This window comes from Convolutriloba macropyga, chromosome 15 (assembly GCF_964194025.1).
Source record: "Convolutriloba macropyga chromosome 15, txConMacr16.3, whole genome shotgun sequence".
In the NCBI taxonomy this organism is placed as follows: domain Eukaryota; kingdom Metazoa; phylum Xenacoelomorpha; order Acoela; family Convolutidae; genus Convolutriloba; species Convolutriloba macropyga.
Genome location: NC_134482.1, coordinates 13,850,124 through 13,922,212, shown reverse-complemented (window position 1 = coordinate 13,922,212; position 72,089 = coordinate 13,850,124). Strand labels below are relative to the sequence as shown.

The 72,089-nt window shown below is 35.2% G+C and overlaps 1 protein-coding gene across 1 annotated transcript; it reads right to left on the bottom strand.

Moving 5' to 3' along the window:
- Positions 1 to 34,422: 34,422 nt before the first annotated feature.
- LOC142354451 (uncharacterized) lies at positions 34,423 to 67,908 on the bottom strand. Its single transcript, XM_075406749.1, has 8 exons — positions 67,429 to 67,908; positions 67,089 to 67,364; positions 59,647 to 60,168; positions 55,671 to 55,870; positions 44,259 to 44,491; positions 38,553 to 38,676; positions 36,336 to 36,501; positions 34,423 to 35,403 (listed from the first exon to the last, which is right to left on the bottom strand). Exons 1-8 carry the CDS (start codon positions 67,589 to 67,591, stop codon positions 34,760 to 34,762), a joined length of 2,328 nt encoding a protein of 775 aa, XP_075262864.1. The 5' UTR covers positions 67,592 to 67,908; the 3' UTR covers positions 34,423 to 34,759.
- Between the last annotated feature and the right edge of the window lie 4,181 nt (positions 67,909 to 72,089).

The window sequence follows — 72,089 nt, the reverse complement described above, 5'->3', positions numbered from 1 at the left end:
ATTATAAAGTATCAACCAAGAAATCCAGCAACGATTCATACAGTTAATACTATCATCAATATCATACTCAATAGAGAAGAGATTCATTTAAATATACACGTTTCATATCTAGAGATAGAGTTTGTTGAATCAGATAATGCTGGTTGTGTGCTTGCTAATGATGCTAATATCAGATTAGTTAAATATCGCATGATGACATTTGTTTAGTTCAATTAAGCTTGAAACTAGCGGTGGAAGGACAATTGAATATATTGATCATTGTCATCCTAATCTATTGATGTATAAGTTATTAATTAGTACTGATGATGAAAATGGGAACTATTTTGTTAGAAATTAAGGTAATAGGGATAGTGAACTCAATGGTGACCATGCTGCTGCACAAAAAGGTCATATGTATATGATGATTAAGATTAGTGATCTTTTTGGTTTTGTAAATCGCTTAGAATAGATTAGGATGGGTCAGGATTTAAACCAATATTAAAAAGAAATAATAATGATAGAGCTCTATTTAGAGTAAATGCTGGCGCTGGTGCAGTAGTTAATGATAGTAATATTAAAAATAGAATTATATCATGGTGTGTACCTAGTATTGATCCTAGTAATGATAGTAGAATTATTGTACAGAAAGGATTAAATAAAAAGAAAAATATAGACTTCAGTTGTTATGAAGGAGAAACTTTTTACAAGAAATTACCCAATGCTACTAACTTCTTATTTGATCTAGGTATGGAGAGTGGTATGGAAGGACCTCAATATATAATAATTGGTTTTGAAAATAAAAATGTTAATGAACAAACTCATGATGCAAGTACATTTGATAAAATGAATGGTACTGAATGTTACTGTAAGATTGGTAGTGAGTTTTATCCCGAGGATAGATTGAATATTAATTATGGTACTAATAATTATAATGAGGCTTTTAAAGAGATTGTTTATTTTGATAAAGATTATAATGGGTTACTTCATAATATTAAACCATGTATAAATCATAGAACATTCAAAAGTAGTTATAGAATACATTTATTTGATACTAGATATCGAAACAATCATAGAGGACCACAACCAATACAACTTAATTTTAAACTTAGTGCTGCAGTTGCAGATGTTATATGTCATGCATTATTGTTAACTAGAAAAGTTATTAGCGTTAATAGGGATGGTAATAAGATGGTTGATATTATATCTTAGTTATAGTATACTTATATCTAATACTACAGTTGAATTATACTTATATCTAATAACATAGTTAAAGTATACGTATATCTTATAGTATAGTAATATTAAACTTATATCTAATATTATAGTTAAAGTATAGTTATATCTAATAGTATAGTTATAGTTATAGCTATTTATTTATAGTTATATACTTACACCTATACTTACATTTATACTTATAGCCAGTCAATTCTAGTCGTTAGTCTTGTCAATGTCTTAGTCATTATCTTAAAAAAACTATTTCTTACTAGTCTTAACGAAATCCCTGGCAAAAATAATATCTAGTTTCTTTTTTTTCTCTAGAGATAAACCCTTAGCTTCAAGCTTAGTCTTAGGCTTTGGTTTAGTCTTAGTCTTGGGTAATGGTTTTGTTCTAGATTTATTCTTAGGCTCAACAACAAAAGGATTATACTTTTCAACTTTCCTTATTTCTTATATATAAATATGAGTAACTTTAGTAAATTTAAAACTAATTCTTTTTGTGTTGGAGGTAGACATTATAGTGGCACTATTAATGTTCACGGGGTTATTACTTCAAAAGTTACTCAGATGTTAAAGGGTAATTGTGTTAAGTGTAAGAAAAGTAAGTCAATGACTGGGCAATGACTGTCAGTGATGCAACAAAAGAAGCAGAAGGATTGGAAGATTTCTTTAAAAGTGTTGGTAGAGCCACAGTTTACTTTGGAAAAAAAGGTGCTAATAATCCAGTAAGAGCACTAGAAATAGCAAGTAAATTAGGAAGTGCAGCTACAAGCAGAAACCCAAGAGCTGCTTTATCAGCTAAACCTGATTTAATTAAATTTGCAACTACTGGCAAAGGTATAAAAGTAGTACAGAGAGGTAGAGGGTTATATTTAGGTACAAAGAAGAGATAATTAATTATATTAGAGTTTAAATATTAGACTTTAAATATAACTATATTAGAGTTTAAACATAACTATAACTATGACTATGGCTATAGGTATAACTTTGACTAAATATATCTAGTGGTAGATATTAATACTAATATTATTATTGCTAAATATGTTATTATAATTAAGAACTAATAACATTAATTAAAAAAACACTCATTTTACTTTTCTTATTCTTCTTGTTTTCTTCATATACCTTGACTAATTCATTATATTCGTCATTATCTGTTTTATTATCATTCATTGATTTAGTATATATTTTATTAAGCTTATCACTAAACCGTTTAATTAAAGTGTACATTTGTGAATACTTTATAATTCTATTTCTTAATTTAGTGTAAATTAATTTTGATAATGAACCACAAACAGTTGCTGTAGCAAAAGATTTTGGTATAGAATAAGACAAGCATATACCTGTTAATGCAACTGATGACGTAGTTGCAGTTTTTGCTATTGATGATAATAGTATTTCTGTTATCAAAGAAATGTTAATGTAATTCTTACGCCAACTTAACTTCTTATAATGTTATTAGTTTCAGTTTCATAACAATATCTAATACCTTTTTAATGTTAATAATTTTATTAAACTTGTTATTAGCTAGGATTTTATCGTTTATGTAATGTTCTGAGAAGGAGGTGATATTTGGGTAAAGTAAAGGCGCACTGGGTTTAGTTTCTTCCATATTAATTAAATAAAATATTTTGCTTTAGTAATAGTCATTGTCATAGTCATACTCGTGATTATAAAGCCAAGTAACTCTCAATCTCTTTCATTATATCTTCCTGATTAAAATCATAATGCATCTCTAGTCCTGCTTGTTCTCTGTTGTCAACAAGTTTACTTTCAAGTAATATAGCTATTATATATTGTACTATTGTCCTTTTATTCTCTAAAAGGGCTTCAACTATAAAAGAATTAGTCTTTTCATTAACTTCATCAAATTCCTTTGGACCAGTGGTGAACGCATCATCTAGCTGTATGTTCGTAATATTCTGATTAAACTTGTTCTTGTTTTAATTGATTATACTTAGAGATCGTATCAGCTGCAACCTTATTAAAAAAAATTAACTGCATTTGTAACTTCATTTGCTGATTTAATAAACTCATTATTTAGTTCTTCATTAACTTGTTTTTTGTTTAGTTGTAATGTTTTAGAAGTGACTTTATCAAAGTCACCTTTTCTTAGTTCAGTTATATTTTTACTTAAAATGACTATTTTATTCGAAGAGGATAATAAGTTATTGTCAGAATACTCTTTATATATATCTATAGGGATAATCTTTTTCATCTATAGGGGCTGTACATTTGTAATTTAATAGGTATCCTTCATGTCAATGTTATCGTTATCTTCTAGGAATAAACCACGAGCCTTACTTAGTGTTAAGCTATTTGATGATGCCCCTTGATCCGCGAAGCGGGTTCCCCGATGTTTCGTTTGGTTAAATTTTTTTCTTGTCATCTTTGTATTTGTTTACAGAAAGAATTTATCTACTTTGCAGCTGACCGGAGGTCTATACCTAAAGGTTCCAAAACCTTTTTATTAGATTCAAAATCAAACTCAGATTTGAAAAGTTCTTGCTCATAGTATTCAACTTCTGTTATCTGACCGTTCATATCTTCTATCTTTTATGTTGGCGATTGGGTGTTAAGAACTTTATTAGCATTAAATAATTCTCTATTCCAATTAGAAGTGTATCCTTTAGAGAAGAAGTTTAGTTTGTCAGCATTCCTAACATAATCACTGACATTAAGTTTAGGTTTAATATTCTTAAAAGTAAAAGTGTATTTAACCTTATCAGGATTATTAGAAGCATCAACGGGTGTCATATTAATAGTAAAGTAAACGTTATTGTTTTAGGTTATTACTGCATCATTTAAAATCTTTACTCAATTACCATGACCATTGATGAACATTGGTTTATTAATTATGTGTAATAGAGTTCCATTAAATCTTTCTATAAACACAGCCGTTAAATCACTGTATATAAAATATAGTTCTGTCATATATTCTTTAAGTAAAGATTTAAATGTTTTATTGTAAAACTCACTACCTCAATCTACCCATAAGTCTTCTGGTTTTCGATTTTCAGAGCCACCCTGTGGACCTTCATCTAATACTATTTTGAAGCCATTAGTTATAGATAAACCAGATTTTTTTTTCAATAGAATAGCCCATGCATAATTTGTGAATAAATCTATAACTGTTCAAATAAACCTATAATTATTATTGTTTTTACTTAAAGATGACTTATCAATTAAATCAGCTGACCATGTGTCATCTTTGTATAATGATATTATTCTTTCTTTTCTAAACTTTGTGATTAGGGGATTAAATACTTCTTTAGCCAGTAGTTGTTGTTTAGTTTTAATTTTGTCTTGTTGTTGTTTTTCCATCACTATTTATTTACCATAATTAAAAACAAAATTGTCTAGTTGCTCTTGATTATTAATATTTTTAAATAATAGTTGTTTAGATATTTTTAACATTTCTTTATATAATCCATCATGACCAGCTTTCGTTTCTAGTATAAATAATTCTAATCTTTCTGTTAAGTTATTTGGGTCTACTCTGGGGTAACAACCGAGGCCATTGATAAGACCACTAGCTTTCACTTCTTCATCACTCTCATAAACAGTTTCTTCCTCTTCTTCTTCTACTACTGCCCCTTGTTCATAATCACTAGTATCACATCAATATATTTCATTTTCACTGGAGGTTGGTATTGATATAACCTGAGAAGTGGGTTCACCGATAGCTAAACTTCTTCTTATAAGTTTTGATCTATTGCTTTTAGTATTTCCTCTTTGTTTATAACCAATACCCCTTAGAAATCGTTTTTTCTTATTTCATCACTTTTTATATCTCTTTCGGTTATTAGTAATAGGTTTACATCTTTACTAGTAATAAACATAGCAATGCCCCTAGAAAAATCAAAGACTTTACCTTTCATTTTTATACCATCTGGTACTAGAGATAAATCTACACCATTTATTTTAAATTTGTTTGATTTCGCATCAACTGATATTAATTGGAATTGTTTATTTGTTTGTTTACCCATTTTTAACAAAATGTCAATCATAGCATTTTCTACAGGAAACAATTCGTCTCTATCATCTTTTAATGTTATGGATAGATCGGGTGAAGGTGTTAATAGAGCAGCCCGTTCAACAAGAAAGCTGTTTTGTTGATGGTGTCCTAGACTATTTAAAGCAATTCTATTAATGTCTAACGCGGCTAAAGTTTTGTTTTGAACAGCTTGCATTGTTTCTGCATTAGTATTTAAAGTTTGGGTTAAAGGATCAAATAACCCTTCTATGTCACCATAATATTTTTGTTGTTTTATTTTATCTTCTAATCTATTTCTTCTGTTTAGTTTTGGTCTAGCTTAGCCATTTTTTATATATTAAAAAACAATATTATACTATTCGTGATTTAGATCTGCAATATAAAATTAATAAAGTACTATGTTTGAATAAGATCTATAATTATACTAACTACTAATTTTTTTGCATTCATAGATCATTATATAATCTGATAGCTAAGACATAATTTTATTCTATAACTAAAGGTTTAATTTTGGCTTAACTACAAAATTATATTTCTTTGCATATTCTATAAATCTTTCTTCAGTATGTCCAAATCTAAATCTATTGAGATATAAGCATAACCTACAAGTGGAATGTTTAAATCAATATTAAGATATATTTTTATTTACTTTGCACTTTCTACATACTAGATACTGATTAGGACCATTTTCGTGAGCAGACAAATGATATTGTCTTTCTGGGGTTGTAGGTTACAATTTCATCATATACAAAACATGAGAGTCGTTTACTTTGACATTCATCACAACTCCAACACCAAGCCTTATCCTTGCATTTCTCACATTTGGTAATAATCTTTTTTATAATGTTGAAAATGTATATAAATAATATTATTTCTAGATTTGCCACATAAAAATGAATGAGCAAGTAAATAACGGGATCATTGGATCCAGAAGTGGACCACTCCTATCTGCAAATGATTTGCAGATACCTGAACAGGTCCAATCTGGAAGTGAACAAGTTCAATTTGGAAATGGGCAAGCTCAATCATCAAGGGGACAACCCCAATCTAGAAGTCAGCAAGCTCAATCAACTTCTGCCGAAGTGGCAATCCAACTGTTGTAAAATAAAAACAACATAGAAGTGAAAAACAAACTAAAAGATAAAAAAGAACAAAAGAGGGAAGCAGAACAAAGTATAGAAGCAATCAGAAGGTTTAATCAAATAAATGAAGAGATAAAGAAGTCATGTGATGAGCAGGTTGCAAAACCCAAAACCTCGAGAAAAGAATATGAGTGAGTCTTTGCTAAAAGCAGAAGCTAAATACTTAAAAGATGAAGATGGAGAATAATCTAGAGATGGAGAATCATCTAAAGATGGAGAACCATCTGGAGATAGAGGATCATCTAGAGATCGAGATAAAGATTCAGATTCAGATGCATCTGATGAAGGTGTCTATTCTAAAAAGCCTAAAACTAATTCTAGTAAGAATAGATCTGAAGAATGCAATGAAGAGTTAACTCAAAAGAATTATGGCAGACACATGCAATCAAACATAAAAAGACTGCACGACTATTTAACAGGAATAAAGTTATTGAGAGTGCTTATGAGAGTGAGAAGAAAGTCACAAATAAAGATATAGAACAAAAGTTAGATAAACAGTATTCTGAACTAGAAGGAACAAAGTATTGTGATAGCTGTAACAAGTATATAGATAATAATACTGCTTATAATAAACATGTGGAAACATTAAAACACAAGAATAGTGTAAAATGAAATAACGGGGAAATAATAAAGAATGGAGATAAGTTTGATTGTGTAACATGCAGGACAGCTCTGAGTCAATATAGTGTGCATAAACACTTTAAAACAAAGACGCATCTAGATAATGATGAGGGTAAAGATAGGGATAATATTATATCTGAGGATAATAATATAACTGAGGATTTTACTGTATCTAAAGATCTGCGAAACAGCTTCACTGATAATGCAACAAATTCAGGTTATTGTGATATATGTAACACTAGATATGATAATGAAAAGAAATATAATGAGTCAGATGAACATAAAGAAAAAGATAAACTGTGAAAACTTACTGATGGAAAGTGGAGAGATAAAGTTAGTGAGTTAAGGTTAGATCAAAACATGAAGCGTTATTAAAAACAATTAACAAGTAGTGATTATGAGGATCCTAGATTATTAGAAGCCTTAGAAGCGTTGTATAACATACATCCCCATATTAAATTTAACTCATTTGATGTCGTAAGATAAACTAAACCTGCCGATGAACAAATAGAGGAAAAAGAATTCACATTTAGGTTAATGACTTGACAATACAATGGATCTTATGACTTGGATTTATTGAATAGAGAGTTTGAGTCTAGAATGCAGGAACAGGAAATGAATCAATCTGGATGGAGTATGCAAAAATTTACCAAAAAAAAAGTTTATAGACAGATTTTATCCTACTGGTGGATGTAAAACTCAGGTGCCATTCACATCTAGATATATATACTTAATATACATAATACTGATAAAAAATGTTTTTAATGGTGTTTAACTCCTTATCTACAATCCACTAAAGACCTTCCCTATATAGTTAGTAATTATAAAAAACCTGAATATATTAGTGAGAAAAAACTACCAAAGCCGCCACCTCCTTATGGATATAAGGAACTACAGAAAAAAACAAAAATTAAATAAAGATAAAGTATTATTTAAAGTGTTTAATCTAAATAAAAAAGTTATTAATCCTGTAATAATCATAAAAAATGATCCTAAAGGATGTTATATCTTATACTGGGATAATCATTGTCTACTATATAAAGATGTATCAATTTTAATAAGACCATTTAAAAAAATGTTATCCATGTCCTAAGTGCTGTGTATCATTTGGAACTGAAGATGCATTGAATAAACACTTAGAGATGTGTAATGATACTAGATGAAGAGCATTTCATACTAATGAATATCTAAAATTTGTTAAGTTCCATTATAAGAATAGAATACCATTTGCTATGTATTATGATTTTGACTACATAATAAAAGATGGGAAAGACTTACCTTTTGCTTGTGGGTTATATATAAAAAGTGACTATCCTGATATGTGAGAAGATGAGCATGAATATTACTGTGGAGAAGATGTAGTTGATTGGTTTATAAGAAGGATGAGATAAGGATTCAGATTCAGATTCATCTGATGAAGATGTCTATATTAAAAAGCCTAAAACTATTTCTAGTAAGATTAGATGAGAAGAATGCAATGAAGACTTAACTCAAAAGAATTATGTTAGACACATTAAATCACTTAAACATAAAAAGAATGCACGACTATATAACAGAAATAAATTTACTGAGGGTGCTAATGAGAGTGGGAAGAAAGTCAATAATAAAAATATAGAACAAAATTTAGATAAAAAGTATTCTGAACTAGAAAGATTAAAGTATTGTGATAGCTGTAACATGCATCTAGATAATAATACTGCTTATTATAAACATGTGGAAACATTAAAACACAAGAATAATGTAAAACTATATAATGGTGAAACAAAAAAAATGGAGATAAGTTTGATTGTGTAACATGCAAGACAGCTCTAAGTCAATATAGTGTGGATAAACACTTTAGAACAAAGACACATCTAGATAATGATAATGATAAAGATAAGGATAATATTATATCTGAGGATAAAAACATAACTGAAGATAGTACTGTATTCACTGATAATGCAACAAGTTCAAGTTTTGTGATATATGTAACACTAGATATGATAATAAAAATAAACATAATGAGTCAGATGAACCTTAAGAAAAAACAAACAGAGAAAACTTACTGATAGAAAGTGGAGAGATAAAGTTAGCGAGTTAAGGTTAGATCAAAACATGAAGCATAATCAAATAATATTAACAAGTAGTTATTAGGAAGATCCTAGATTCTTAGAAGCATTAGAGGCGTTGTAAAATATCCATCCCCATATTAAGTTTAAAACCTTTGATGTAGTAAGATATACTAAACCTTCAGATGAACAACTGGAAGAAAATGAATTCACATTTAGGTTAATGACTAGACAATACAATGGATCTTATGACTAGGATATATTGAATGAAGAGCTTGAGTCTAGAATGCAGGAACAGGAAATGAATCAGTCTGGATGGAGTATGCAAAAGTTTATCGAAAAAATTATGTTTATAGACAGGTTTTATCCTACTGGTGGATGTAAAACTCAGGTGCCATTCACATCTAGATATATATACTTAATATACATAATAGTGATAAAAAATGTTTACTATGATGTTTAATACCTTATCTACATCCCGCTAAAGACCTTCCCTATATAGTTAGTAATTATAAAAAACCTGAATATATTAGTGAGAAAAAACTACCAAAGCCGCCACCTCCTTATGGATATAAGGAACTACAGAAAAAACAAAAATTAAATAAAGATAAAGTATGATTTAATGTGTTTAATCTAAATTAAAAAGTTATTAATCCTGTATTAATCAATCATAATGATTCTAAAAGATGTAATATCTTTACTGGGATGATAATTATCAGCTATAAAAAGATGTATCATTCTTATTAAGACCGTCTAACAAAATCTTGTCCATGTCTTAAGTGCTCTGTGTCATTTAGAACTGAAGATGCATTAAACAAACATTTAGAGATGAGTAATGATACTGGAAGAAGAACATTCCATACTAATGAATATCTAAATTTTGATAAGTTCCATTATAAGAATAGAATACCATTTCCTATTTATTATGATTTTGAATGTATAATAAAAGATGGGAAACACTTGCCTATTGCTTGTGGGTTATTCATAAAAAGTGTCTATCCTGATATAATAGAAGATGAGTTTGAACATTGCTGTTGAGGAGATGTAGTTGATTGGTTTATAAGAAGGATGAGTTATTACAATAAATTATTTAAAGAGATATTTAGTATTAATATTCCATTGAAAGAAGATAGTATTACCGCGTTATATAGTAGATGTTACTATTGTATTGAGGAAATGAATAATGAAATTGTTAAAGATCATAATAACCTAAATGGCAAATTTAGAGGATAAGCTCACAATAAGTTTAACCTTCAATCTAAGAACACTTTGGTTCCAATACATGCATAAAATTCTACTAATTATGATAACCAAGTATTTATAACTAAAATAGCAAAGAAGATTAGACTTAAAGTATTAACTGAAACTGATAAGAATTATATTTCTATCAATATGAGACATGCTTAAGCAATAGATATGTTTAGGTTCTTCCATCCACTTAGCTTAGATGCTATAGGGAAAACATTGAGTGATAAAGAATTTGTAATATTAAACAAACATGGGTTAGAGAGACGTAAAGTTATTCTCCCATATGAATTTTTAGATAGTATAGATAAAATTAATAATGCAGAACTACCTCCTAAAGATGCATTCTATTCAAAAATGAAGCAAAGTGGTATTACTGATAAAAAATATAAGCAAGCATTAGATTGTTGGAATAATACTTGATGTAAGACAATTGAAGACTACATGATGTTGTATCTTAAAACTGATGTTTTATTATCAGTGGATGTTTGTGAGAATTTTAGAGATAAGTGTTTAAAATATAATGAAATAGATCCTTGTTATACATATTCCACTCCTGGATTAACTCGGTTTTGTGAATTGAAATATACTAATGTTAGACTTAAAAGTTATAAAGAAAATAGAGTTAATAACTATGACACAATACAACGTTGTATTAGAGATGGGTTAGCTTCAGTATTAGGTGATTGCCATGTGATATGTAAAAATAAACAAATAGATCCTGAGTATACTGGGAAAGAGAATTATCTAAAGTATTTAGAATTCAACTCATTGTGTGCTTCTGCTATGTTGCAAGTTTTACCTACTGGAGAAATAAAAGTATGTAATGATGTAGTATATACTAGTTCTTCTCTAATACTGGATATATCTATACCATTGATATAAAGTATAATGATGACTTGAAACAGAAAACAAATAGGTATCCATTCTTTCCTGAAAAGACTAAAGCAAACATTGATCAGTTCACAGATTATCAAAATGGAAATAAAAAGAAAGGATATAAACCTAATGAAAAGTTTATGTTAAAAATAACAGATAAGGTAGATTATGTAATAGATGGAGAGATTTTAGATTGGTATTCAAGTAATGGTTTAAGATTGGAAAATATTACAATTAATCAAAAGTTAGAGTAAAGTAAAAGTGAATGGTTAAAGCCTTATATTGAGTTTAATATTCAGAAAAGAAAAGATGCAAAAGCAAAGGGAGATAAGTTTGAAGATGTATTCTTTAAGTTAATGATTAATGCTTTCTATGGAAAAACAATAGAAAACGTTTATAATAGAAAAGATGTAGAGTTAGTTAATCATGTAGATAGATATATTAAATAAGTAAAAAATATTAGTTTTAAATAAGCTGTAGAGATTGATGATGATCTAGTGGCTGTACATAAAACAAGAGGTAAAGCTAAGTTAGATAAAATTAATTATATTGGTTTTGTTATAATGGAGAAAGCTAAACTGTTTATGTATAAAGCCATATATGAATACTTTGACAAAGAGTTAGATTGTATTTATCGTTCTAAAGATACTGATAGTATATTTATAAACATAAATGTTCCATTGGATAGTACTAAAGAAAAAAAATGAATAAGATAAGTGGTATATTACATAACTCAGATTTAGGTAAGATGAAAGATGAAATACCTAATGATACTATTATAGGAGCTTGTTTCCTCAAAGCTAAAGCATATTGTTACACCTCAGTTAAAGGAGAAGAAGAAAAGAAGTTAAAAGGAATAAATAAAACTACTGTTAGAAACCGAATAATTTGGAAGATTATACTAATGCTATATATGAAGGTAAAGCTATGTATGTAACTGATTATACTATTGATAGTAATAAACATCATTTTGAAACTAAGGAACAGTATAAGATAGCTATAGATCCATTTGATGACAAGGGCATTAGAGATAGTAATGGTGAATTTAAATTCAATTGGTCATAGACTATTATTAAATTATTAAATTAAAGAATTATTAAATTATTAAATTAATAAATTTATAAATTTATAAATTATTAAATTAATAAAGTATAAATTATTAAAGTATTAATTTTTGTTTATAATATTGGAAAAAAATGTATACTTAAATATAAAATTAATTTATTTGTCTTGTTTTTCAACTAAGAATAACAAAAAATTTTAAATTTATGAAAATGTTAGTAGAAATGAGCTAAATGTAGTAAAGCAAAAATTGGCAAATTTATGCATGGTTAGAGTCGGCTCCGCTGTGCGGAAGCCATCATATACACATTACTATTAACCTCTATACATGAGTACATGAGTACACATCAATTTTTTGCCAAAATGAGCAGCTAACTCATTTGTTTATGAGTTTCAAAATAGTTCATTGGCCAACCCAAGTACATGATTGATTATCCGAATTTTGAACTATTCAAAATTAAACCAAATTTTTTGAGTATTTTTTTTACAAATTATCTTTTCTGCCAAAATTTAAAAATTTTTAAAAATTTAAAAATAAGACAATGATCTGGCGTGCTTTTACCAATCTGATCACGAAGCGGGAAACCAAGAAAGGACGTATTGAACAGATCATAAGATACCAAATGAACAAATATGAACTAAATGATCAAGGGCAAATGAATTGAACTAATTTAAAGGCACCGTATAAAATTTACTGCTTCAAATAAATAACAAAGGATGATATCCTTGGGTATCACATACCCCTTGCATCAACTAAGAAAATTGTTACAATAACAATTTTATTGCATGTATAAAATAATAACAATTTTTACAAATTATTACTCGGTCCCCGGTTAAATAAATAGCATCAATATATGCACTGGTTATCATAGCTAAAAATATATTCTATTAAATTAGAAAGTTTGTAGTGAGATCAATTTGTATGAGAGTTCACTTTCTAATTATTCACTCATCCAAATCATGACATTCAGCCTCAAACACTGTAATTGAGTGTACTAGCGTTGGGGTGTCGATATGTAAAAGTGGTGGATCTTGGGGGGCGGGTGATGAAACTTCTCCTATTCTTGGAGAGATATCGATCTCGGTCGGCTGTTGGTCTGCAATGTGTTGCACCGCTTCAACAATGGATTCGGTTGGGGGCTGGTAGATTTCAACATTACCCGCTCGTCGTGGTTGTTTAGGTGGTGGTGCGGTTGTTGAATCGGGAGATGGACTTTCGAAGCCGTAATAAGAAGGGCTGCGGCGATTTCTATCCGACGATCTTTGGGGTAGTTTTGCGGCAGTTTTAGTTGCGGACAAAGTTGTGGGTTGCTCGCTATGCGAAACGGTACTTGCTTCTTTCCGCTGGTTTCGAATAGCAAGAATGTTGGGGATCTTTGGAATTCAACCTCGCATCGCGCGTGAAATGTTTGACTTTGAAGAGGAGACCCCGCTGACCGGATCACGCTTGCGGTGCTTCATTTTCTTATCTCCCTTCTGTTTCAGCGTGAACTCTTTAACATGGCTTTGGATGAACTCCTCAACCAATTTTTCCCCAGATCTTGGTCCCCTGCGGTCCGCGTATGCTTTTAACGGAGTTTGCCGCTCCAGTTGGGTCCGAATTTTGCGATATCGCTATTCCTGACTATCACTACGGGTTTTCCGGGTTCTTTAAGTGTGGATGTCGTCGGGCTAATTTTGAGTATATGCGAGCCAGGAGCAAGTACCTCATACAATCCTTCTACATTGTTCTTAGAACGTCGTTTCCCATAAATTTTTCTGGCTAAATTCAATTCAATCGACCGCTCTTTTAGAGCAATTGGTCGATTGGCCTTCGTAGACGATTTTTAGTAGACGATTTTTCCTCTTTGATATATGCCAGTCTATTTTTAATTGTTTGAATGAATCGTTCTACCAATCCAATAGCGCGATGATCGTTTACTGGAGCTTCAATTATATCAATATTATTTTTGTTAGAGAAGGTCTTTACTTGATTGCCAACGAAACATTTTGCCTGATCCAGTCGAAAACATCGTGGAATTCCGTGATTTTCAATATACATGTCTAAAAATTGTTAGAACATTTGGTCCGTTTGCATTGTCATAAATACGTGCGGTAGGGTATTTAGAGAAAAGATCAATAGCGGCTAAGAAGTATATTTCGTTACCCTTCTCATCAAAAATTGGACCTCCAAAATCAATTTGGATTTCTTGTTTTGGCTCAACACACGTTATATGAGGATGAAATTTCTTAGCGAGATTAACTGATTTAAGGTTCTTACCAATCACAGTGCAAGGCTTGCATTCTGTAGATTTTACAATTAGCTCGCGGTGCATGTATGGCCACCAGCAATGCGTTGCCATGAATATCATACCCCATGTGCCCGGATGGCTTGAATGTATGTCCTCAATTAATGCCTATCGCAAGACATTAATTATAGCAACATTTTCGTCTATACATAACATTTTCGTCTATACATACACACCCAGAACGTACATGAAGGTCTCTCCAATATGAGTGTTTATACGGGTTCAGAGCTTTGAGACGGCTTTCGTTATTTGTTAGTATGCAGTCCCGTACCTCTTTTAACACTGCGTCCATGCTTGTCAACGACGCAATTAGAGATTTATTGAAAATCTTTGACACAATGTAGTCGAATGTTGGTACATGTGGGCTGGGGGTAAGAGGGGTACTAGCATTAGAAGATTGAGTTGGAGATGTTGGCGTTGTTAATTGTACGGGGACTTGCGGCGCGGGTATTGTTTAGAAAATTTGGTCGTTGACTGGCGATGCGGGTATTGTCCGCCAAGTCTGATTGCTGACTTGCGGTGCGGGTATTGCCTGGCAAATTAGAACGCTGACTTGCGTGGCAAGTTGTATTTTGACTTGTATATTGCAGATTTGCAGTGCGGGATGCGTCGTTAAAACGAACGCGAGTGATGCGCTGGCATTTTGTTATTGGTTTTGCTTATATAATTTTTGTCCGAAGAAGAGTTAGATGACAATGAATGTTTTGAATTAGAAATGCACAACTAAATTGTAAGATAATTTGAGGCAAAAAGCACTGATTTTATTTGTGGGTGGTGACTTTTGGAAATATTTAAGGAATGTCTCCTAATTGGCGGGATTTTAGAATGCATAATTTGAGTCTCGCGCGGCGCGAGAGTTAATTCATTCCAATTTTGGAATAATTGTTCGCGATTGTTTGTATTTCGCTTAGCCAGGGAAGTTTGAAGTGGTATTTGGGACGCGGGATCTGCATATTTAAGGAATGTCTCCTAATTGGCGGGATTTTAGAATGCATAATTTGAGTCTCGCGCGGCGCGAGAGTTAATTCATTCCAATTTTGGAATAATTGTTCGCGATTGTTTGTATTTCGCTTAGCCAGGGAAGTTTGAAGTGGTATTTGGGACGCTGGATCTGCATATTTTAAATTGTTTAAATTACAATTGGCGTTTGAGGCTAACTTTCGCGGAGCGGGGGAATTATAATAATCATGTTTGTATAGTCGTGCTGCATGTGTGCGAATTAAATTTATCGCCTTATTGTTGGCCTCAATTTTAGGTGCGATTTGTGATGCGGGTTTGTATGCTTTTAATAATTGGTGTAAACGAGGTGCAGGTTTTGTATTATTTAATTCCAATGAATTAATAGATGCAGAAAATAACTTTAATTTTGCTACAATAAATTCCTCGTCATACGTGGAGACTTTTTTTAGCTTTTTGAAACGGTTATCCAGAAATGTAGTCAACTAAACCCATTTTTGCGCCAGGACGACGTTCAATATCAAATTGAAATGGGAGTAAACGATCAATCCAGCGAGCTAATATACTGTTGTACGATTTCTTCGATATATAGTTTCTATATATTTTTTCTATATAGTTTTTTTCATGATAGATAGAAGAGATCGATGGTCTGTAAAACTGTTTGCGTACAGATAATTTTTAAAACATTCAATCGACCAAACTACTCCCAGTAGCTCAAGTTCGTTTACGCTATAGCGTTCTTCGCAAGAATTTAAAAAATGAGACGCAAATGCAATTGGCTTCCACTCATCAACTGTTAGCTGTTCAAGTGCTGCTCCGAGACCGGAACGTGAGGCATCACACTTTACGCGTGTATCGAGTTGCGGGTTATAGTGACTATTTGTGGTTGCGTTCGCGATGCGATTTTTTATTTCATGAAAACAGTTCTCATGATCCTCTGTCCAAATGAATTTTGATGTCTTTTTCAGTAAAGGGCGGAGGGGATGACTAATTTGAGCAAGAGTTGGAATAAATTTTTCAATGTAATGAACCGACCCCTGAAAAGAACGGAGTTTCTTTAGAGTTTTCAGAGCTTCAAGTGCTAAAATCTTGGCTGCTTTACTTTCAAGTGGCGAGATACCCGATAGAGAAATATGGTATCCTAGCCAATCAATTTCTAACTTTCCAAAGTGACATTTGAGTAGATTTATCCTAAGGTTTTTATAATCTGAGAAATGAATTCGATAAGCCTATTAATATTCGGCATCTAATATTTATTCTTGTGAATGGCTTTGTTTAGTATTTTTGAATCAAGTGCAAGCTTTATCGTTTGATCTTTCTTTACGGTGACCACAATTGGTGATTATCAGGACAACTTTTACGATATGTTTTTCGTCTAACAACGTAGACGTTATTGACTTTTTGTTGTAAGTTAATGGGGATACGTCTTCCTTTTTTTGTCTAGGTTGAAAGTCTTTGTGAAACTTAGATTTTGCCACATGGTTTTCTGATCTTCCGATGCGCGATATGAGTTCAGAAAAAGTTTTTGCGATTTGTTCTTTGAATTCTGGAGAAAAAATGTTGACACGATTACCTTTTTGAGATGTAGATTGAGTCACTGCTAGTCCAAGTTAATCAAACAAGTCACGGCCAATTAGGGATTTTAGTCCGTCAGCTACAACGGTGAATTTTGCGGAATCACATGTCCAACCGTTGCTCGTTATTGGACATTGTATTTTTCTTTCCACCTGGATTGGTTCATTCGAGAAAGTCCGAAGTTGTGGGGACGTCTTTTCGCTTATCAAGAAAGCGCGAGGATTACCTTGTACAACTTGCGATGCGACTGAACGATTTAGAATGCTGCATGCGCCACCGGAGTGCACGAGTAGTGTAGTGTTAATGTTGCCGATCTTGATGGGCATGTTGAGGGGTTCTACTTTATCTACTGCATTCTCGATCACCGCAACCATGTTATCCTCTCCGCTACTATATTCCGATTTGTAGAGTTTAGCTGGTTGTAAGAAATTCACCAAATCCTCGGGATGCGGTTCTTTTTCCACGACGCTAACCATCTTTTTCTTAGAGTTTTGTGGTTTAACGTTCTTTGGTTTTCTGCAGACTTTTGCAAAATGGTTTAGGAGTCCACAATTGTTGCAAGTTTTACCTTTTGCGATACATTTATCACGATGATTCGGAAGCCAAATTTCTCCACCGTTTCAACAGTAGAGTGTGGAGCGGTTGTTTGCTCCTGGAGACTTGTTCGAATTTTGCCAATTCGGGGCTCGAGAGCAACTAAAGAAATGTACTGCGTTGACGTTAGCCGGAATGACAATCTTGTTATGCTGCTGAATTTGATGCTGATTTTGCATCCCAAGTTCCATGTTAATTGCTAGTTCTATTGCTTGACGCGGCTCAACTGTTTGTTTGAGCAGTTCCTTTTGAATTTCAGAGTAAAACAGGTTAGTAATGAAGACATCGCGTATCAAGGTCTCTTGCTTATTTTCGAAGTCGCATTATTCTGCCAGTTCTTTTAGTTTACCATAGAAAAGTTCTACTGTTTCTCCCCAAAGTTGTTTCGTAATCAAGAAAACATAACGATCAAAAGTTATGTTGCGTGGACGGATGAATGCCTCTTCCACGATCTTCCAGAAGTCTACGGTAGTTATGGTATCGATCATGATGTGCGGGTTATTGCAGTTGAGAAGGCGGCGTTCTTCTACCCCGATGCTTAGATAGAGTAGAGACACGGTCTTGCGATCCGCCAGTGGCCACGGTTTGTCGCCACACATTATACCGACTTCAATCAGCCGTTGGCATTTGTTTTGCCAAAAAATCTTCTCTTGTGCATTGCGGGCATTTCTCTCTCTCTCTCCGATTGTGCGGAAGCGCCAACTATAATTTCTTCGTAAATTGGTTCGAGGGGAAGTTCCACCATCTCGGGTTTGGGTGCAAGTAGTGTATCAAGAATGATGTTTTCTTTCGCTAACAGTGCCACTTTACATTGCACTTTCCATTTCTCCCAACGAAGAGGAGGGTCGGGTGTAAGTTTGTCCCAGAAGGCGTCTATTCCGAGAGGTGTACGTTTAGTTGCTGGCTGCGCCATGTCGTACTTTATTTAAATAGAATAGCTATTCGCGATGCGGGTGCGCTTAATTTTACTTAAACGGCAATTCTTGGAGCGAGATCTTGACTTCAAAACTTTACGCTTACTTGCGAAGCAGGAATTGCAAAGAGAATTGTTCAACTGAACTTGAATTGCAAAAGTAAGGGAACGATCTGAAGTGCTTGTAAGCAAATCTTGAATGCGTGAACAGTCATGTCTGATCTCGAAGCGGGAAACCAAGAAAGGAAGTATTGAACAGATCATAAGATACTAAATGAACAAATATGAAATAAATGATCAAGGGCAAATGAATTGAACTAATTTAAGGGCACCGTAAAAAATTTACTGCATCAAATAAATAACAAAGGATGATATCGTTGGGTATCACAGTCCTATGGGTGATAATTTTCTAGTCTTATGACTTAATCCGACTAAGGACAGGTATAATTCGCTCCTTAAAAAAATTAGTAATTGCATATCCTATTTAAAGCTTATGGAAGCAATAATTTGCAGCTTGATCTCAGCAGAGATGTCACATTCAATTTCTAGAAGAAAAAAATTTAAATTTCACAGCCGCTTTATGCTTTAAAAAAGAGTTTTATACCTCGATTCTACGAGCTGTCATAAATTGTTGTCCTCTTGTGTTATGGCGTAAATGACAAGTCACAAATCATAATAATGACGTTGAAAGACCGCGTAATTGAACATATCTAATAATTTTATTATGGTATTAATGCCTTGGACACTGTTTTTTCGCAAAATTTGAATGTTTGATTTAAGTCTGTATTTGTAATTTTTTTAATCGTTCGCCATACTATGTACAAGGACAGGTCTCAATGCCTTCTTACGGGAAGTTCGTCAAAAATCATAAATATTATGTTTAGTTTTGCCTATTTTCTTCCTTTTTATTGTCTAATTATGCCCTGTTCTCAATCAGGACAGCTCCATTATTTTCCCGTGAAATAAATATTTTCTGCTAAAATTATTGTTTATGTGCTGCTAATCTGAAGTGACTTTTTAATGCCAGACCTTTTCGGCAATCCGATAAGTCTTTAAAAAAGAACTTTCTTAATTTCCTCTGATATATATTAGAACAAAATGCAAATGGCAAAAGAGGCAATGTAAAGTTAGGGATATCACATTATGTACAATTACAAAATCATTAAGTTAGTTAAAAGAAGTGACCTTACATTAGTAAAAAATGGCCTAAAAAGCGAGCATAAAATGTTCTCACAATTTTGTATGTACATGATAAAGGTTAAAAATAAAAATTAAAATCTAATGCTCTCAATGTCATCTTTCATATCAGTTATTTTTGGGTCCCTCAAAAATTCTTTCCAAAATTTTTTTTCAGTTCTTTTTGAAGGAAGCTTTCGATGTTTTTTTCAGTCTAACATTAGAAGGCAGACTATTATAAATTGGAATGGCTGGTGCAAAAAAAGAATCAGTTAGAAATTTATTGTTCTTTATTATATCGAGCGTTTTTTTCCCTGTCATATTGTTTTATTATCATGGTCGAGAGAGGTTCAGTTTTAAATGCTGGATGATCGTTGCAGAGTAAGCGAAAAAAATATTTTGAGCAATGATATTTCAAGAGAAAAGAGGCTGGTGATATTTTGTAGCGAAGTTCGAGATCTGTGGACCAATCTATTTTCTCCTATGTAAAATGGTTTTTTCCCCAAATCAATTGTTTTTCTAAAGTTGTGAGTAATGATTTTTGCAACCCTATCAAAATTAAAGCGGAATAATGTAGATGACTTATTACAATTGCATTAAATATTAAGATTTTCATTTTATCTGGTAAACTTTTACTAAGTGTATTCAAAACTTTTTTTCCACAAGCCATTTAAAGAAGAGTCTTTTTCACTTCTCCATCAAATTTTAGTTTCTTATCAATAATTACGCCAAGATACTTCACACTATTTGTTTCAGCTATTTTTCATATCGACATTCGGAACAGTATTTGTTAACCTCTTCCTGGTGCTGAACACAATATTTTCTGTTTTTTGTTTGTTCACCACTAACTGGGACTTTGCAAAAAATTTGATACTTTTTGAGATGTTATGTTCAAGTTTTGTTTTTGACAATTTTTCATCATTGTCGGATGTGAAAAGAAAAGTGTCGTCCACATACTCGACGACCGTGCAAATTGGTAGCATGTTCGTCAAATTCTATATTTTCAAGTGTCCGTAAGAGTATTTTGTGGTTTATAGAATGAAAAGCCTTTGAAAGTTCTAAAAACGCACCTGTAAAATCTTTTTCTGGTTGAGTTCTAATCTTATCTGTTCTGTCGATTTCAAGAGTGCATCAATTGTTGAAATTTGTTTTCTGTAACCAAATTGACTGATTGACAATAATTGCTCCCTTTCTAGGAAACTTGTGGTCTGTGAAATGAACGCCTTTTCAAAAACATTTGACAAAGCAGAAGTGACAAAAATAGGTCTATAATTGAGTGGGTCTTCAGGATTTACTTTTTTAAAAAGAGGAGTTACACAAGCTTTTTTAAGCTCTTCTGGAAATTTTTCTTCTGTAATGAACTGATTAAATAGATAACACAGTGTTTCCGCTGCCGCTTCTTCAGCATCTTTTATTGCACAAGCTGCCATTTTTGATGGACCGAATGGTTTACTTGTATGCAATGAATCTATGACCACATTTTTTTCCTTGGTTGTTATATATCGGAACTTGAAACACTTTGTCGGAGCAGTTTTATGAGGAATGAATATGTGTTTGTTTGTCGCAAGGCAATGAATTCTCCTAGACTAGAAAAACTGTGTTTTAGAAGATTTCCATTTTCAATAGACTTTCTTATCTTATTATCAAAACTGTTTAATAGACACTGAATTCTTTTGGAGTCTTTTCTTTATTACGCAGATCTTGAATTAAATTCCATCTGGCTTTTTCACTTTTTAACTCCATAAAATTTGAGAGAAGTTGTTTTCATTATTGACGAATTAAATCGTTTTTAGTTTCATCATCGCTTATTCTTGAAAACTGTTTTCTTGTTCTCTCGCAAAGCCATTTTTCTTGGAGCAAAAATTTTAGTTTGTCTTTTCTAATATAGCAGACTTTATTTGGAGCTGAGTTTGTAGTGCTAATGCTCTTTCCATAGCTCTTTGAAATTCTAAAAACATCATATCTCCCGTCACTGCACCGTAAAAGTGTCTCCAGTCTGAATTTTCAATAAATTTTGGAACGCTATGGCTGAATAGTTTTTTTGTCGAATTTTTTTTTGTTGTTTCTGATTTTAGGTTCACAGATTTAAAAACTTTGATGGTTGCAAAATGATCAGTTTTCAAAAATGTATCTGCTACTACGCATGTTTCATAATTGTCTGGTATGATGTAATCGATAAGAGTTGAAGAAGCGTGTGTCATTTTTGTAGCTGTATCAATATTTGATTGTTTAAAATCATATGGAGAAATAACAGATTGCAGCAGACTTTTGTCGCGCTTTGCAAAAAACGTTTAAGTTGTAGTCTCCGGCAAGTATGACAGATTTTCCTTCAGCCATAGCAAGATCAATTCGCAGGACCAATTATTCCAAAAACATCTTTACAATTTTTTTTGGGACAATATGATAAATTTAGTACGCATTTCTTTTTTGTATGCTCAAATCAACCCCTAAACTTTCGAAATTTGTATTCGGAAAGCTGTTAAGATCATCGCGGAGACGAGGTTTTAAAAATTTTTGAAAGTACATTATAATACCACCACCTTTTGTAATTGTTGGGATGCAATCTTTTCTAAAACAGTCAAAGTTTTGCTTATCTACATGCCATAACTCTTCCGGCTAGTCGATTTGGCTTTAAAGGAACCTTTTACTGCATACACAACATATTTTTGAACAAGACTTGAATTTTTGAAAGCGGTGTATCTCTACCTCTTTTGGATTACTACTAAGTAAAATTGTAGGTGCGTGAGGTCGAAACATTATATTCGAAATACATTACCGAGCCTCTTTATTGATATCAGTTAAAATCAATTTGGTTATCTCTGCAACTTTTCTAAAACTGCGTTTCGATCTACTGGTTTTATTTTCTCCCTTTTTCTAGAAATTTACAACTGAGGCCACAAATTGTCTTGAAAATTTAGATTGGGTGATTTTTCATTACGTTTTAAACTTTTCAAAAACCGCACAACTTTGAGTTTCGTTTCCATTTTTCTTGGGCTTAGTCTATTCAGATCATTCTCTTGACCTTGCAATGAATTGAGCAGCCGAATTAAATTTATTATGAGATAGGACATCAATTGTAAATTTAATGAGATCTTAAAACTTTGTGTCAATTTATGGCTTCTATTCAGTATCTTTCACGTTCAAATCCCGTACCATCAAAGATTTTTTATCTAGAAATTAACTGTTATTGTCGGAGGAGGCGTACACGGATAGTTGGGTGATTTTTTCTTGACTTGTGATTTTATCGTGAGGCGTACACGGATATTTCGGTGATTTTTTCACGGATAGTTGGGTGACTTTTTCTTGACACGGATAGTTGGGTGATTTTTTCTTGAATTTTTGAAAACGGTGTATCTCTACCTCTTTTGGATTACTACTAAGTAAAATTGTAGGTGCGTGAGGTCGAAACATTATATTCGAAATACATTACCGAGCCTCTTTATTGATATCAGTTAAAATCAATTTGGTTATCTCTGCAACTTTTCTAAAACTGCGTTTCGATCTACTGGTTTTATTTTCTCCCTTTTTCTAGAAATTTACAACTGAGGCCACAAATTGTCTTGAAAATTTAGATTGGGTGATTTTTCATTACGTTTTAAACTTTTCAAAAACCGCACAACTTTGAGTTTCGTTTCCATTTTTCTTGGGCTTAGTCTATTCAGATCATTCTCTTGACCTTGCAATGAATTGAGCAGCCGAATTAAATTTATTATGAGATAGGACATCAATTGTAAATTTAATGAGATCTTAAAACTTTGTGTCAATTTATGGCTTCTATTCAGTATCTTTCACGTTCAAATCCCGTACCATCAAAGATTTTTTATCTAGAAATTAACTGTTATTGTCGGAGGAGGCGTACACGGATAGTTGGGTGATTTTTTCTTGACTTGTGATTTTATCGTGAGGCGTACACGGATATTTCGGTGATTTTTTCACGGATAGTTGGGTGACTTTTTCTTGACACGGATAGTTGGGTGATTTTTTCTTGAATTTTTGAAAACGGTGTATCTCTACCTCTTTTGGATTACTACTAAGTAAAATTGTAGGTGCGCGAGGTCGAAACATTATATTCGAAATACATAACCGAGCCTCTTTATTGATATCAGTTAAAATCAATTTGGTTATCTCTGCAACTTTTCTAAAAATGCCTTTCGATCTACTGGTTTTATTTTCTCCCTTTTTCTAGAACTTTACAACTGAGGCCACAAATTGTCTTGAAAATTTAGATTGGGTGATTTTTCATTACGTTTTTAAATTTTCAAAATACCGCACAATTTTGAGTTTCTTTTCCCTTTTTCTTGGGCTTGGTCTATTCAGATCATTTTCTTGACCTTGCAATGAATTGAGCAGCCCAATTAAATTTATGTATGAGATAGAACATCAATTGTAAATTTAATGAGATTTTAAAAATTTGTGTTAATTTATGGCTTCTATTCAGTATCTTTCACGTTCAAATCCCGTACCATCAAAGATTTTTTATCTAGAAATTAACTGTTATTGTCGGAGGAGGCGTACACGGATAGTTGGGTGATTTTTTCATGACTTGTGATTTTTTCTTGAGGCGTACACGAATAGTTGGGTGATTTTTTCACGGATAGTTGCGTGACTTTTTCTTGACACGGATAGTTGGGTGATTTTTTCTTGAATTTTTGAAAGCGGTGTATCTCTACCTCTTTTGGATTACTACTAAGTAAAATTGTAGGTGCGCGAGGTCGAAACATTATATTGGAAATACATTACCGAGCCTCTTTATTGATATCAGTTAAAATCAATTTGGTTATCTCTGCAACTTTTCTAAAACTGCGTTTCGATCTACTGGTTTTATTTTCTCCCTTTTTCTAGAACTTTACAACCGAGGCCACAAATTGTCTTGAAAATTAAGATTGGGTGATTTTTCATTACGTTTTAAACTTTTCAAAATACCGCACAATTTTGAGTTTCTTTTCCCTTTTTCTTGGGCTTAGTCTATTCAGATCATTTTTTTGACCTTGCAATGAATTGAGCAGCCGAATTAAATTTATGTATGAGATAGAATATCAATTGTAAATTTAATAAGATTTTAAAACTTTGTGTTAATTTATGGCTTCTATTCAGTATCTTTCACGTTCATATCCCGTACCATCAAAGATTTTTTATCTAGAAATTAACTGTTATTGTCGGAGAAGGCGTACACGGATAGTTGGGTGATTTTTTCTTGACTTGGCCTAATCTTTTTGTGAGTTTTGAAATTAGTTAGTTTTTGTATCTTTTGGGGCTTGTGTTTGGTGTGACCTCTGAGGAGCTGTAATCTGCATACTGGTCTGAGCATCAAACTTATCTCTTTGTTTCTATGTTTCAATTGTATTTTTTACCTTTTTACACGAATGGAAGACTTTTGGGCAAAAATTTTGAAAAACCTTTCAACGTTTCAACCTGTTAGAGAAGTTTGCTTCCGAGTTCAATGTAGATATATACTGACGCTTATTTTTAAGGTGTTGACGAACGCTTAAGCGGATTAGGGCGGCTATTTTTAGCTTAATGGAGTGGATATGCGGGCGGGGTGACGGCTTGAATGACGTGGAATGGGGGTGCGGGGAAGTGGTAGGAGGTTATACTCTAAAAACCGCCCTTCATATGATTTAATGTCTCTTAAACAGTTTCGGTAAATCACACTCTCAGTCTAGTAAGACGTAAGGCTCCAACAGACTTAAATTGCGTTTTGTGGACAAAGAAACAAATGCTCCGACAAAAAAGTGGACAAAGAAACAAATGGTTCGACAAAAAACGAACAGACGAAAAAGTTGCTAGTACGAACACTCGCAAAAAATCCAGCAGGATTAACATAATTGCTACAAACTATTTTGAGAGCAATTAATAAGGGATGTGTAGGGTTTGGGAGTTTTAAAATTGGTTTGTATTTGTACCTTTTTGTTACTTGATTTTGATGTGCACTTAGAGGCGCTGTACTCTGCACACCAGTCTGAGGATCTAAGTTATCTCATGTTGCGCCACAGTTTAATTTCTACCTGTTTTCTCGATTGCAAGAAGACTAATGGGCTTTTACAAGATAGATGCGTGGCCAAGGTTTAGTCGAAAGTTTCGAACAGCCCTTTAAATTTTCCATCGGTTATAGAGAAGTTTGTTTCAGAGTTCAGTGTAGATAGATACTGACGCTGCAGTTTAAGTTGGTGACGCAAGCTAGTGACGTCAGTTTCCCCACTGAGCATCAAACTTGGTGTGACCTCTGAGGAGCTGTAATCTGCATACTGTTCTGAGCATCAAACTTATCTCTTTGTTTCTATGTTTCAATTGTATTTTTTACCTTTTTACACGAATGGAAGACTTTTGGGCAAAAATTTTGAAAAACCTTTCAACGTTTCAACCTGTTAGAGAAGTTTGCTTCCGAGTTCAATGTAGATATATACTGACGCGTATTTTTAAGGTGTTGACGAACGCTTAAGCGGATTAGGGCGGCTATTTTTAGCTTAATGGAGTGGATATGCGGGCGGGGTGACGGCTTGAATGACGTGGAATGGGGGTGCGGGGAAGTGGTAGGAGGTTATACTCTAAAAACGCCCTTCATATGATTTAATGTCTCTTAAACAGTTTCGGTAAATCACACTCTCAGTCTAGTAAGACGTAAGGCTCCAACAGACTTAAATTGCGTTTTGTGGACAAAGAAACAAATGCTCCGACAAAAAAGTGGACAAAGAAACAAATGGTCCGACAAAAAACGAACAGACGAAAAAGTTGCTAGTACGAACACTCGCAAAAAATCCAGCAGGATTAACATAATTGCTACAAACTATTTTGAGAGCAATTAATAAGGGATGTGTAGGGTTTGGGAGTTTTAAAATTGGTTTGTATTTGTACCTTTTTGTTACTTGATTTTGATGTGCACTTAGAGGCGCTGTACTCTGCACACCAGTCTGAGGATCTAAGTTATCTCATGTTGCGCCACAGTTTAATTTCTACCTGTTTTCTCGATTGCAAGAAGACTAATGGGCTTTTACAAGATAGATGCGTGGCCAAGGTTTAGTCGAAAGTTTCGAACAGCCCTTTAAATTTTCCATCGGTTATAGAGAAGTTTGTTTCAGAGTTCAGTGTAGATAGATACTGACGCTGCAGTTTAAGTTGGTGACGCAAGCTAGTGACGTCAGTTTCCCCACTTTGAGTCGTTTTCGGACATCTACCGGGTATATTTCTCTATTTCTCCCAAGGGGGTGGATTAGCGGTCATCTACAAACGTAAAATCGAACTTACACTTCTCTCGCATACAAGTACGTCAGACCTTGAAGCTGCCTTTTTCTGTTTTCCAAAGAAAGTAATCACTCTGCTTGCTCTACAGGCCACCGTCAGGCAGCACAAAAGTGTTTCTTGAGTTTTTATGCAATAACATTCAACCCTTATCGATTGAGAGCGACCTGTTTTTAATTGGTGATTTTAATATGCCTCAGAGCACTGCCCTAAATTCCTTTTTCGAAGAAACCTCCCTAACACAGCTAGTGAAGAAACCAACTCATCGTGCAGGAAATATTCTGGATCTATTGGTAACAAATGAACCGTATTTATTTTCTGAGATCGAACAACAACACTTAAACTACAGTGACCACGACCTCATCAAATTTTGCTTTTTCAATGAGGTTCTTTCCTCAAATAGCGTAAAGCAAACTGTTTTCAGAGCGTGGAAGAAAGCCGATATAAATAAGCTTGCGAATGATGTAGAGTTGTCCTTAGATCTGAATGGACACCTTACCTGTGTAGATACTGCTGCTGAACTCCTTGTTGATTCAATGGATTTTGCTGCAAAAGAAGCCATTCCAATCGAGAGGCGCAGTTCCAAATTGGCTATTTGTCCTTTCTTCGACAGAGAGCTTCAAGATTTAAAGAGAGACAGAAGAAAGCTCGAAAAAAAGTATAAGAAAAATCCAGACAACCAAAGTAAAGAAAAGTTTCTGGCGGCAATCAGGAGATGCAAGGAGATGTTCAAACGAAAGAAAACTGAATTTTTTGATGAGCAGGTTAATCGAAATGTCGATCTTAAAAAGAAGTACAGCAGCTTCAATATGCTTATGGGCGTTAAAACTACAGAAAAACTGCCTGTTGGTTGGGGAACAGATGCTGAAATTGCACAAAAATTCAATACCTTCTTTGAGGAAAAGGTAACAAAAATCAAAAGTTCTATTGAAAACGCCACCACGACAACAGTTGATAAACTAATCTCTTTAAAACCAATACACACAAGTCATGTTATTCCAATGAGTGTTTTCAATCCCGTGGATCTGAATGCGCTGGACAAAGCTTTTACTGAAATGTCAAATAGCTACTGTGAACTAGATTCCATGCCCACTGTGCTCTGCAAGCAGCTGTACAAATCCTGGAAATTGCTCTTTCTATTCTTGATAAACATGAGTTTTCAAAATGGCATTTTTCCTAAAATTTTTAAAAAATGCCTTGTGAAGCCGAAACTTAAAAAGCAATCTTTGGACACAGAAGATCCCAAAAGCTATAGGCCCATTGCAAACTCTTCCTTCCTTTCTAAACTTCTTGAGAGAACTGCAGCCGGCCAACTACGGACACATCTAGATCAAAATTGCCTGTTTGACCCACAGCAATCAGCATACCGACGTTTCCATTCTACAGAAAGTTGTCTCCTCAAGACCATAAACGACCTTTATGTAGAGCTTGACCAAGGAAAGTACCTTTTAGTAATTGGCCTTGACCTAAGTGCAGCGTTTGACACTCTGGATTTCGCTAATTTTGGGAAAATTTTGGAAGAGCGCTTCAAAATAACAGGAAAATGTAAACAGTGGATCATGTCTTACTTAACTGAAAGAAAACAACAAACTCAAATACGGAAATCATTTTCTTCAGAGACTGAAGTTTTCTACGGAGTACCTCAGGGCTCCATTCTCGGACCGATGATTTTCTCGATGTATACAACCCCAATTGGTGATCTTATCAAACAATGTAACCTACGGTACCAAATGTACGCCGATGACACAGTTTTGTACACCACAATCGAAATGGAGGACGAAGAGCCACTTATTGAAACGCTGAGGTTACAAGTAAAAGAATTGTTCGGAGCTTTTACAGCTTTGCAACTCAAAGTTAATCCGGACAAAACTGAAAGTTATTGTCTACTAAAAAGAAACGTCCAAATATCACAACGCTAAAACTGGACAATTTTGTCTTGAATATCAGTAGCAATTTGGTTTCACTCGGTGTTAATCTTGATCAGCACTTGAGTTTCGAAAAGTATGTCAACAAAATCACGAGCTCTTGCTACAATGAACTCAGGAAACTCTATAGAATAAAACATTATCTTTCTTTAGAGTCACGAAAAATTGCTGTACAAAATCTAATCATCTCTAGGCTTGACTACTGCAGTGCTATATTAGCGGGTTTAAACATCAAAGAAATAACAAAATTGCAGAGAGTACAGAATGCCGCTTGCCGATTCATTTTTAACCCTCGAAAATATGAGTCTTGTCGAGAATTCAGATACAACCTGCACTGGCTGCCTGTTGCTCAGCGAATCGATTTCAAAATTTTGACATATGTTCACAAAATTGTGTTTAACCTTAATGTGCCACTTTATTTGAAAAGTCTAGTGATTTTACAGTACAAATATAACCAAACTCGCTCTGAAAACAAATGGAAACTGAAGTTGCTAAAAATCAAAAACTCTTACGGTTCACGAGCTTTCTCTTTTCTTGGCCCAAAGAAGTGGAACGCTCTGCCCTCACACCTACGTTGCATAGCTGATCATACATTGTTCAGGAAAGGGTTAAAAACGTTTCTTTTCTCGAGTTCTTACTGAATGCGTCTTTCAGAGAGATGGAAAACAAAATTGTTCGGAGGTCCAGAATAAACGAAATCAAATGTAATTTAATGAAACGACGCTGTACAGTCGTCGAATTGAGTAAACCGTACCGCAAATTAACCCTTCCAGAGAAAAGTCAACGATTGTTTCAAAATTGTATCTTAGGATCATCGCTTGTGTATGGCGTGTTTGTTGAAAACGCAATTACTATATCTTGCCCAGGAGGCTGCATCTCAACACTCTGCAGCGATCGCGTAATTGAAAATATGAAATCATTTGGTGTAAGAAATGTAGTTGTCATGGCTGGTACAAACAACCTGTTCGATAAACGTAATAAACCACTGATGGGACCTGTCGAAACATCAGATGAGATGTATTATCTTGTTGAAAAACTCAAGTTCTATAAGTTTAAAGTAACGATTATGGCACTAATTAACCGAAAAGACAAATGGAAAGTCATTAAGAAAGTAAATGACTGCTACCGGGATGTTGCACGCGATCATCGGATTCCTTTCATTTAACATAAAAAGTTTCGATATCGACATATTTCGTCGGATGGAGTGCATCCAAATCCGCAAGATATTCGGGAGTTGGCGTCTGATTTTCGGTATGCTTTCAAGCAGATTAAAAGTGGCATTTTTAAAGCAAGCATGGTTTTATCAGATTTTAATTCAGCAGTTGTGAGAATTGCTCGGTTAGAGCAGAAGTTTGACGTTCGATTAAATGCTCGGTTAGAGCAGAATACTTAGTTTTTAGGCTCGGTTTTATCAGATTTTAACTCAGTAGTTGTGAAAATGCTCGGTTAGAGCAGAAGCTTGTCCTCCGATTGAATGCTCGGTTAGAGCAGAATACTTACAGTTTTGAGGCTCGGTTAGAGCAGAAGACATTCGGTGAAAAACATTGGTTAGGGCGGAAGTTATGTTAATTGTTCTAATTTGGGATCATGTATATTATTGGAGAAGAAAGAAGATATTCTATTTGATCTGCTTTGGAAACATGTCTATGCTCGGATAGAGCGGAAGTTATTCTAATTGTTCTTCTTTTGGAACGACATCTATGCTCGGATAGAGCGGAAATCTAGATGAGATCATGAATCCAACCTACCTCTGTGTCCAGAAGAGGTGGAGAAACAAGACCCTCTACTACTATTTCTAAAACTGATAGCTATTTCCACTTAAATCTAACTTCAGCAAAAACTAGTGTGATATAATTGTTCAACAGTTAGGACAATATCTATCTAAAGCATTACTAATATATTACTTCAACAGAAGCTTCTAAAGCATACAAAAATAAACGCAGATTTACAAGAATGAAAAACAATTTTACGCTATTTAAGACAACACTCATTTATGGTATTGGTAGAAATCAACTCAGCGTGGTTAGTTTATGCCATTAATGGAAAAGCGTTTATTTTCCTAATTATACTTCAAACTAAAATAGCTACAAAAATGTCATTTTTTATCAAGGTGTGGGTTGTCCTTATGGTCAACCACAACTAAGTTGCAAATTTGTTTAGACTAATTGTTTAATGAAAGCAGTGTTCAAATAATTGATAGTACGGCACAATTAAATTGAAATGATCATTGATATTTGCAGAGACAATTTGTCTCAGAATCAATTACTACGTTCAGTTTAAAGCGAGCACCAAATTACTACAATGACTTCGGTTGGCAAAAAATGAAAACATACCCGGCAGATTGCCGGAAAATAGCCGCCGTTGATTCCAATAAGCATGATTGGGATTGAACGAATAGAATATATTGAAAAAAAAAGATTTTTGTACAAAAATATTTTTTAAGTCCGATTTATTTTGATGGCATTTCGTAGTTGAACATACTTCTGTTTCTTAGAGAGAGGCTACAGGGGCTACTATCAACACCAATAAGCATTAGAGGTGGTAACTAAGACTTATAGGAACGACGTTCAAATAGCGGGCATCTAAAATTGGGCTTTATGGGTTTATCCCGTTTCTACTTCTGACTTCAATTTTTATACTGACTCTGTTCATTTTGAATTGCTTTGCTTAGCAACTGATGTTCAAACTCACTTTTAGCAGAATGAGAGAAGAGAGAAACTAGCCTAGAGAAGTCAAAAAGAGTTCACGCAAAATGTCGAAAAAGCGGCAAAATGGTAAAGCGAAAAAAAGTTTGACGAAGTAAAAAAAAATATGAGCGCAATAATAGCCGGCTGAGAAGATGAGGGCGGCTATTAAATACCTTTAAGAAAACGTTGAATGATTTCTTGCTCTCACATCATGAAAAAATTCCTTTGAATAGTAACGTAGGAGCTTTTAAAAGTTATTTTATTTTTAGGAAGAAAACAATCAGAAGAAAATTATACGTGATTCTTTGAGAAAATTGATTGATGGTTTTTGCTTGAAAGATTTGAATTATTGTTTGTTTCAAGTATATTTAACCATATGGCTATAATTTTAATTTACTTGTTGCAAAAAAACTATTTTTCATATGAACAGCTTCGCTTTGATAAAAATGGCTGCTTTCACAAAACAAGACCAACTGAAACTGGGGTCTAGTGGGTGGAGGTCAATCTAAACACCGCTCTTCATATGATTTTATGTCTCTAAGACAGTTTCAGTAAACTGCATACTTAAGAGACCAGTGAGTCGTAAGGCTCAAAGAGAACTTAATGCCATTTTTGAGGACAAAGCGTCAAAGGGTCAGACGAAAAAAACCGATCAGACGAAAAATTGGTAGTACAAAAGACCAGCAGGATTAACATATCGGCTACAAAACTTCGACTGAGAGCACTTATAACAGATACGTAAGGTTTGGGTAAGTTTAGGGATTGATACCCATCGATTTGATGAGAGAGAAAGAGATGGGGGAGGGGGAATCGGCGCGTTGGAATAGAGGCGTAAACGATACGGTTAAAATATGGGCGGAGGTTAAATCAATCGGGGATGAAAAGCAGTGAAACTAAACAAAAATTCTATTTTATGAAAGTAACGTCAAAGCAATTTTGGAGTTAATTCGACACACCAATTACCTTTGTGCAAAGGCAAACATAGCTGGCAGATTGCCAGAAAATAGCCGCAATGGACTCGTAGATCGGCAGTCTAAAACAGTAAAAAAGACAGACCAAAAAAAATCGTCTTTTCATTGAAGGCTGATCTGTTATATTTCGATGAAAAATCTGTATAAGTTATTGCTGCCTCATTTAGCTGATCTCAAATAACCTTCATTTAGAGTGACACGCACCCATTTGACCTTATCTCTTTGAATTAAAATAAATAGAAGTCAATTTCAAAGTGAGGAGGTCATTTTTGAGAGCGGTAAGTCAAGTGTGACCAAAAATTTAATCACACTAAGAGCGAAATATGACGTCACGCATGCAATTCAGTTCAAATTGCATGAACGAATGAACAAAAAGTGGCTGTGACGTCATATGGTTGCAACAAAAATCATGACGACGAAATAAAAAACATAGCAGGACAAGTCCTGACGTACAATTCAAAGAAATTTCATTGACTAAACAGAAAACTAGACCTAGAACGGACTATGAATTGATTGGGAAAACCATTTAGAAAAAAATCCGACCCAAAAACCGAAAAAAACAGTAAAAATCAAAGTGAAATTGCCGCATGTGAACAAAAAACCACTAGCGAGAAAGCGAATTTTTGTTCCAACACCGTTTTCTCACTGTTTCGGCGTGACCAAAATCACTACTCCAATTTGACTTCAAAAATCATGAAAATGTGTGAACAGATCTTAAAAAACATAGCTGGCAGATTGCCAGAAAATAGCCGCAATAGATTCGTAGATAGGCAGTCTAAAAAAACAGTAAAAAAGACAGACCAAAAAAATTTGTCTTTTCAGTGAAGGCTGATCTGTTATATTTTGATTAAAAATCTGTATAAGTTATTGCTGCCTCTATTAGCTGATCTCAAATAACCTTCATTTAGAGTGATACACACCCATTTGACCTTATCTCTTTGAATTAAACTAAATAAAAGTCAATTTCAAAGTGAGGAAGTCATTTTTGAGAGTGAGGTAAGTCAAGTGTGACCAAAAATTTAATCACGCGCATGAACAAAAAAACTCGCTCCACTAAGAGCGAAAAATGACGTCACACATGCAATTCAGTTGAAATTGCATGAACGAATGAACAAAAAATGGCTGTGACGTCATATGGTCGTAACAAAAATCATGACGACGAAATAAAAAAAAACCAAGAGAAGGCCAATAATAGCCTCAGCTATCGCTGTGCGGCTATTAAAAAAGACAGCGCCCCAATACAATTCAAATTCTTTGAATTGTAAAAAACCAAGAGAAGGCCAATAATAGCCCCAGCTATCGCTGTGCGGCTATTAATAAACTATTTACATCTTTATTACTGCTCAATATAAAAACCAGACAAGGTGACCAGAAGAGTGTGTAACCCACTAAAACAAAAACAACAAACAAACCGACTACCCTCGGATGAACTGCTCTCGAACGGGGGGCAATTTAATTTAGGGGTGTAGCCTAGAAATTTATTATGGGTGCAAAAACTGGGACCTCCTGTGGGTTCGAACTCGCAACCTCAAGGATAGCAGTCAGACCCTATCCTCTAAGCTACAACGCCTTTGTGAGTCAACCGCTTTTATATTAGCAACAAACTTCATTTCAAGAATGCGAGCAACTGCAATCACTCAAAATGAAGAAAAGAAGCGTGAAAAAGTCACCCGAGAAGTAAAAGAATTTTCTATAACATAAGCTCTAAAGCTTCGAGTAAAAACTTCACATGAAAAAGACTCACGATTACAATAATTGCTTCAAACTTTGTTCGAGAGCAATTAACAACAAAACAACAGCACAGCTGATAATTCATTGCTGTTCAACTTCGGAGAAGTCGATAAAATTCATGTGGTAATATTCACCCCTAATTGCTCACTTAAGCAACTATTTTTTATCGCAACAAGAGTTGATTAAAACCTTTCATTGGTAGATAGATGACAGAGGACATTGTTAGAGCAAACAATCAAGTACTAAAATTGCAAAGTTTAACCTCAACGGTTCTACATTTAAAGCAGGATAGAAGAAATTACAAGCACGAACTTAAAGAAGCACAGAATTAAGTGAAGTTTTTGTGTTTTCAATCAGTTTTGGCTTAATATTACAACAGCAACAGAGTTGCTGTTAGAATGCAAAGTGGCAGATTGAGTCACCGGCAGATTACGCTATAATTGATTCCTAACATCTCAGATTTCCAGAAATTTACCCATGAACACCCGTGGAAATTTTTCCTGTTGCTGAGAAATTTAAAAATGGGAGGGGTGAACTTTGTATGGTGGGTTCGCACTTTGGTATTGACCTTCATTGCTCGAGGGCGAACCATCATAAGTATTGGATCCTTGTGGCGACAAGGAACTGTTGTCACTGCTCGGACTCAAGATGGTACTGATGGAAGGAACGCTCCCTTCGTGTAAAAATGGCATATTTTCTTCACCTTGGGCAAATACATAACCCTGATTTCCAGAAAAAGCTGCATTCGACAAGTCATCAAACTGAGGATTATTCCCTCCAAAATTGATTGGTGCTCCTGTTTGTGGAATGTCAGCGTTGGCAAGAACGTCATCAACATCGAAAGAGTCGAAAACGGGCATTTCCTTACCCATGGTCCCAATTAGATGGTTTACAGAATGATTTACTGGACCTGCAGTACCGCAAGCATCGTTTGGGTTAACAGAGAGTACGCTACTGGTGCAAGACATACTGGAGGGTGAATTTATTGTTCTTTCACTCATGCTCATACGACCAAGTCGGGCAGTCAATTCACTCATGCCAGTGAATCCGTCCTGATAGTCACCACTGCTATACTCGCTTTCCGACTTCACATCACAGTACTCTTTCAACTGTTCTACTTCAACAACTTCCGGGTATGAATCTCTAACTCTCCTCAACACTGAAATGCAAACATTAGCGTCGGACGAATTGCTCTTAAACGACCTCTAATTTATAGAAAATGGGCAAAAGTCAAATATTGACCAATATATTACGACAACAAATAGTGTCAAAGTCATAAAAATGCATTAAGTGCCCGCTGATTAATTCAAGCAATTGAATAGGCAAAATTAGAAACACGTGCTATCATTTTAACAGTACTCAAGAACAGAAAAACTGAACAAATAAGTCAAATTACCGCACGTGAGAAAAAATTTTCTTTTTAAAAATCGAAAATTTGTTTATACACCGATTTCTCAATCAACTTTAAATGTACTTTGAATAAAAATTCACGCCTCAAACTAACTCTAATTTTCACTCCCTTTGGTACTCCAGCGTGATTAAAATCATCACTCTAACTTGACTTCTCAATGACGTACAGAAGCCGCAAAAAGTGTGAACAGATCTAAATAAAAAGGCAGCACATCGATACAATCTAAATACTTTGCATTTTAAAAATTGGAGCACAAAAGAGTCTCTGAAAAACTAAGGGCAGCTCTTAATAAGCAAGAAAATTGAGCCAAATGGAAGAAAACGGTTATCAATGTGCAGCCGTTCTTTAAAAAACACTTTTCAAGGTTGGAAAGTAATTCACTTAGCGCGGCACATGATCAAAAAATTTTCGCGCTCAGAAGAAAATCAGTTCACAAAATCATTTTACTATCGCGTTTAGATCAAAACTCCAATAGAACAAGAGTACTTTCGGTTTTAAAAAACCTCAGGAAAACGAATACTCCTCTTCGGGTAGTTAAAAAAACCAGGGACACCCCAATATATTTCCGCTTAGCTTACAGCTTCGCAGCTCTGAAAATATAGTCTCACTACTCAGCGAAGTAACGAAAACCCAAAAATGACCTAAGTGTTACGTAAAGGTACGGTTAGCTGAACTGGTACCTCTATAACAGTGATTATGCAGGAGTTCTTTGAGGATTCTAATCAAGACACTTTTCTTATTCTCCACTCCAAAAGAATAATGGTGGAATTTTGTGCCTTCCCCAACACTCACAATATTCACACAGCCGAGCCGAGATGTGCTGAACCGAATCAAGGCTGTTCCAGGCTGAAACAAAAAGAAACGTAACTTTTTTTAACAATATGCCCATTTGCTGGTCGTTTCGATTGGTTAACTATCCCTTTAATACTGTTAAAACGTTTGTACCCCTCTCAACTAAGTAGGTGTATATTATTTGCCGTACTGGGGGATAATGTACGATAATGAATCAGGAAATATGTGGGTCAAATTATAAAAAAAATATAGCCGACAAATTGCCGAAAAATAGCCGCTGTTGACCCGCTTGACACACATCGGGATTGAAAAAGAAAAAAAGAGATAGAAACTCACAGTTTTTTTTCTAAGTGTCATTTTTTTCGGTGTGCAAATTCTGCATATTCGGTTTGAGCGATTGAGCATAATGCCAGCTAGCAATCGCTTTAATGAACTTTAATAATCTAATGCTCTATGACTTAATGACCAGGCTTTATATTCTTATCTTGTTTCTTTTGATCCTGCTCTTTTTACTTTGGCCGTATTCACAATATTGCGTAATTCAATGCATGCAAGAAATTAAAATCAATGCAGTTCGAATTCGAGTGAAGTATGTCATAAGTCGAGCGTGAAAATCATGACTTATGTAAAACGAAAAACGTGATCAAAAGGTAAAGCGAATTACAAAACATAGCATGACAAGTCTGAAAAACAATCTAAAGAATTAAATGAAAGACTAAGCAGTCAACCAACCGACCAGTAAACCAAATGATTATTTCGAATCAGAGGGAAAAACTGTTTCACAAATTTAGAAGAAACAACGTCATTCAAAATGGAAACAATTCAAGAACAAATATGTTAAATACCGTTCTTTATCAGAAGTGCTGCAGCTTCGCTTCGAATTTCTGATGTCACCTTCTTCAAAACCAAAGTGGTAATTCTTTTCTTCTGCGCATGAAACTAGCAACAACGTCAAAAATCTTTATTGACGACTTGAGTTCACGAACATTAAAAATGACAAAAAATCTTTAAAAACTATATGATTGCAAATTTGCCTTTTCTTACTAACAAAAAATTCACATGTCGGTCATCAAGACCAATTCATCCTTGGAAAAATCAAAATAATAAATAAATTATAGGGCAAGTGAGGAAGGGTTTCAACCTTTAAGAACCGCGCTTCGCACCACAAGTAAGTCTCCAAAACTGTTTCTGTGAATAGCCTACTTGGAGACTAGAGAGCTGAAGGGCTCTAAGAGCAATTAATGACCGCTGGGCGCTACCTGTTTATCATGTTTTTGAGGACGAAAAGTCAAAAGGGTCGGACACAAAATCGCATTTAAGAAGGCCAATAGGACTAATTGTAATTGCTACAAACTTTGTTTGAGAGCAATTAAAAACTCCAAAACTGACAAAAACGTTCAAAAAACATGAAAAAAATAGCAACTTTAAGCAAAAACTTGCTAAAATTCCTCCTACATTAAAATCATCAAATTAAATTTGTTGTCACATAAGACTACTAATTAACCCACTTTCAAGCTCGTAAAATAGACTCTTTGACCCCTTATGATAGAAAAACATGAAAAATGCCAAAAAATTCTGAAAAACTTAAAAAAATTGCAAAAATCTCAACAAATTATTGTAATTAAGTTTGGATTACCAAAAAATGCTGAAAAATATTTCTAGCTGGGGGAAGACTACTAGGAGCTTTAACCAATGTCAATTCAACACTCGTTTAGGAAAAAAACTAAAAAAAAACAGACAAAAAGGCATGAAAAACAGGACAATTTCAAAAAAGCATGAAGAACAGGACAAACTTCAGAAAGGGACTTTTCACCTTGAACTTAGACGCTGCTAGCAACTTCAGCACTTTAAACACTTGAAAGACTACTACAGTCCACTTAGGGCCTCAATTGCAACTTAATGCCCGCCGAGTTATAAGTTTATCCCGTTTCGAAAGCTAAAAAGTCATCAGAAAAAGTGCGGCATTTTAAAAAAAGACAGCGCGCCAATACAATCCAAATTCTTTGGATTGTAAAAAGAGAGCGCCTAAAAAACAGCCGCTGAGAGGATGACCGCGGCTATTAAAAATTCTTCAAATAATCAGTAATACGATGAAAAATACCAACTGGAAAGGATGCCAGGGCAGCTTCGGATTCTTCTTTGGAATAAATGCCAAAGTGAAATCCGTCGTAAATCAACTGACCGAAGTTCTCTTTAGACACAACTGTATCCCTGGTGCTCTCACTTCCACTATAATAAATAAAATATTATAGTCAGTTTTGTATTTTATAGTCATAAGTATAAAAACAACACTCTAGATCAAGATCCGTTTAAATTCTTGAACCGTAAAGCTTAGCAGACAACTTCATGAAAATTTTGGACACAGGCGGCTCAAATTTAAACATACCCATCAGGCTGCCGGAAAATATCTGCGATTGAATTCGGTAATCCCAATTGGCATTGGACTAAGAAAATGAGATTGACTGTTCTCTTCCACCAGAATATCAAAAGTACGAATATCAAATCAGCTTCATTTATTTTGGTAGTAAGGTTTACGTCTGTTTTTATATTAGTGTATAGAAGGATTAACATCAATATCAATAAGCATTAGAACTGGAAACAAAGGCTAGGTAAAAAAAAGTAACGGACATCTAAAAGTAGGCTTTATGGGATTATTCCGTTTCCACTTCTGATTTCGTTTATCGACATAGATTCCAATTAAGCAAGTGCTGATAGGAAGTTTTTGAGCAGAGACGTTGCGCTGAGATAAAAGATTCTTGCCTAAAGAAAATTAACAAAAACCGGAAAACATTTATCTGTGTCCATAGAATAGGGACGTCAAAAATAGAGCCGACAAACTGCCAGGAAATAGCCAGTTTTGACCCGCTTGATGCACATCGGGACTGAAACAGAAAAAGAGATCCTGAACCAATTAACGTCGGACAAGAATCTCAAACTACTGGAGAGGCAAACAATTTAACTATAGGCTTAAAAAATTTTATGGTGCAAAACTTCTGACTAGCGATGGGTTGGAACCCTCGATCTCTCAGATGAGATTCTTTGACATTACTAAGTACGCTACACCGATTATGTACGATCGTCGCATACAGTTGGTTTTATTTCAGCAACAAAATTAATTTCTGAATGCCAGCAATTCAAATCCCTCAACAAAATCTAAAGGTCAAGCGGACAAAAGAATGTTCTAGAAAAAAATTGTCAGGCAAAACAGAAAATTGGCAAAAACGAGAATGAACAATTTGACGAGTAGTGGCGTCACAGAACGATAAACGCAAAAACTATAAACAAAAATTTGTGAGCAGATCTAATAATAAGTAATAATTTTAGAATTAGAAAAATATTATTAGCATCTCAGTTAGGTTAAAAGGTGAGAAAAAAAGCAAACGTAGACAAGATTCAAAATTTTACCAAGAAAACAAATGCTATCTAAGTCAAGATTGAATGTTAAGACAACAATACAAAACGCCAAAAAATTGCTAATAGTTTTTCAAAACAAATAAATTCGAAGTCATGAAAAACACTAATTAAGAGTGCCGGGAAAAAGCCACGATAGACGTTTGTGACCTTCCATGGAATTGAAACAACTGAGGAAATAAGACAGACAGATTGGCCACCAGTCCTTTGATAGACCACCAGACTTTAGACTCTAATACCCAGGAATTAGGGCATATACGTCTGACACTACTTGGATGCGCATTATGGATCTTAAACTAGTAAATGTTCATTAAAACTTAAAGTTCATTAAGTGAGTTCAGAAATAATGTTTTGAGTGAGGTAAGTCACGCAATTGACCTAAAAGCAGAACAAATAACGTCACGCACACAAATTTAACTGCAAAACATAAGTCACTGAAATTGAAAAAGTCAATGGTAGCAAGAATCATCGATGAAGACGACGAATTAAATACGCAAAACATGAACTCAAACCATTAAATAGATCCATTCATACCTTGTTAGCAAACAATAAGAAGTGTCAGTAACGAGGCTAATTGATAAAAACAACAAAAGAAATGCAAAAGAACGATGATATTTTTTGAAAACAATTTGTGACGAAATATTGAACATAAATTGACTAACATCGGCCGAAAAGCTCTCGGACAACAGGCTAGGCAAACAATTTAGAAGATGGGTATAGGGTAGAGAAAACTTTGATAAAAAACTTTTGACTAGGTAAGGGTTTGAACCTGCGACCTCCAGGATAAGAGGCGCAAACATTAACCTCTATGCTCCATGGTCTATGTACCGTCATTTCCTGAAATCGTTTTATTTTATTACACTTAATTTCTGAAAACTATTTGTGAAAACTATTAATTTCTGAAAACTATTATTATTACACTAAATTTCCTATCACAATTGATGAGGCTCAGAAAAATTAGAAACTCAAACGTGAAAAACTCAATCGAGCAGTGAAATCGAAAGAATGTTCTAGAAAACGTCAAGCAAAAACTTACACGTTTACAATAATTGCTTCAACACATTTCGAGAGCAATGCAAAACCTTTGGATGTCAAGCTAAATTATCATATATCTTTTTTGAGCCCCAATAGTGGGCCAAAACGATTAACCATCACTGAGACTTAGAAACACGAAGAACTTTGAAACGGGGCAAAACTCAAAAAATCTGATATTCCATTCAAACAAACAGTGACTGAGTCATATAAACCACTAATTAGGCTTTGATGACTCCAAAAAACAAGTTAAAAATATTAGAACACGTGTAACACCTTTTGAAACCCTTAAAAAACATCGAGGGATACTAAGTCATATTGCAGCACGTTAAAAAATTCGCTTTCAAAAACCGAAAACTATTAGAGCACTAGTTTTACATTTCTTTAAAAGCACCGTAAAAAATACGCTTGAAAACTACTCCCTTTTCTCTGCCTATAGTACTCCGGCGTCACTGAAAACGACGCTATAATTTGACTTCTCAATGACATCATAAAGTTGAAAAAAGTGAAGAGATCTTAAAAAAAATTGTATCGATACAATCTAAATCCTTCGAATTTTAAACATAGCCGGCAGAATGCCGGAAAGTAGCCGCGATAGACGCTTGTGGCCTCCATGAATTGGAACAACTAAAGAAACAAGATAGGCAGACTGACCAAAAGTACTTTAGTAGACCGCTACACTTTTTGGGTTAGATACGTACTCTCATTTTTATGATACGCATACGGTCTATAAGGAAACAGCCCTAAGAACTTCTTCAAAATTGATTTTTGAAATCAAAAACTCAAGACTCACACTCAAGAATTAGGGCATATAAGTTTGGCACTACTTAGATGCACACTATTGATCTTAAACTAGTAAATGTTCATAAAACTTAAAGTTCATTAAGTGAGTTCAGAAGTCATTTTTGAGTGAGTTAAGTCAACTTCAAGAAGTCAGGGTAAGATAAAACAAAAATCTGCTAGACGAAGTTAAAAACATAGCAGGACAAGTCCTGACGTACAATTCAAAGAATTTTCATTGACTAAGCAGAAAACTAGAGCTAGAATGGACTATGAATGGATTAGGAAACCTAGGAAACCATTTAGCAAAAAATCCGATCCAAAAACTTGAAAAAACAGTAAAAATCAAAGTGAAATTGCCGCATGAGAGCAAAAAACCACTAGCGAGAAAGCAAATTTTTGTTCAAACACGGTTTTCTCACTCTACTTTGAATTTAGAGCAAAAAAAATTAAGGCCGCAAAACCACTCGCTCCACTTCCTGTTTCGGCGTGAACAAAATTACTCCTCCAATTTGTCTTCAAAAATCATAAAAATGTGTGAACAGATCTTAAAAAAGGACAGCGCCCCAACACAATTCAAATTCTTTGAATTTAAAAAAGTAGGAGCGCAATAATAGCCGCCTGGAATTGCTGACGCGGCTATTAAACATAAACCGACTACCCTCGGATGAACTGCTCTCGAACGACAGTCGGGGGGATTTAATTTAGGGTTGTAGCTTAGAAATCTTTTTATGGGCGCAAAACTGGGACCTCCTGCGGGTTCGAACTCGCAACCTCAAGGATCGCAGTCAGACCCTAACCACTAAGCTACAACGCTTTTGTGAATCAACCGCTTTTATATTAGACCGCAATAATAGCAGGCTGGAATCGCTGACGAGGCTATTAAAAAGGAGAGTGCCTAAAAATGAGCCCTTGAGAGGCTTAAGGTGGTTATTAAACAGAGGAGTTTGATTCAAGAAATAGTTGTAATAAGAATTTCAGTAGGAAAATCATTCACTACACGCAGCGTATGAACAAAAAATTTCTCACGCTAAGATAATTAGTTCACATGGAAATTTTACTCACTTTCGCTTTTATGTAAACACGCCGCCTGAACAAATAGTACTTCTAGTTACAAAAGGCAAAAAACCAATACTCCTCTTCGAGTCGTAAAAAAGACAGCTCCTCAATACAAGAGTATCGCAACATAACTACGCTCAACTTACAGCTTCACAGCTAAAAACATTACCGACTAAAGTCGAGCGAATTGCTCTCTCAGAACGATTGACTTTGTTAGAAGCTAGCCGGGGCTTAGGGATGCTAGCATTAGGGGGGGGGGGGGAGGTGACTAAGGGGGTCAAACTTTTAAGACTAAGAACAGCCCCCTTACACCCGGAAAATGTCTCCTCACAGTTTCGGTGATTAAAATACTCAGAGACTAGTATGGCCAAAGGCCCTAAGTGAGTTGGTCGGCCACTTAATCCCTCCGAGCGCTACCTGTTAATCTCGTTTTTGAGAACGAAAAGTGAAATGTGTCAGAGAAAAAATTGTCAAGCGAAAAATTGCATAAACATAGCTGGCAGATTGCCAGAAAATAGCCGCAATAGATTCGTAGATCGGCAGTCTAAAAAACAGTAAAACAGACAGACTAAAAAAATTCGTCTTTTCATTGAAGGCTGATCTGTTATATTTTGATTAAAAATCTGTATAAGTTATTGCTGCCTCTATTAGCTGTTCTCAAAAAACCTTCATTTAGAGAGACACACACCCATTTGACCTTATCTCTTTCAATTAAAGTAAATAAAAGTCAATTTCAAAGTGAGGAAGAGTGAGGTAAGTCAAGTGTGACCAAAAATTTAATCACGCGCATGAACAAAAAAACTCGCTCCACTAAGAGCGAAAAATGACGTCACACATGCAATTCAGTTAAAATTGCATGAACGAATGAACAAAAAGTGGCTGTGACGTCATATGGTCGTAACAAAAATCATGACGACTAAATAAAAATACATAGCAGGACAAGTCCTGACACACAATTCATAGAATTTTCATTGACTAAACAGAAAACTAGACCAGGAACGGACTATGAATGGATTGGGAAAACCATTTCCAAAAAAATACGATACAAAAAATTGAAAACACTGTAAAAATCAAAGTGAAATTGCCGCATGTGAACAAAAAACCACTAGCGAGAAAGCGAATTTTTGTTCAAAGACCGTTCTCTCACTCTACTTTAAATTTAGAGCGAAAAAATTTCACGCCGCATAACCACTCGCTTTTTCGCTCCACTTCCTGTTTCGGCATGACCAAAATCACTACTCCGATTTGACTTTAAAAATCATGAAAATGTGTGAACGGATCTTAAAAAAAAGACAGCGCCCCAATACAATTCAAATTCTTTGAATTGTAAAAAAAACCAAGAGAAGGCCAATAATAGCCCCAGCTATCGCTGTGCGGCTATTAAAAAACCACAAGACTAATATTAGTGCTACAAACTTTGTTTGAGAGCACATAATCAAATAGTTTTTCTTGAAAATGACATTGAAGTTTGAAATGTGACCGATGATAGCCTCTCAGCTATCTATTAACATAAAAGCATAAAAACTTACGATCTCTCGAGTCCAATTGAATCGCAAATATTTCTGAACCAGTTCCAGATTCGAATGCCATCCTTTGAGCCTTTGACAACCACCTTTCCTTCAACGTATTTATCTTTAATTAGTTCATTAGCATTCATTTTGTGGTTTAATGATGCTTTGCGAAAACTAGAGAGTGCCGAGATCATCGATTTCTTCGTCGCGCCACAACACTTGAACCAATCAACTGTTTTCTTCCTCTCCCTCTGAAGAAAACAAACATTTCACATTACTAGTGTTTATAAGCATTTGCCAAATGTGAATTGTTAAATTGTATGCATAGGATTTTACATCCAACTCGCGGGCCCTCGCTTTGCTTTCTAGTGGAACACTTAATGGCAGAATGCTGCAATATCACATTATATGCAGTCCTCCTGATTGCATTAGTCAAGTCTAGGACTCGGACATTTGACAGCGCAAGGAAAACTGCTCTTTCATCAGAAAGATGCTCAGGAAGTGGCGGCCTTGAAGCATACACAGCAGATTCAGTCAATGCAGTTGAAGTTGTCAGAGCGTTAGCATAAATCAAATCAAGAGCTACAAGTAGAAAGGCTAGAGTGAACACAGCTTAAAACTGCAAATGAAAGGCTGAGTAAAATGAAATTTGAACTTGACACAAAATAATCAGAACATAACCGACTAACGACCTAACATCGGGTGAATTGCTCTCAAACGACAGGCTGGCTTTGGTAGTACCCAGCTTGGGAGAGATGCTGGCATGGGGGGTGCGCTGTTGGGGGGGGGGGGGTGGGAGGGGGTTACTAAAAAACGAACACGTTAATTCCTGAAATGATATATAAAATACATAATGCAGGTAGTGTATGTAATACGTAAATAACTGCTATTCTCGCACCACAATTCTAAATGCTATTTTTAAATGCTAACAAAAACCTGGCTCAAGTGTGAAAAGGACCACAGACTTCAGGACATCTACAATCAAAAATATACTGCCTTTCGCTATGATAGACAGCAAAGTGGAAACGCTACAAAAGGTGGAGTTCTCTTAGTTTTAATACTAAATCAAAGAAGAAGAGCGATTCTGATGATGACTATATAAACACAGCCGGCAGATTTCCGGAAAATTGCCGCCGTTGATGCGCTAGACGCACATCGGGATTGGAGCAGAAAAAGAAAACATACCCTGCAGATTTCCGGAAAATTGCCGCCGTTGATGCGCTAGACGCACATCGGGATTGGAACAGAAAAAGAAAACATACCCGGCAGATTGCCGGAAAATAGCCGCCGTTGGTTCCCATAACTCTATTGGGATTGAAAGAAAAGAAAATATCAACAAAAATTGATTTCTGAATAAAAACATTTTTAAGTGCGATTTATTTTGATGTCATTTCGTAATTGAACCTACTCCTGTCTCTCAGTGAGAGGCTACAGGGTCTAGTATCAATACCAATAAGCATTGCAGATAGTAACTAAAACTTATGAGAACAAAGTTCAAGTACCGGGCATCTCAAAATGGGCTTTATGGGTTTATCCCGTTTCAATTTCTGACTTTTTTATACTGACTCCCTTCATTTTGAATTGCTTTGCTGAGCAGCTGCTGTTTAAAAGGATTGCATTAGTCAGTCTAGGTCTCGGACATTTGACAGCGCAAGGAAAACTGCTCTTTCATCAGGAAGATGCTCAGGAAGTGGCGGCCTTGAAGCATACACAACAGATTCAGTCAATGCAGTTGAAGTTGTCAGAGCGGTAGCATAAATAAAATCAGGAGCTACAAGTAGAAAGGCTAGAGTGAACACAGCTTAAAACTGCAAATGAAAGGCTGAGTAAAATGAAATTTGAACTTGACACAAAATAATCAGAACATAACCGACTAACGACCTAACATCGGGTGAATTGCTCTCAAACGACAGGCTGGCTTTGGTAGTACCCAGCTTGGGAGAGATGCTGGCATGGGGGGTGCGCTGTTGGGGGGGGGGGTGGGAGGGGGTGACTAAAAAACGAACACGTTAATTCCTGAAATGATATATAAAATACATAATGCAGGTAGTGTATGTAATACGTAAATAATCAGAAAAAGTCATTTTCGAATTATGAACACCGAATAATTGAATAGGTAGATAGATAAATAGATTAAAATATAGATCGGTAGGAACAGCAAACATCATAAACTAAATTTAAATTCAAGCCATGTTAATTGGCCGAACTGCATTTGGCATGGTTCCTTCTTAAATTTTTCTAAAAAGTCAGCTTTATTTTTTGGCAGTTGCAGAACATCTTGACAAGGTTTCATTCGCCCTCAAAATTACATTATGATATCTTACACCACTATTGATCACCCCTGGTTCAAGGTATTTAGTTCTAGCAATTTTCTCGTCCGATTGTGAAAAAAACTTGGCCGTTGGCAATGGAATGCCAGAAATATTTTTAAATGCTAGCTTTCTATAATTGAAAAATTGTCTAGTGTATAGTGCAACCCTATATTGTATTCACATTCGAACAGGTAACATGTTATTGATCAGTTTAAGAGCGTGAGATGAATCAAGCTTTCCACGATTGTAGCAAGCATTGAAAGCCCAGTTTAATTGCTTTTTGCGAGTTGATATAAGATTCTCAGGTACTGAGCACAAAAGAACTGCTGGATATTGCAGGTCACTAAAAGAGAATTAATCATTTTTTGAAGCTTTCCGGAACGCTATTTCGTAATGCATAGACTGATTTTATGCCTTGTGCCATGCATCGTAATGCCTTGTGCCATGCTTCGTATGCCTTGTGCCATGCTTCGTATGCCTTGTGCCATGCTTCGTAAAGGTGGTTGACTGAGGGGGTCAAAGTTTTCAGAATAAGAACTGCCCATAGCACTATCCATAAATTTGTCTTGAAAACAGTTTTGGTGAATTACTTTTGACTGGTTTAAGGCGTCAGGCTCTAAGAGCTCTTAGTGCCATCCGGGCGTTATCTGTTTATTCCGTTTTTGAGGACAAAAAGTCAAATTGGTCGACAAAAAATCGGTCAAGCAAAAAGTCTCATTAAAAAGACATGACTAATATAGTTGCTATGAACATCGTTCGAGAGCAATTAATCAAAACTCGATTCCAAATAATCAGATCGAGAATGCAGAACATGCTGAAAAGCAGCAATCCAAGATCAACGAGATCTTTAGCAAGTACTCGTTGAAACAAAAATCTGATAATACAATTGTTGGCCTAACAAAAACTTGGCTCAAGTGTGAAAAGGACCACAGACTTCAGGACATCTACAATCAAAAATATACTGCCTTTCGCTATGATAGACAGCAAAGTGGAAACGCTACAAAAGGTGGAGTTCTCTTAGTTTTAATACTAAATCAAAGAAGAAGAGCGATTCTGATGATGACTATATAAACACAGCCGGCAGATTTCCGGAAAATTGCCGCCGTTGATGCGCTAGACGCACATCGGGATTGGAGCAGAAAAAGAAAACATACCCTGCAGATTTCCGGAAAATTGCCGCCGTTGATGCGCTAGACGCACATCGGGATTGGAACAGAAAAAGAAAACATACCCGGCAGATTGCCGGAAAATAGCCGCCGTTGGTTCCCATAACTCTATTGGGATTGAAAGAAAAGAAAATATCAACAAAAATTGATTTCTGAATAAAAACATTTTTAAGTGCGATTTATTTTGATGTCATTTCGTAATTGAACCTACTCCTGTCTCTCAGTGAGAGGCTACAGGGTCTAGTATCAATACCAATAAGCATTGCAGATAGTAACTAAAACTTATGAGAACAAAGTTCAAGTACCGGGCATCTCAAAATGGGCTTTATGGGTTTATCCCGTTTCAATTTCTGACTTTTTTATACTGACTCCCTTCATTTTGAATTGCTTTGCTGAGCAGCTGCTGTTTAAAAGGACTTTGAGCAGAATGACAGAAGAGTGAAACTAGCCCAGAGAAGTCACAGATTTCACGCAAAATGTCGAAAAAGCGGCAAAATGGGTAAAGCGAAAAAAAGTTTAACGAAGTAAAAAAAAATTAGGAGCGCTATAATAGCCGGCTGAGAAGATGAGGGCGGCCATTAAAAAGAGATAGAAATCGACAAAATTTTTTTCCTAAGTTTCAAAAATTGTTCTAACTCAGTTTGCAGTTTCAGTTAAATTCCGAACTCATGCTTGCTTCAGCTTCTAAACTGAAGGGTATTAAGCTTAATACTAATATCAGCTATCAATCGCTCTAATGAACTTTAATAACCTAATGCTTTCCGTCTTAATGACCGAGCTTTATCGGTTTATCCCGTTTCTTTAGATTTTGCTCTTTCGATATTCACGTATTCACTACATGGCGTAATTCCATGCGTGAAAGAATTTAGAATCCCCTCAGTTGAAACAGTGAGCGAGGTAAGTTAGAAATGACTTATGTAAAAAGAAAAACGTGATCAAAAGGCCAGTTAAAAAAGGAGAGCGACCAAATAATAGCCATTTGAGAGGCTGACCGCGGCTATTAATCAATTACTTGAACGACAAAAACAAAAACGGTTCAGATACATTTTTCATCCATTATGATCCAAAAGTTGGAAAGCAAAAAATAGCACGAAAAAAACACCTCATTGTTTATATAACGGAAGGTAATTACCCAATCGACAAAAATGTTCACATATTTGATTTTGAAAATAAAATTGATCACCGTACCAAATAGGCACAATAAAACAGGATCGCATTACAAAAAGTAGAAACAATAATCAAATTTTTCGGCAAGTTAACTGATTCAATCAACGATTTCACATCGGAACTAAGGCTTTGTGACTAGAATTTCACACACAAAACGAAGCATGCAGAAAAATATGCACAGTTCAACTCAACTTTGTCTTCTATCATTCAAAAGCATAGTTTTTGAACAATAGAAGACAAAGTTGAGTTGAACTGAGCATATTTTACTGCATGCTCCATATTGTATGTGAAATTATAGTCACAAAGCCTTAGTTCTGATGTGAAATCAATGATTGAATAATTTGCTTTGCCGAAAAAAGATTGATTTGTTGGTCTCTGTCTTTTTGTGATGTGCTCTAGCTTTATGCGTGTTTTAAAAATAATTACCTTTCCAAACAAAAAATCTATCTCGACACGAAAAATGGCCTCTCAATAACGGTACTCGAAACACAACTGTAGATAATAGCAAAATTTCCAGCCATAAAAATCTTCTGGTGAATCTCTGTATGACAGCAAACAAATAGTGAACGTGTCTTTCCGATTCTCTAAATTACGTGCTTACTTTGGTAAAAGCAGGCCGATTAAATCGGATAAAATATATAAGAGAAAATCAGTTAGTTCTCTTTATCACATCAAAAGAAGTTTTACATTATTTCAAAACGCTTACGTACTTTGAACCGATAGGACCCACAGATAACCCTGCTTGCGCTCTTTATAGAATTCAATGATGTATTAATGCACCCTATCGAGGTAAAATACTTCCAGTATCATAAAGTAAGCCGACACTACGCCACTACTCAAAAATCAAGCTAGCATAAATCCTGAAAATTACAGAACTATACCAATAACTAGTTCACTTTCTGGAGTTTTCAAATGATTTTACTTAGAGATCAAATAGTTCAAATTTTAATTAGAAAAAAAATTCCCCAGAAACTTAATTTGGTTTTCGATTGAAAAAATAAGATGGATACTCTAATTTTCAGCACTGAAAACCTCAGATTTCAAATTGAAGAAATATAAAACAAATGCATTACTATATCTGTCTAAAGCGTTTAATTCAATTGATAACAACATTTTGATTTCGAAGCTTGAGGAAAAAAGATTCAGCGCAATGAATCAAATATTGACACTTGACTACTTGTCCGAACAGCACAAGAAAACAAGAGCTACCGGCAATGAATCGGACTTGATTTAACTTTATCAAGGTGTACCACGAGGAACAATACTCTGAGCACTACTATTCGATTTATATGCCAATGATGTAAGATGAAAAACACCAAATGGTTATCCATTAATGCAGTACCAAAGATGACGCACTTATGTTTACGCAGTCATGATATAGATATGAGTTAGAAAATGATCTGATAGAAGCCTTGCACTCTGTTATTGTTAATCAGAAAAGCACCGTCTAACTGTGAACTCCTCAACAACAGATCAACGTTTCCTGCAAAAATCGAACGCTTTCTAAACACCGATAAAAAGCTGCAAATATGATATTGTTCAATTACAATAAGTAATCAGTGAAATACTAAGATGTACATATCGGCTCCTCGAGGAGCGATATAAGTAGTTCAATCAAATGCTGGTTTTCAGCTGACAAAGAAAAATTGTACAAAATACCAGAAGACTAAGAAACAATCCGAAATTGGCAGAAAACTCAGAAGCCGCCCGCTTGTGTACGTAACCAATTAACGACTGACAAAACTTTCAAATGACAAACAAGGAATCAATTTTAATGTACCCTGCTCAATGCGGATAACCGGCTGTTAGAGGGACGCCAAATAGTTTCACTATGGTTTCGAAATTAAGGCGCATTTCTCAAAAACGTGAGAATAACCAATCAATAGAAAAGTCAAATATGTCAACAAATTTTTTTTGCATAATTTTTTCCAGTCAAGTATTGACCGGAGGCGGTCAAGTGTTGTGTCATTATTGTGTCCTCGAAAGCAATTCTCCGTTTGATTATATATTAGTGGGAAAGGGACGATGGTAGCCAACTTTAGGCGCTGCCAATAAATTATTTTTGTAGAAGCTCATGCACCATTTTTTCTGTAAAAAATATATCTCTCTCAAGAACAGAAAACATAGCTGACAGATTGCCAGAAGATAGCCGGAATAGCTTCGTAGATCTGCAGTCTCCAAAAAACAGTAAAAGAGACACCAAAAAAATCGCCTTTTCATTGAAGGCTGATATGTTATATTTTGATCAAAAATTTATATAAGTTTTTTGCTGCCTCTATTAGCTGCTCTCAAAAAACCTTCATTTAGAGTGACACACACCCATTTGACCCGATCTCTTTAATTGAAGTAAATAAAAGTCAATTTCAAAGTGAGGAAGAGTGAGGTAAGTCAAGTGTGACCAAAAATTTAATCACGCGAATGAACAAACTCGCTCCACTAAGAGCGAAAAACGACGTCACGCACGGATTTCAGTTGAAATTGCATGAACGAATGAACAAAAAGCAGATTTGAAAAGGTTGTGACGTCATATGATCGTAACAAAAATCGCGACGGCGAAATAAAAAAAACATAGCAGGACAAGTCCTGACGTACAATTCAAGAATTTTCATTGACTAAACAAAAAACTAGACCTAGAACGGACTATGAATGGATTGGGAAAACCATTTTGCAAAAAATCCGATCCAAAAAATTGAAAAAACAGTAAACATCAAAGTGAAATTGCTGCATGTGAACAAAAAACTTAGCGAGAAAGCGAATTTTTGTTCAAACACCGTTTTCTCACTCTACTTTAAAATAAGAGCGAAAAAATTTCACGCCGCAAAACAACTCGCTTTTCGCTCCACTTCCTGTTTCGGCGTGACCAAAATCACTACTCCAATTTGACTTTAAAAATCTTGAAAATCTGTGAACAGATCTTTAAAAAAAGACAGCGCCCCAATACAATTCAAATTCTTCGAACTGTAAAAAACCAAGAGAAGGCCAATAATAGCCCCAGCTATCGCTGTGCGGCTATTAATAATAGAGTTCAAAATGATATTTTAAATTAGATGTTTTGGCACGATGTAATGCAAGTCCCACATCCATAACCCGGAAATTTTTGAAACATTTCATCTCTAAAGAATGCAAAAGGACTCACATTGTTCCCCTTGCTACTTGGAAAGTTTTTACAGGCAAAGGGCGAAATGAAAAAACATAGCTGGCAGATTGCCAGAAAATAGCCGCAATAGATTCGTAGATCGGCAGTCTAAGAAAAACAGTGAAAAAAAAGACAGACAAAAAAATTCGTCTATTCATTGATGGCTGATCTGTTATATTTTGATTTAAAATCTTTATAACTTATTGCTGCCTCTATTAGCTGGTCTCAAATAACCTTCATTTAGAGTGACACACACCCATTTGACCTTATCTCTTTGAATTAAAGTAAATAAAAGTCAATTTCAAAGTGAGGAAGTCATTTTTGAGAGTGAGGTAAGTCAAGTGTGACCAAAAATTTAATCACGCGCATGAACAAAAAAACTCGCTCCAATAAGAGCGAAAAATGACGTCACACATGCAATTCAGTTGAAATTGCATGAACGAATGAACAAAAAGTGGCTGTGACGTCATATGGTCGTAACAAAAATCATGACGACGAAATAAAAAAAAAAACCAAGAGAAGGCCAATAATAGCCCCGCTATCGCTGTGCGGCTATTAATTACATTATTTTTCAAATGTTTGAAATCTGCAAATATTACCAAGAACAGCTCGTTATTACCTCAGAAGTGCCTTCATGAGATGGCAGACAGATCTTTTTAAGCAGAAAAACAAATAGCCGGCAAAATGCTGGAAAACAGCCATCACAGAACACCATTGGGATTAAGAAATACAAAAATAAGTGCATTTCATGATTCAGCAATTGGGGTTCCTGAAAATTACATAGCTACCTCCTGACAAATAGCCGGCAAAATGCTGGAAAACAGCCATCACAGACCAGCATCGGGATTGAGAAATACAAAAATAAGTGCATTTCATGATTCAGTAATTGGGGTTCCTTAAAATTACATAGCTACCTCCTGACAAATAGCCGGCAAAATGCTGGAAAACAGCCATCACAGACCATCATCGGGATTGAGAAATACAAAAATAAGTGCATTTCATGATTCAGCAATTGGGGTTCCTGAAAATTACATCGCTACCTCCTGACAAAATCAAACAGCAAAAAAGAATTTTTTCGAAACGGTAGAGATTTTGACAAAAATGCCAATTATAGATACAAATTTTCATCCAACTTAATACAAAAAACACAATACCGGAGATGACCGGATTATCTATACCGCAGACTTGAGATTCCCAACAGTGCAGCAAAATCCTTACGCTAGTAAATCGAAACAAAATTCAAAGAGAAAATTGGAAAACAAAAAATCAGTTTATTTTGGTAAAGTTTTAAAAAAACGCCTCATTTCAAACACAGAGGAATTCACAAGAATTATCGAAAAACATTATCATAAACACTGTTCACAAAACAGTCCGTTCAAAGATCCAAAGAAATTATTTTGAAAGCAAATACATAAAAATATGAGTGAATTTTGAACGACAATCGCTATTAAAAACGATTCAAGTTGATTGCCAAAAACATTGTACTATCAATTTCAAATGGCTACGCATTGATGCCCCGTGGTTCAAAAATAAATTCCACAAAAATTGAGCGGAATTGACAAAAGAACGACCAAAAACGGTTATCTAAACTCCCATGCTTTCAAAAACATTTTGAAGTCAAAAATTCATTCACTGCATACAGCGCCTTAACAAAAAATATCCTTGAAAACAAGCTATAGCACTAGAACAACAGCACTCAATTCATATTCTGATTCAAAAACTTTGCCATTTTTTTCAAATGCTTGAAATCTGTTAACATTATCTAGAAGAGGTCGTTATTACATTAGGAGTTCCTTCTTAAGATGACAGACAGATTCTTTAGAGATAGCCATTCAAAACATTGTACTATCATTTTCAAATGGCTACACATTGATACCCCGTGGTTCAAAAATAACTCCACAAAAAATGTGAACAAAAATTGAGCGGAACTGACAGCAGAACAACCAAAAACGGTTATCTTAACACTCCCATGCTTTCATAAACATTTTCCAGTCTTAAATTCATTCACTGCATGCAGCACCTTAAAACATCTTTATAAAAAAATTAGTTCACATGGTTATTTTATTCTCTTTTTGCCTTTGGGCCAGAGTGCCGCCAGAACAATTAGCACTGCCGGTTAGAAAACCTCAAAAAAAAAAAAAACCAATACTGCTCTTCGAACCAATACTACTACGTTTACAATGAATGTTTCAAACTACGTTCGAGAGAAATTGATCAAACAATCTGCGAACTCTCAGCATACGATTATGACATTCACAATTTGTTTAGCTAATAGCTCTTCGTTTTATTCTGTAACACAAAAAAAGGATCGTTGAAAACAAGCTATAGCACTAGAACAGCACAAAATTCATATTTTGTTTAAAAAAATTGCCGTTTTTTCAAATGTTTGAAATCTGCAAATATTATCAAGAAGAGGTCCTCATTAGATTAGGAGTTCCTTCTTAAGGTGAAAGACAGATTTTTTAGAGATAGCCCGCAAAATGCTACAAAACAGCCATCACTGAATGGCATCCGTATTAAGACGTAGAAAAACAAGTGTATTTCATGCTTTAGTATTTGGGGTGCTGTAAAGGTACATTACTACCTCCAAAAATGAAAGGATCGAAATACTCGAAACGTTTATAGTTTTGACAGAAAAGCAAGACATTGTGAAAATAGCAATAAAGATACAAATTCTCATCTATTTTAAACACTTAATACCAAATATGATTGGATTATTAATACAGCAAATTTGAAATTCCCGGCGGTGCAGAAAAATCCTTATTTTAGTAAATCAAAACAAAATACAAGGAGAAAAGAACAATTGGAAATAAACCGCAGAAACTGGTTTATCTAAGTAAAATTTTATGCAAACAAAAACATTACAGACTAAACGTCGGATGAATTGCTCTCGAACAACTAGTGGGAGCTCTAATCAATTGCAGCCGACTCCAGTCGGGGGGGGGAGTCTAAATGTGACTAAGAAATTCAATAGTGGGCTTCAAATAACAACATTAGAGGTTAACATATACCACTGTTAAGATTAAAAGTGAAAAATGGCACCAGTTTCGGCGCTTTTCATTTGACTTTTAGTATTAAACTGCCATAAATTGAGTTCAGCTGCTTGAAATTGTGATTGAGAGAGAGTTTTAGATCACGCGAAACGCAAAAAGTCAAGGGCGTAAAAGTCACTCGAAAAGTCAAAACTGTCAAGCGAAAATTTTGCATAAAAAACCAACACGTTTACAATAATTGCTATGAACTTCGTTCAAGAGCAATTAAACACCACATCTCATTAACAGAAAAATTCAATGAAAGGATAATCGAAAGAACGTTGTCATAAACACTGTTTACAAATCAGTCCACTCAGTGATAAAAAATGAAAAATTATTTACAAAAGCAAATACATTAATTTAAGAAAAAAAAAATATGAGTAAATTTTGAACGTCAATAGCTATAATAGGTGATTGCCAACAACACTGTAATATCAATTTCAAATGGTTACACATTGGAGCCGCGTGGATCAAAAATGAATCCCACAAAAAACTGTAAGCAAAAGACTGACTAGAAATTCGTCGCCTGAACTGATCGAAACGTAGTTTCATTTTATATCGAGTCAATTTTTCTTGTTCACTTAACACAATCGAAAAAATTCTAAGCGGAATCTAACCTCTACCGCATTTGTGACGACAGCTTCATACCTAGGTATGAGCATTTGCTCCACTATTTCAGCTACAGTTCTCCTTTGATCGAAAGCACCAAAACACAGTTTCCAAAGATAGAAGCCATCAGAGTCGATTTCAGGTTTTGTGTGATTTTCAAGCACAAATTCTGGCGTTACAGCATAAATGACCGGCTGGTCAACCATGTCTAAAAAATAGTTAACTGCGTTAAATGAATATTGAATGTAAATTGATTACTTGTCTTACCAAGAAAAAGAATACACACTAAAAATCAAACCACGGTTCAAAAATTCGGCCAATAATTAGGATGTCAAACGTAAAATGACACGTCAAGCTGCATTTTTGACAGACAATTATCAGCTAATTAAACTGAAATAAGCTAGGCACTAAAACTTCAAAAACTTGCCCTAACATCATGAATTCAAGACTTCTCAGTAGTTTCCGTGAATCCCATACGTAGAGAAAGTAAGGCTCTTAGATAATTGCTCAGAGTCTCAACGCCCTCTGGCTTTTGCAGTTTACCATGTACCTCAAGACGCTTTTACCCAAATTCTGCTACTAAGAAAAAGCACTAAGATTCAAGATTGACATTTGAATCCAAGTAACTGTTGCAAGTATCAAGCTATGGGCTGTTCGAAGTAAGGATACTTGATTTTCAGAAACAGAAACATACCCGGCAGATTGCCGGAAAATAGCCGCCGTTGATTCCAATAAGCATGATTGGGATTGAAATAACAGAAGATATTGAAAAAAGATTTTTTTACAAAAACATTTTTTTAAGTCCGATTTATTTTGATGGCATTTCGTAGTTGAACATACTTCTGTTTCTTAGAGAGAGGCTACAGGGGCTACTATCAAAAACAATAAGCATTAGAGAGAGGTAACTAATACTTATAGGAGCGACGTTCAAATAGCGGGTTTATCCCGTTTCTATTTCTGACTTCAATTTTTTATACTGACTCTGTTCATTTTGAATTGCTTTGCTGAGCAACTGATATTCAAAATCACTTTTAGCAGAATGAGAGAAGAGAGAAACTAGCCTACAGAAGTCAAAAAGATTTCACGCAAAATGTTGAAAAGGCGGCAAAATGAGGTAAAGCGAAACATTTTTTTTATTCGACGAAGTAAAAAAACATAGCAGGACAAGTCCTGACGTACAATTCAAAGAATTTTCATTGACTTAGCGTTCAAATAGCGGGTTTATCCCGTTTCTATTTCTGACTTCAATTTTTTATACTGACTCTGTTCATTTTGAATTGCTTTGCTGAGCACCTGATATTCAAAATCACTTTTAGCAGAATGAGAGAAGAGAGAAACTAGCCTACAGAAGTCAAAAAGATTTCACGCAAAATGTTGAAAAGGCGGCAAAATGAGGTAAAGCGAAACATTTTTTTTATTCGACGAAGTAAAAAAACATAGCAGGACAAGTCCTGACGTACAATTCAAAGAATTTTCATTGACTTAAAAAAAACTAGACCTAAAACGGACTATGAATGGATTGGAAAAACCATTTAGAAAAACAATCCGATCCAAAAAATTGAAAAAACAGTAAAAATCAAAGTGAAATTGCCGTATGTGAACAAAAAACCACTAGCGAGACAGCGAATTTTTGTTCAAACACCGTTTTCTCACTCTACTTTAAATTTAGAGCAAAAAATTTCACGCCGCAAAACCACTCGCTTTTTCGCTCCATATCCTGTTTCGGCGTGACCAAAATCACTACTCCAATTTGACTTCAAAAATCATGAAAATGTGTGAACAGATCTTAAAAAAAAGACAACGCCCATAGAATTCAAATTCTTTGAATTGTAAAAAAATAGGAGCGCTATAATAGCCGGCTGAGAAGATGAGGGCGGCTATTAAACATTAACCAACTAACATTGCACAAATTGCTCTCGAATAACAGGCTGAGCACTTTGATGTAGAGGGGATGTAGCCCAGATAATTTTTTATGAGTGCAAAAAATTCAGACCAATGAGGGCTTCAAAACCCTGACCTATTCAGTGTATTAGACTGAGGCATTTTCTTGGCTATCAATTCATTGTAGTACATTATTTTACAATCACTTCTGCTCTAGCGACAGACTTAATTTCTGAATAATAACAAATTCACGCACGCCAAAAACAAGAATTCAAGCGCAGAAAAAGATACTCAAGAAAAGAAATCGAAAGAACGTTCTAGAAAACGGTCAAGCAAAAAATGTTGCAAAACATAGCCGGCGGATTGCCGGAAAATAGCCGCGATAGACGCTCATGGCCTTCCATGAATTGAAACACCTAAAGAAATAAGATAGACAGATCGACCACCAGTCCTTTAATAGACCACTAGACTTTTTGGGTTAGCTTCGGACTGTCAATTTTTTGACACATACGTTCTTTAAGGAAAAAGCCCTTAAAGAGCTATTTCAAAATTGATATTCGATATCAAAAACTCAAGACTAATAATCACGAATTAGGACATATAAGATTGGCACTACTTAGATGCACACTATTAACTAGTAAATCTTCATAAAAATTAAAGTTCCATAAGTGAGTTCAGAAGTCATTTTTTTGAGTGAGGTAAGTCACGCAATTGACCTAAAAACAGAAACGACGTCACGTACATAAATTTTAACTGCAAAGCAATAGAAGTCACTGAAGTCAACTCCAAGAAGTCAGGTCGTAAGAATCATCGATGGAGACGACGAATTGCCATTGCACCTTGCCATTTTTCATCATGAATTTATACCTCCAGAGCATTTTTCATTATCGTTTAACAAATACTTTGAGACTGATAGAGCTCTATGAGATATGGAGAAGCACTAAAGACCCTCCTGCTTCAGTTGATCCCGATTCTGAGGAGGAAAGGTCAAAAGGGTCAGACGAAAAAAATGATCAAGCCAAAAGTTGTACAGAAAAGACACACAGGGCGCAAATAACTACAACAAACTATGTTTGAGAGAAACTAATCAACTAGTTTTTTTTTCATTAGACTGTTGTTCTTTGAAGACAAGAGTAGAAAAAAAACCACGATGTTCCCAATAATAGCCGCTATCGCTTCGCGGCTATTAAAAAAGACACTTCCTTTGAGAGCAATTACACGTCAACTTTTTGTGCGCTATTATGTCGCGCTCGCACTCTGAGCCCTAACTGCCTTAGGCTTTCCAGATCTTTTTCTAAAATACAGATATATACAAACATAACCAACTAACGTCCGGCGAATTACTCTCAAATGGCCGGCGAGCGGTTGGCTTCGTCAGTAGCTAGCCACGGTTTAGTGAGGCTAGCTTTAGATTAATTGAGGGGGCGTTAGGTGAGCGCAGCGGTGGTGCACAGCAGCGGGGGTGTGGGATCAATTTCTAAGAGTCGCCCTTCACACCATAAGTATAAGTCTGTTAATCGCATACTTGAAAACTCGAGGGCTGAATGGCTCTAAGAGAAAACATTTCAAGGAAAAAAAAGGAAAAGGAAAGAGGAAATTTCAAGGGAAGGAAAGGCTGTTACTGGAACTGTTACAGTGCTGGGAAAAGTCGGGTGTCCGAATTGCACCTTGCCATTTTTCATCATGAATTTATACCTCCAGAGCATTTTTCATTATCGTTTAACAAATACTTTTGAGACTGATAGAGCTCTATGAGATATGGAGAAGCACTAAAGACCCTCCTGCTTCAACAGTTGATCCCGATTCTGAGGAGGAAAGGTCAAAATGGTCAGACGAAAAAAATGAGCAAGCCAAAAGTTGTACAGAAAAGACACACAGGGCGCAAATAACTACAACAAACTATGTTTGAGAGAAACTAATCAACTAGTTTTCTTTTCATTAGACTGTTGTTCTTTGAAGACAAGAGTAGCAAAACCTCTCACCTAGAGAACAGATCTGCAAAAATATCTTTACAGGCAATCAGAACAACTCAAGTCTTACAAATGAAAAGAACAGAAAAGACCCTCGCGAAAATCGCATCATATTAGAAAGAATTGTACTCACGCTCTTCGGGGTCTGGACGCTTTGGGTTGGTGATGAAAAACGAAAATGAAGGCCACTCAAAAGTAATGATCAAATTGTAATATCGTTGGGCCAAATACGCATCCGAGTCAGTGATACTTGACGATTGCGGTGCGTCAATTTTTTTCTTTTGTGCCGCGCGACTAGTTGACTTAATCCTTCCATCATCTTTGAAATTTATGAAGCTGCCATTGTACGTGGCTGCTAAATCGTTCCATTTCAAAAGATACAAGTAAGGGTTGTCTTTAATGTTCGACTGCATCTTCTCGACTGTCGGATCCAGAGAGGTGCCAGTCTTCATTAGCTTCCTCGCTTTCGGAGGTCTTTTTTCGGTTACCTCTACCAGCTCCAAGCAATTTTTCTTGGATTCGGGATTGTTCAGCAATTGCTTCAAAGCATCCTTTTGATACATCCGGACTTGATCCAAAAGTTCTTTGTTCTCGTTTGAACGCACAAGGTATATGCGACGATTCCTCAAACTGTTTTGAATGATAACTTCCTCCGCTTAAACATATTGCCCGACTTTAATCACAGTTACATGCGAACTTAACTTCTATCACGTCAAATTATCTATCACTATTTTTTTCAACGTCAAATTAATTAACTTCTATCACTATTTTTTCAACGTCAAATTAATTATCTAATTCTTGGTCAGCTAACAAAATGTTAGTTAATCACGCGCAACCAATAAGTTAACATCAGCTAATTTAGGCAAATTTTTTGCCAATTTGAGCTATATTATTCCTAAAGTTTCGTGAATTTCATTTCATACTGTTGATATCTGTTTTAGCCAGGTCTTAGCCGGTCTAGAAAAAATATAACTCATTTTTCACTCGCCGGAAAACAGCTGCCATTGATTCCCACAACCCCAATTGGGATTGAAAGAACAGAAAATGAAAAACAATTTTTGTACAAAATACTTTTTAAAACGCGACCTATTTCGATAAGATTTCAAAGTTGAACATATACCTGTTCAGGGGGCAAGTACCAATACCAATGAGCATTAAAATGGTATCTAAGAGTTATAAAAGCGATGTTGAAAAGTAGCTGGCACTTCAAATTGGCTTTATGGTTCATCTCGTTTCTATTATTGATTTCTTTTTTGGATAACGCTTCTGTTGTCTCGAGACTATATTGTTCAGCGACAACTGCTCAAAAGTACTAACGACAGAATGAGAAAACACTAAAACGAAGTCCAAAGTACTTCAAGCAAAATGTTGAACAAGCTGTAAAACTGAGGTAAAGCGGGACAAATTGTTCGACGAAATGAAAAAAACCTTGCAGGACAAGTTCGGACCTGTATTTCAAAATTATTATGACTTCACAGAAAACCTAGAAATGAAAATGAACCGCCCGGAAAAATCGAATTTTTGGTTAAACAACGTGTTCTCAATCTACTTCAAAATTAGAGTAAAAATATTTATGCCGCAAAATCACTCGCTTTTTCAATCAATTTCCTGATTCGGCGTGACCAAAATCATCACTTCCAAAATCATGAAAATGTTGCAAGAGATCTTAAAAACACATAGCAGCAGAAGTTCTGAACTACATTCCACAGAATTGAATTTCCTAATAACCTGAGAATCGAACGACTGTTCTCGAACGACAAGAGGGGTTGTTCTCGAACGACAAGAGGGGTAAAATTAATTTGAGGGTGTAGCTTAAAGCCAAACCATTCACCAATGCCGTTCATCGTGAACTCATTTTTACATGCAGTAACAATCCCGATTCTCCGAAAAAACCGTACAGAAGCAAACTAATAACATGACCGACTAACGTCGGGCGAATATCTACGTGAACTCTATACCTATATCCTGTTTCAGAGGACGAAAAGTCTAAAGGGTAAGACGAAAAATTGGCCAAGAGAACAATCGCATAAAAAAGAACCAACAAGATTAATATAATTGGAGGAGGTCCCTGGTAATGTAAAAATTCAAGTATACAAAAAACTTGAAAAATATAGTTTATTAAATAACTTAAAATCGTGATATCAAAATCATAAAAAAACATTCCATTACATCTAGAAAATATACAGTAACCTATTATAAAACCCTAGAGGAGATTACTTGACACCTAGGGCTGGAAAAACTCGAAAAAACACAAAAATTTTCAAAAAACTTGAAAAATGTTAATATTAGTATAAATTTGCGTGTTTTTGTTTGTACAACCAAAACCTATAGCTCTCTAAAAGTTCATAAAAAAGACTTGTCTTGCCAACGACCTTTATCAACTTGAACCAGCCTCAATTTTAGACAAAAACATTCGAAAAAAGACAAAAAACAAAATTTTTAAGGCCGGAAAGTCAAATGGGTCAGACGAAATATCGGTCAAGCGAAAAATCGCAAAAAAGACCAACAGGACTAATATAATTGCTACGAACTTCGTTTGAGAGCAATTAAAAACTAGAGCAATTCACTCAACCTACAATCAAAATTGCCCAAAAATGGTTCTCTCCCAACCCGCGAAGGCGGCATTAACACCCATCTTCCAGTTGATAGAGGAATGGAGTATGAACAGTCTGCAAGAATTGCGGCACTTATAGTCAAGGAAGAGACAAAACGAGTTTAAACAAGACAGCAGAATAGAGAGTTGAGGTGAGAGAAAACAACCGAATCAGAGAAGTATGAATTTGCCCTGAGGTATGGATCCGGAGCCAGCAAACTCTATCTGGACTTACAGAGAATCAATTCAGGCTGCTCTCGTTCTACATTGCCCGGAAACATTAATTGAGAAACTTGTGTTTCTACACAAATTTAGGGCAGTGATATCCGCGGCTCAATTGCCAACTTGGTCGACAAAGTTTGTCACGATATAGAAGCTGAAACAAAAATTTGTGGAGTGAAACCTGTGCGAAACCTAGTAAAACAACTAAATTGACGCTGGCTACACATCGGAGCAACAGGACTATAAGAGAAAAAGACTTTGAAAGACCTTGTTTGATGTAAAAATCTTAAACGGTAATACAAAAGTTACCGAGACTAAAAGGTTCATGAATAGATCAAAAACCTCAAACAAGAACAGCTCATCCGTGATGTAGAAAAGGCAATATTAACCAACTAATTTTGTCCCTCACTGGGGCCCCAAAACCTTTTATCACAAAAGCCTTCGAGAGAATAGCAGGTAAACCAAGCGAGAAAACATAACCGACTAACGTCGGGCGAATTGCTTTCAAACGACCGGCGAGCAGTTGGCTTCGGCAGTAGCCAGCCACAGTTTAGTGACGCTAGCTTTAGCTTAGTTGAAGAAGCGTGAGGTGAAGGTAATAGATGATAACATCACACCGCATAACAGCAGCTGATGTGCGGCATCAACAAAAGAGTTAAAGAAAGAAAGAGAGAGATGGTGTGCGAGATAAAACGTGAACAAGAACGAAATGGAGAGAGAGAGGGATCTAGGAATATTTTCCATGATGCGATGCGCCTCTGCAGCTTTTCCAGCCTTGTTAGTAATTAAATCATATAGAAAAAAAACTGAAAGTGCAAAATTCAGTTTCCACATTTCGCAGTGAAAAAAATGTTCCAAACCAATTTTTGTCTCTGCAGTTCTGTCTTGTAACCAATCTTCAAAAGTTTTAGTTGCCAGTAATGATCGTTAAATACAGCATGAATATTAGCAAGATTTTCTTAAAATTTTCAATTGTTTTTAAAATTTTTGAAGAACGTTTCTTTTTCTGAATTATTACTGGCCAACAAAAGACAAAAATATTCAAAAATTTTTTAAAAAAATTGCAAACTTTAAAAAAATCGTGCTGAAATTCATGATATTTATATCTTCAGAACAATTTAATTGTCTCAAGAGACTATCCAGCATCCCTATTTTAAGCCTTAAATAGTTTCACTGGCTCATTAAGGTCCATAATCTTGGAACAAGATAATAATTTTTTGGAAATTTGAAAATAAAAAATTTATCAAAAAATTGCAAAAAATGGAGTTATTAAGATATAAATAACCATTCTATTAACTCCTGAAACTATGCAGCAGCTTATTAAAAAACCTCGGAGGAGGTCCCAGGCCCCTGGTGCCCGAAAAAATCCAAAGATATTCGAAAACTTGAAAAAAAAGTGCTTTTTAAAAAAAATTGCTCAAATTCGTGATATAAAAATCTTGAAAAGCTTTCCAGTACATCTAGAAGTTATGCAGTAAACTATAGTTAAACCCTAGAGGAGGTTCTCTGGCACTTGAGGCTGGAGAAACCTAAAAAAGGGAAACAGTTTCAAGAGACCTTGAATAATAATGCAAACATTTTTAAAATTGCTCACATTTGCCATATTAAAATCTTTAAGAACATTCCATTACATCTAAAATTTATGCAGTAACCTATTAGCAAACCATACAGGATGGTCCTTGGCTCTTGAGGCTTGAGAAGACTAAAAAAGAAAAAAAATTTAAATTTAGACAAATTTCAATGACAAATTTAAAAACAATAGCAAATTTATCAAAATCTTGCTAAAATTTGTGATACTAAAATCATCCGAAACATTTCATTGTCTTAAGAGACTATCCAGCATCACTGTATCAATCCTCAAATAAAGTTACTGGCTCAAAAAATCAAAAAACTCTGTACATACTTTTTCGAAAATTAGATTTTATCAAAAATTTCTTAAACTCGAGTCATTAGGAAATAGATAACCATTCCATTAACGCTAGAAACTAAACTTCAGTTTATCATCAAACCCCGGAGGAGGTTCCTTGGTCCCTGGTGCCGGACAAAAAATTAAATATTTGAAAAAACTTCATCAAAATATTTTTAATAACTTACTATCAAATTTAAGGAGGTTTTCTGACCCCTGAAGTTGAAAAAACCTGAATAATCACAATAATTGTGAAAAAAACTGAAAAAAATTCAAGTTTTGTAAAAAAAATGCTAAAATTCGTAATGTTGTAAACTGTTGAATACCATTCCATTACCACTAGAAACTGCAGTAATATATTATATAACTTTAGAGGAGGTTCCTTGATATCTAGGACTGAAAAAAAACTCGAAAACAAAAATTTTCGAAAAGCTTGAAAAAAATAGAAAATTAGTAACATAACTGGCAGATTGCCAGAAAAGAGCCGCAATAGCTTCGTAGATCTGCAGTCTAAAAAAACGGTAAAAAAGACAGACCAAAAAAATTTGTCATTTCATTGAAGGCTGTTATGTTACAGTTTGATTAAAAATCAGTTTTTGCTGCCCTATTAGCTGCTCTCAAATAACCTTCATTTTGAGTAACACACACCCATTTGAATTCTCTCTGAATTAAAGTAAATAAAATACAATTTCAAAGTGAGGTCATTTTTGAGAGTGAGGTAAGTCAAGTGTGACCAAAAAATTAATCACGCGAATGAACAAAAAAACTCGTTCCACTAAGAGCGAAAAATGACGCCACGCACGCGCTTCAGTTGAAATTGCATGCACGAATGAACAAGTAACATATTTGAAGTGGTTGTGACGTTATATGGTCGTAACAAAAATCTTGGCGACGAAACAAAAAAAGAAGGCCAATAATAGCCCCAGCTAACGCTGTGCGGCTATTAATGAAATTGCCTTTTGTTGTTTCGATTACCAAAACATAGCTCTTAAAAAGGTCATAAAAGTATTTGTCTTGCAAACGACCTAAATCAACTATAACCGGCCTCAATTTTTTGACCAAAAAATTCGAAAAATGACGAAAAAACACGAAACAATGCAACAGTTTGGGCTCCAAAACCTCCCTAATAAAGAAATTTTAACCTTAAACTACGGCCTTCCCGCTGGCTTCATTACACTGAACACTTGAAGAACTACAAAATGCGGCTAAGGGCGTCTAATTGAACTTAAGGCCCGCTGGACGCTACCTGTTTATCCCGCTTTTGTGGACTAAAAGTCAAATAGTCCAGACGAAAAATCGGCCAAGCGAAAAATCGCATAAATAAAGACCAACAGGACTAATATGATTGCTACAAACGTCATTTGAGAGCAATTAAAAAACATAAGCGTCGGAAGTATTGCTCTCGAATGACTAGCGGGAGGTCTTATCAATTGCAGCCTGCTCCAGTTGGGGGGGGGGGGGGGTTGGGGGTGGTCTAAATGGGACTAAGAAGTTCAATAGTAATAACCACATTAGAGGCTAACATATACCACTTTTAAGTGGAAAATGGCACCAGTTTCGGCGCACTTTTCCTTTGACTTTTAAATTGCCCCCGATTGAGTTCGGCTGCTTGAAATTGTGATTGAGAATTTTAGATCACACGAAACGGAAAAAGTCAAGGGCCTAAAAGTCAATCGAAAAGTCAAAACTGTCAAGCAAAAATTTTGCATAAAAAAGACACACGTTTACAATAATTGCTATAAACGTCGTTCAAGAGCAATTAAAAAAACAAGCAGCACAAAAATCAGCTTTGGAGTGCTGCGTAGCACCATTATCTCGCTCCATGGCGCGCGCTAAGTACGAATCCGTCCCGCATTTGAACCATTAATTGGAACCATATTGGAAGGAGAGGTTGTTGTGTTAGACCACTCTACTAGTACCTTTAAATACTGAATCAAAAACTCGTCTTAATTTTATGTTAATATGTTCTCAATGAATTTTCTTCAAACCGCTATTCTTGTGTATTTTTTGCATTAGATTCCTGTCGCTTATCGACATATTCGCTAAAAGTCTACTTGTAGAGCCAAGCTTACCGACTACCGTTTAAGACGGGAGGGCCCTTTTAATTGACCTAAGATAAGCTTCACCATGATGCAAAGCTTATGCATTTCCGGATCCCGCTCCCAGCGGTAACGCAGGATTGTTGAAGCTTTGATAGATACACGTTCGTTGCGTGGAAACTAAAGCTACAAGAAAATTTAGCTGTCCTTGTCAAAAAGTAACCACGATAGCTTCCTTGACATGGCGTTTCAAAAGATTTAGCTCTCAAAAACCGAAAATTTCGTTAAACATCAATTTCTCATTCTTCTTCAGAAGCAGTTTGAAACAACTTTACGCATTAAACTATTCGCTTTTTGTTCCGTTTACGACTCAAGCCTGACTATAATCACTATTTCAATCTGAACTCAAATTGATAAAGGTGCGAGTATATCTTAAAAAGACAGCCCCACAATACAATTCAATTTCTTTGAAATATAAAAACCAAGAGAAAGCCAAAATTAGCACTAATCGACTATCACAGCTATTAATAAGATAATGGTACTCTCTTGGCGTTTAGAATTTTTCTTTGGAACGTTTCTTCTTTGTCAACTTTCTTACTGATTTCTCTTTGTAGAACACTGCAGACTAATAGCAAAAATTATAATTATACATAGGAATTGACCTGTCACTCCTGATTTGACCAATTGCTTTTTAGGTGAGCGACTTTCTTCCATTTCAAAAAAAAATATGATAAAGTAGTTAGTGCAGAATCTTCAAATTAGTATATTCAAAAACGCATCAGGTGTTGTAGAGAAAAAACTGCTTTGTTACTTACGCTCATCTGTTCTTTTAAGACCCAAGTGATCAAAAGGCGTTAGATTAAGCAGTAGTTCTATCTCCCCGAAGGAATAACACCTTTCTGGGCTTGTTTTCTCCCTTGCAATGAAGCTCGTATCCGTGACGCTGAGACATGAAGAGATCAAACGCTCCATAAACATGTTAATTTCTTGAATCCTACTGTCTCTAATAGCCCTCTGCTCCGCTGACAAGGACATCAGGAATTCTGATTTGGAGATTTCATGCTGCTTTACTCTCAGTTTGTCGAAACAGTCTTAAATAGTGAGTTCTTTGAAAGAAGGTAAATCATGAAGATATTTGAGCATCAAACAAATCACCTTTACGCTCCGTAAAATATGCCTCTTTTCCGATTATTTTTCGCCTGTATATTAGGGCACTTCTCATTTTTTCACACATCCTAAAAGCTCCATTCCAGCCCAAATTCTCGCAAATTTGCGCAAGAAGTAATGGGATGTTTTCGCCGACCCTCGTAGCCTCCATTACTGCAGCTTTCAACAGCCTAATTGATGTATCAGACAACCACTACAAACATCTAAAATTTAACGTCAATAGATTTCAATGATTTTCCGGAGCTCCCCAGATTATTTGGGCCGGATTTTATAACCCATACCAATAATTGGCCTAACTGTTGTGATCAACTTATTAAGAAGTTGCATGTTTGTAATGATCTTGATGATGTCGGCTGACAACTACAGATAAAAATGTTCTTGAAGTCGCCCCACAACCTCAACAGCAGTTTGTACGAATTTTTGTTAGTCTTTATAAATTTTCCATAAACTGAGGTCCAGTAACAGGTTGATAATACCTGTAGTACTGTTATGGGGGTAGGCTCGACGCCTTATTTTTAGTATAAATTCAACCCTTTGACGCGGCTTCTAGAGTCTAGCATACTGCTAAAATACAGTTCGCTATGGCGGTACCGTGACGTTTCGTAGTGAGGGCTCACTGTTCCGATCATACCCCCTTTTCTGGTCTACTAACCCTTTATTGAGGGCGGCTCGTGGCGAGCCGTCTGGGGGCTATTGGTGGAGTGGTGGGGGAGGAGCATGAATCGCTTCTAGGAACTGGTTCTAGGAACCTCCTCGCAAGATTATCCCAAAACTGTGCGTCATGTTATCACTCACTGAGGCGCTACCCTGAAAGACCTCTTCAACGTACTCTCGTGATAACCCTCTCAAAGGCTTAGTTACCGCAGATTTCAATGATCAAAGCAGTTCCCCAATGAGTGTTTTTTTTGGATTTGATATATATCCAAGTTTGGCGGCTCAAATGTAATTGTGCTGTACTATTTTATTTTGTAAACATAACAGACTAACGTCGGCAGCTGACACTAGCCGTTCGGAATGCTCTCGAACTGCTAGTGGCAGCTCTAATCAATTGCAACCTGCCTCAGTGTTGGGGGGGGGGTGGCCTCAATACGGCTGAGAAATTCACTGCGGCTTCAAATAACCTGAAAGCTCTTCTTATTCGCGCAAAGATGCCCCTGGAACCTCAAAGCCTATTACTACTACTACTACTACTAAACTTAAGTCGGGCAAACTCATTCGGGTACACCAATGCTGGTAAACTTGCAGACATAACCACGCGGATGGCAGATCATCAAAAAAGGACTCACCGGTAGATCATCATGCAGGGATTTGGAAAAATTAATTGAAATTGCAATAATTGCCAATTATTTGATTGCAGTTATTGATTGGATATTACAAATACTCATGCCTCTCGAAACCTTAGACATAGCACAAAGGAAGCCATTGCTGGACACAACCGATGAGTACCGTAGCCAGGAGTTGACATTGAAATACTAAATTCAACGATCTTGAATAAAAAAATTAAAAACAAATCGGAAAATGAAATTTCGGAAGTTTTCGTTCTAACCGATAAACGAATATTCCGAGAACCTCTTATTATAGTCTTGTTAACTATTTGAATTTAAATCATTTTAACGGTAAATAGCATAACTTTAACTTGGATTTTACCTGATGATGCTTGATAGAGCGAAAACGTTTGTAATGTAAATAGAATAACTTTAAGTTACATTTTATATTAGTGTTTAGGTAATATTCGTGCAATGTGTACGGTTACGGTGTGGGTTGGGGTTTTTAAGCACTTTAAACCTCGAGATTACTCATGAAACAATTATTTCATGACTTTAATTTAATTTTGAAGAATTTTATTTAAGACTTTAATTTATTTATGAAGACGTAATATTCAAACGTTTTAATACAGAGTTAGAATTATTGATTGGAATACAGGAAGTTTCAACAGATGAGAAGATGAAAAACTATTTAAAGAAGGCAGCTCAATTATATGAGGTTTTAGTTTTTAGTATGGTCTTTGGTGCAAAGAAGTAATTGTCAATTAAAACTTAAATTGATAAACTAAAAGGAACGTTTTCGAACATTGCGTTCATCGTCAGGTTTAAAAATTAAATGAAACATTTACAAAAAATATAAACTTGTCTTTGACAATAATTCTAAGAAATGAGTTAAAATAAACTCGAATTTTTGTACTTATTTACAGTTTAAATCACATTTACAACATTTTATTTACACTTGTTTCGGTCGTATTCATGTTTCGGTCGTATTACACTTCTTTCGGTCGTGTTCTTTGGTTTCGGTCGTATCCATGGTTGATTATTCTTAGGCTGAGGCTATTTTAACCAATTTCTCTAATCTCTTTGAGATTTTCTCATAGTTGTTTTCTACCGCACGGGACCCTGTTAGTTAAACCAGCAGATAATGTTTACCTGCCTGAAGAACCCCGTCAAGAACATTCTTTGACGTCTCCCGTAAGGATGAAATTCCGTGATGATTCCCATCAATATTTATATATTGTTTTCATATGCTGTTTTTATATGGTCAAAATCCGGTTATCTTTTTGTTCTCCCCTTTATTTTGAAAATTTTGAATAATGCGTTCAATATTCATTTAATGAGCATGTCATAGATTAATTTCTATGGTTTACTACACTGCCTCTTTTTTAGAAAATTTGAGTGTTCCACTAACTCACAAGCAAGAGCTTCCAGGTTCCATTTTTGAGTTCAAATATTCCTCTGCTTTTTCAATCCCGTACTTGTCATAATTATTACGGGCCTCCTCGTTTTCCTTATTTGTTTCTCATGAAGAATAAATTTGAAAAAGTCCTCCCGACGAAACGGGCCTGGATGACAGAGCATTGACAACTTTTTGAAACGTTGCTGGATAGTGCTGGTATTTGCCCCAAGTGGCAAGAATAGCAGCTCAAAAAAATTTGGAGGTCGACTGTCTCCATTGATTGCCTCCAGCCTCCTCTGGATGACCTTCTTTGAGGTCTGCTCTGTTCTTAGCCTGCTCCCTAGTTTTCTGATATCTAACTCGGCCTTCTCTAACTCCCGAGAAAAACACTCCCGCTCATCCACTAGAGCGATACATTCTCTTGACTTTGTTTCGGCTACATTCGTAATCTCCTTCAACTCTTTTTTCAATATTTTAACCTGCCTCCTGTAGGACTCCTGCTGATTCCCATTGTAATCAAGCAGTCGTTTGTTGTCAAGTAATTGGTTAATTAACTTTTGACCTTCAAATTTTAACTGCAGGAGCTGTTTCCCAGCACTTCGCTGTTGTGAATCTTCTTTTGCTGTTCCTCAATTCGCTGATGCATTACGTTTAACTCCATAACACAAACTGCGGCTCTATCCACTATATTTGGTGGTTGTATTTTCGTCAATGGCACCACGTATCTTGGGGTATATTTGAAGTTATTCCAACAATCCAATACACTTGGTGCCTGACTATTGACTTGACATCGAACAACTCGGCTAGGTAGTAGTAACAATCGCCAATTGTTGGCTTTACCACTCCTACATATAATACACTTAAATTAACCTAAGGCGTCAATCTCAATTTTTGTCATGTCTGGTACAGCCTTTTTTGCTTTTATAACTTCAATGTTTGTATTACCGATCTTGAATTCAACGATCTTGAATAAAAAAATTAAAAACAGATTTAGCCTTTTTTGTTTTTATAACTTCAAGGTTTTGATTACCATCAAACCGTGCGATCGTTCTCTTTCTTGTCAATTTTAGTTCTTTAGAACGTTGTTTTAGATGATGAAAATGACCTAGTTTCCCCATTGGGTTGATGGGTTGCAGCGCAATCACAGGATTGGTGCCACTGCGTAGCATATCGACTGAAAGAAACACACGTACCAAACAAAATATGATTTTAGATACAATAAAGATAGTCATCAAACTGATGGTCATTTCCCTGGCCGCATGTCACATTTGTTTCACTTCACTATCAAAGTATTCAAAAATTAGCAGTTCATGTCGCTGATGATTTTATTTCAAGTCCGTGTTAAAATACTCTAAAGTCTCATATTCATACAAATCTCGTTGTGCAAGGAAAATTTCTCATCCTGTTTTCGTTTTTCTCGAATGCCTTAATCTTTGGAACTTCTTGCTGAGTTCCAGGTTTTTTTCATTAAAAAACCCTTCCATTGGTGCGGAAGTTGACCAAATGACGTTAAATCTTTAATGAGGCATATCATTGGGTTTATCAATCAGTTGTATTTGTCGGCCATATGTTATCCATTTTCCATTCCGCGATTCAAGAGCGTTCGGGTACATGGGGTTGCAATTGATTAGTGTGAAATTTCTGTAGAATACTCAAGAAATAGGGCCCATGTATCTAATTTCTTCTGAACTGTTGTCAGAAGACACCCTAATTAGTACTTGCTCGGAACAAAACCGTTTTTCGACAACATGTACGATAACTTTAGCGCACCTATGGATATAAAGTATTTCTCTTGCTCTTTGTGCGTGTATACCCAGAGCGTTTTGTTGACTTGGTTAATTTTGTTTTGAGTTTCCGTTAATTGGTTTTGTTAAAATCATAGCTCTGTGCAGTTTTTCTATGTTACAATTTGATAACTCTGTTTGTTTCAAATTTTCAAACACACCTCAAAAATCCCAAACAAAAAGTTGGTCGAGTTTTAGGTC

Bases quoted from the DNA above. Each gene is read 5' to 3' on its own strand.
- LOC142354451 (XM_075406749.1), bottom strand. From the start codon at position 67,591: ATGGAGGCTACGAGGGTCGGCGAAAACATCCCATTACTTCTTGCGCAA. The intron at 55,871-59,646 runs GTGAGTACAATT...ACTATTTTTTAG, and splicing joins GCGTCCAGACCCCGAAGAGC to ACATGGTTGACCAGCCGGTC. The intron at 38,677-44,258 runs GTAAGTTTTTAT...TATTTATTATAG, and splicing joins TCAATTGGACTCGAGAGATC to TGGAAGTGAGAGCACCAGGG.